Source organism: Prionailurus viverrinus, chromosome A3 (genome assembly GCF_022837055.1).
Source record: "Prionailurus viverrinus isolate Anna chromosome A3, UM_Priviv_1.0, whole genome shotgun sequence".
Lineage (NCBI taxonomy): Eukaryota > Metazoa > Chordata > Mammalia > Carnivora > Felidae > Prionailurus > Prionailurus viverrinus.
This window is the reverse complement of record NC_062563.1, coordinates 12,386,061-12,456,342: the sequence shown is the minus strand read 5'-3', so window position 1 is coordinate 12,456,342 and position 70,282 is coordinate 12,386,061. Positions and strand designations below refer to the sequence as shown.

Here is a 70,282-nt window from a genome sequence, read left to right as displayed (position 1 = left end):
TCTTAAGATATTTTAGATAATTCTTTGTCAGCATACATGAAGCTACATACATTTTAATGGCTACAGTTTTCCATTGTAGGAATGTGACACAATTGAGTGAACTATTTCTTCTGTTTTTTTTCTTTCTTTCTTTCTTTCTTTCTTTCTTTCTTTCTTTCTTTCTGTCTTTCTTTCTTCCTCCCTCCCTCCCTCCCTCTCTTCCTTCCTTCCTTCCTCTTCCTTCCTTTCTCTTTCTTTCTTTCTTTCTTTCTTCCTTCCTTCCTCCCTCCCTCCCTCCTTTCTTTCTTTTTCTTTCTTTCTCTTTCTTTTTCTTTCTCTCTCTCTTTTTCTTTCTTTCTTTCTTTCTTTCTTTCTTTCTTTCTTTCTTTCTCTCTCTCTCTCTCTCTCTTTCTCTCTTTCTCTCTTTCTTATATGCTCTGCATCCAGCATAGAGCCCAATGTGGGCTTGAACTCATGACCCTGAGATCAAGACCTGAGCTGAGATTAACAGTTAGGCACTTGGGGCGCCTGAGTGGCTCAGTCAGCTAAGCATCTGATTTCTGCTCAGGTCATGATCTCGAGGTTTGTGAGTTCGAGCCTCGTGTTAGGCTCTGTGCTGACAGCTCAGAGCCTGGAGCCTGCTTTGGATTCCATGTCTCCCTCTCTCTCTCTGCCCCTCCCCTGCTTGTACTCTGTCTCTCTCTCTCTCTCAGAAATAAATAAACATTAAAAAAAAAAAAGAGAGACACTTAACCAACTGAGCCACCCAGGTGCCCCTGAATGATTTCTTTGCTGATACACATTTGGATCATTTACAAAATTTTCACTAGAAACAGTGCTTTGATGTACATACGATTGTGTGTACTTGTCTGGATTACTTTTGGCTTGTATGTCAAAGTTCAGTTATGAGACAGAAACTATAGTTATTTTAACAGAAAAAATTTAATGTAAAGAATTATTTGGGGTGCCTGGGTGGCTCAGCCGGTTAAGCATCCGACTTCGGCTCAGGTCATGATCTCGCAGTCTGTGGGTTCAAGCCCCGCGTTGGGCTCCATGCTGACAGCTCAGAGCCTGGAGCCTGCTTGGGATTCTGTGTCTCCCTCCCTCTCTGTGCCCCGCTCCTGCTCATATTCTGTCTCTCTCTCTATCAAAAATAAACATTAAAAAAATATTATTCAAGCCTCCAAATAACCACAGCAATATTGAGAAAGAACAAAGTTGGAGGCATCATGCTTCCTGATTTTAAACTATGTTACAAAGTATGGTGTGGCATAAAAACAGACACATAGCTCAACGGAACAGAAAGCCCAGAGATAAATCCAGATGTATGTGATCAATTAATGTACAGCAAAGGAGCCAAGGATATACAATGGGGAATCAACAGTCTCTTCAATAAATAATGTTGGGAAAACAGGACAACCACATATAAAAAAATGAAACTGGACCACTATCTCATGCCATACACAAAAATTAACTCACAATGAATTAAAGACTTGAATGGTTAAGACCTGAAACCATAAAACTCCTAAAAGAAAACACAACCAGTAAGCTCCTTGACATTGGTCTTGGTGATGACTTTTTGGATTTGACGCTAAAAGCAAAGGCAACAAAAGCAAAAAAAAAAAAAAAAAAAAAAAAAAAAAAAGTGGGACTACAGGGACTACACCAATCTAAAAAGCTTCTGTCCAGGGGCACCTGGGTGCTTTAGTCAGTTAAGTGTCTCACTTCAGCTCAGGTCATGGTCTCACAGTTTATGAGTTCGAGCCCCACATTGGGCTCCCTGCTGTCAGCACAGAGCCTACTTTGAATCCTCTGTCCTCCTCACTCTCTGCCCCTACCCCACTTGTCTGTCTCAAAGTAAATAAACAAAAACTTAGAAAAAAAAAAAGCTTCTGCCCAGCAGGGGAAACCACTGACAAAATGAAAAGGCCACTTACTGAATGGGAGAAAATATTTTCAAATTATATATCTGATAAGGAGTTAATATCCAAAATACATAAAGAATTCATATAACTCAATAGCAAAAAACAAAAGCAAAAACAAAACCCCCCCAAACAGCCTGATTTAAAAACGGGCAGAGGATCTGGATAGATATTTTTCCGAAGAAACATACAGATAGCCAACAGATACATGAAATGGCAGTCAACATCACTAATCATCAGGGAAATGCAAATAAAAACCACAATGAGATATCACCTCACCCCTGTTAGAATGACTTTAATCAAAAAGACAAGAAATAACAAACATCGGGGAGGGTGTGGAGAAAAGGGAACTCTCATGCACTGTTGGTGGGAATGTAAATTGGTGCAGCTGCTGTGGAAAACAGTGTGGAAGTTCCTCAAAAAATGAAAAGAACTACCATATGATTCAGCAATTCCACTTCTGGGTATTTATCCAAAGGAAATGAAAATGCTAACTTGAAAAGATATCTGTTCCCCCATATTCATAGCAGCCTTGTTAACAATAGCCAACATATAGAATCAATCTAAGTGTCCACCAATGTATAAATGGATAAAAAAATGTGGTATAAAAGAAAACTTAAATAAAGAAAAGAAAATGTGGTGTATATACACAATGGAATATTATTCAGCCACATTAAAGGAAATTTTGCCATTTGCAACAACATGGATGGACCTTGAGGGCATTATGCTAAGTGAAATAAGTCAGAGAAAGAAAATATCATATGATCTCACTTGTATGTGAAATCTGAAAAAAAAAACACCTTCCCCTCCTCTGCTCATGTGCTTGCACGCTGCTCGTCTGCTTGTGCACACTCTCATGCACTCTTTCTAAAATAAAAAATAATAATAATAAAAAATAAGCATCTGGTACCTTGCAGTTTATACAGGTGAGGATTTCAGAAATTGGTGCAGCTACAGGGTGGTGGCTCAGGGTCTCCCAGGAAGTTGTGGTCACAATATCAGCAGGGGCTACAGTCATGTGAAGGCCTGACCGGGGCTGGATGATCTATTTTCAGGATATCTTCCTCACAAGACAGAGGCCTCAGTTTCTTACCGGCTGTTAGCAGGAGGTCTCAATTACTCATTATGTGGGCCTTTGTATAGGCTGCTGGTGTCCTCAACTCACGGCAGCTAATTTCTCCCAGAGCAGGTATTTAAGAAATCACTAAGTATAGCCACTAAATTTTTTATAAACTTCAACATCGTCACCACATTCTGTTCTTTAGAAGAAAATCACTGAGTACAGCCTACACTCAAGGGAGGGGATTCAGCTCTCCCTCTTGAAGGTAGGAAATCAAAGTTTGTGAACGTATTTGAAGAGTAACATACCAGGTGTTAGCAACGTAAAAGGCAAGAAGGAACACTAAGTATTATGGAAGTAGTAATTGCAAGGAACAGCCATGAGCTGGGGGGACAAAGGGAAGAGGCTGGAAACACCAACACTAACAAGTTTCGAGAAGCAGGACCTTTGCAGGAGAGAAGCACTAAGCGGCCGGTGTCTCTGAACCCAGAGAAAGTTCTCACGGGGCTGGGATCCAAAGTCCCCGTGGAGGAGGCATCACGGCTCAGCTTTGCTGGTGCTCTGAGCGGGTACACTGAAACTGGTTTCTGTGAGTGTTAAAAAGAACAGTAAAAAACTGCAAACTAGAATCTACTGGAAACTGGAATGATCGGCCATTCTAGGGCGAAGAGGAGCTGTTGGAGTGACACTCGCAGGAACAGGAGGCAAATAGAGCAGGTCCTTTCTACCTCCTCCAGCCCTCGTCTCCCCCATGCGCCCCCTACTGGCGGATCCTAACAGGGAGGCTGATGGCAACCTCCATGTACAGGTTTCCCCCGCTATTCGAAAGTAGAGCATTCCTACCGTAAGCTGAAATATCTTAAAGTGAAGGAGCAATTACTGTTAATTTATATGGATTTTTGTGAGTGGTCCAGACCCCCAAAAACAACCTCTTGGGCTTTTCTGATACTTTAGGACACATCTTGGTAACAGATGCACAAAATAAATTGAGATAAAAGTACGGATGCTCACAGACACATTTCAAAGCTATGGTGGTTTGGGACGCTTGGGTGGCTCAGTCAGCTGAGTGTCTGATTCTTGATTTAGGTTCAAGTTATGATCACAGGGACATGATCCCAGGGTCACAGGATAGAGCCCCATGTCCGGCTGTGTGCTAAGCATGGAGCCTACTTAAGATGCTCTCTCTCCCTCTTGCCCCTCTCCTGCTCACATGCACATGCACGTGTGCTGGCTCTCTCTCTCTCGCTCTCAAAATTAAAAAAAAAAATCACAAAGCTATAGTGGTTTGATGCTAAGATGCCGAGTGTAGTTCCCAGGGAAGGGGCTTGGTGGGGCCACTCAGGCTGTGGCACTGCTTCAGTAACAGCAAAGCTATTTTTGCTTTTTGCCTTTGCTTTGCTTTTTTTTTTTTTTTTAAGCGAACATCCTCTTCTGCTTTCTTTCAGTCAGCACAGCACAGCACAGCACTAACACAGGTCTTTCATAAAAGCCAAGTGGTATAACGCAAAACTTTTGGAAAGCATTCATTTAATAGTAATTGACATTAAGTGCTTCCAAAGGCCAAGTGCTGTTTTAAATCATGTAATCCAAAGCTCTTAAGAGGTGGGTGGGGTGCTTGGGTGGCTCAGTTGGGTAAGCGTCTGATTCCTGATTTCAGCTCCGCTCATGATCCCTAGGTTGTGGGATCAAGCCCAGAATCAGGGTCCATGCTGAGCATGGAGCCTGCCTGGGATGCTCTCTCTCTCTCCTTCTACCCATCTCTCCCACTGCTCTCTCTCTCTAAAATAAATTTAAAAAAAAAATTTAACTCTTAAGAGGTAGGTGTTATTTGGGACACCAAATAACAGTTGGTTGAGTGCCCAACTCTTGGTTTCTGCTCAGGTCATGATCACACAGTTCGTGAGTCTGAGCCCTGCAGTGGGTCCAGCACTGCTGGTGCAGAGCCTGCTTGCGATTCTCTCTTTCCTTTTCTTTCTGCCCCTTTCCCCAATTGCACTCTCTCTCTCTCTCTCTCTCAAAATAAATAAATAATAAAACTTAAAAAAAAAGTAGGTGTTATTCTCTTGCCATTTTACAGACGATAAAACTGATACACAGAGAAGATAACTTCCCAAAGTCACAGCTAATAAGAGGTGGAGCCAGGATTTGAACCTAGAGAGCTAGTGTCACAAGCTGTGAACTCAGTCACTCTGCTAACCTGCCTTGGTAACAAATGTTATCATCTTGCTAGGTGGTAGAATAAAATGTTGAGCAAAAACAGACCCACTCTTGGTCTTCGTGGAGCTGATAATCTAGTGGGAGAGATCAAAAATCAGCTCACTACAAATGAAAGTAAAGTTGAACTTGTGTCTGATGCTCCAAAGAATGGCACTGATCATGACAGTGCAATTAAAGGAGGAGGAGGAGGAGGAGGAGGAGGAGGAGGAGGAGGAGGAGGAGGAGATTTGACCTACTTAAGGGTTGGTTGGGAGTGGGAATGGGGCTAGACCAAAGAAGGGCTTATAGGCACCAGAGGAGGACGTTTGTTTTATCCTAAAAAACAATGGAAGTCACTCAAGGATTTTCAGCAGAGCAGTGGGGATGGGAATGGTGAACCAGACTGGATGCAGGGAAGTTGGTTATGAGGTTACTATCCAGGTGAGATAATGGTGATGGTAGAGATGGGGAGAAGTAAAGGGAGCCGTAAGATGAATTAATACTGAGAGGATATGAAGATACGGGAGGTTGGAGAGAATATTGAAGGAGAGGGAGAAATCAAGTATGTAAGACTTCTTGAATGGTGTTGTCATCCATTGAACTGGAGAATGGGGGAAGGTCTCACTGGACCAGTATTTAGGCAGTGGAATAAGATAGATCTTGGAAATTGATTGGATATCAGATTCTAAAGGAGACAGAGGACTGAGTTTTCAAAGATATAACCTGAGGGGCACCTGGGTGGCTTAGTTGGTTAAGCCTCCGACTCTTGATTTCAGCTCAGGTCATGATCTCATGGTTCATGAATTCAAGCCCCATGTCAGGCTCTGTGTGGACACTGAGGAGCCTGCTTGGGATTCTCTCTCTCCCTCTCTCTGTCCCTCCCCAGCTGTGCACTCTCTCTAAATAAATAAAATAAAGTCATTTGAGAAAGATATAACTTGACACAGATGCACTATCAAAAGTATTTGCCTCTAGCCACAAGTAGCTATTTAACTTAATTAAAATAAAAATGGAAAATTCCATTCCTTAACTAGCTACATTATAATGTGCTCAATAGCCACATTTGGCTAGTGGCTGCCATATTGGGAAGGACAGATATGACATTTTAATTGCTGCAGAATGTTCCAGTGGACCTGGGTGCCTGGTGGCTCAGGTGGTTAAGCATCTGACTCTTGATCTCAGTTCAGGTCTTGATCTCACGGTAGTGAGTCCAAGCCTCATATGGGCTTTGTGCTGGGCATGGAGCCTACAGAAAGAAAGAAAGAGAGAAAGAGAGAAAGAGAGAAAGAGAGAAAGAAAGAAAGAAAGAAAGAAAGAAAGAAAGAAAGAGAAAGAACGAACCTGGTGGCTCAGTAGGTTAAGTGTCTGACCTTGGGTCAGGTCATGATCTCACAGTTCGTGAGTTTGAGCCCTGCATTGGGCCCTCTGAGTCTACTTCAGATCATCTGTCTCCCTCTCTCTGCTCCTTCCCTGCTCTCTCTCACTCTCTAAATAAATTAATTAATTAACTAAGAAAGAAAGAAAGTTCTCCAATGGACAGCACTGCTCTACAATTGGCATTATTTGATGTTTTGTAGTAAACAAAGTCCATGTCCATCTTTGCTTTTAATCCAGTGTGATGTTGTCTTGGGTTTCTAAGAATTCGAGTCAATGCTCTAAACACTGACATCTACCATGTGTTGTGCTGAGCTCTAAGACAGTAAGACTCAAAATATGGACTGTACCTGATGCCCATTTATAATCTGTTTATTACCTACTCAGGACAATACAAGTACAGAAATTGAGAATAAGATTTTAGAAAGTCTTCTAGCAAACTGACATTGCTATAAAATATAAAATTTCATTATATGTCACATAAGTACCAGTCTGCAATGGATTGTTAATTAATTTTTAATTAATTTTTACTTATTTTTTAAATATTTTGTTTATTTTTTTAAGTTTACTTATAATTTTGAGAGAGAGAGAGAGAGCAAGAGAGCAATAGGGGCAGAGAGAGGAGAGAATCTCAAGCAGGCTCTGCACTGTCAGCACAGAGCCTGATGTGGGGCTTGAAGTCATGAACCATGAGATCATGACCTGAGCCAAAACCAAGAGTCGGACAGTTAACCAACTGAGCCCCCCAGGTACCCCTTTAAGATTTTATTTTTAAGTAATCTCCATACTCAACATGGAGTTCAAACTCACAACCCTGAGATCAAGAGTCTCATGCTCTACCACTGAACCAGCCAGGCACCCCTGGATTGGACATTTAAAATGTTGGTCCTTTGTTACAGATGGTGAACTTGCAGTAGTGCTCCAAGGTACAAGGATGAGTTGGACATGGTTCCCCCCTCAGGTAATGAGGAAGGAGCCAGAGCTGATATAAGGTCTAGTTGAGTTGAGCAACCATTGGCATACAGACTTGATATACATCTAAAAATGATTCAAAAACACATAAGGACACTCATCTACTTGTTTATTCACCTGGCATTTACTGAGTGCCTACTATGTGCTAAGCACTATACTAAGCACTACAGATACTGCAGTGAACAAGATAGACAAGGCCCTCACCCTGCTGGAGCTCACATCTAATAAGACAGACTGTAAACAAGTTCACCAAGTTAACAAATAAAATGATCTCCAAGAGTGCTAAGTGCTAGGAGGGAAATAAGAAGGCTGGGATAGGGCACGACTGTAAGATGGGTGTTGCTGGTATACAGGGTGGTCATTGGACTCTCTATCTGAGCTGAAATCTGAGGATGGGAATGAGGCAGTCACAAATTGAAGGGAAGAGCATTCTGGGCAGAGGGAATAGTCAGACAAAGGTCCTCGAGTGGGAATGAGACTGGCTTATATGAGTAATAGGAAGGGCAACGTGGCTGGAGTACAGGAAACAAGGGGGAAAGTAACAGTAGAAGCAGATGGGTTAGGCAAGAGCTAGATCATGTTGCTCAAAAGGAATCAGGATTTTATTCTAAGTGTAATGTAGTGTTCAAGCAGGGGAGCAAGGCAATATGATTTGGGTTTGTAAAAGATCTGTTGTGTGCAGAATGGACTGAAAAGAGACAAGAGTAGAATCAGGGAGACCAGTCTGCTGTTGCAGATATCCAGTTGAGAGAAGGTGGTGACTTGAATGAGATGATGGCAGCAGAAGTGAATAGAAGTGGACAGAAAGTGAATCAGATCAAGCCTCTGCTGTCCATTGCCTGGAACAGGGATTTCACTTGGGATGAGTGCATGAACTTCAGGAGGCCAAAAAGGCCCATGTAACTGTATAAAAAGCTTTATGTCTATGTGCTTATGAGAGGTAGATCTTCCATTAAGATCTATAGGTAATCAATGTGGTGCTAGTGGTTCCTCAAAAAGCTAAACATTAGAATTATAGTATTACCCAGCAATTTCACTCTTAGATATATACCCAAAAGAAATGAAAACAGAGACTCAAATATACCCTTGTATGTCACTGTTCATTGAAGCAGTATTCACAATAGCCAAAAGGTGGAAGCAACCCAAGTGCCCATCAGCTGATGAATAAACAAAATGTGGTATATACATGCAACAGAACATCAGCCACGGTGATGTTCTGACACCTGCTACAACACATGGATGAACCCTGAAAACACCGTTCAGTGAAATAAGCCAGACATAAAAGCATAAATATTGTGTAGTTCAACTTACATGAAATACCTAGAATAGGCAAATTCATAGAGACAGAAAGTAGGTGAGAGGTTATCAAGAACTGGGGAGAGAGGAGAATGGGTTCATTTGCATTCATGAAAAAATTCTGTAAACATATAGCACTGAACTGTACACTTAAAAATGGTAAAAATCAGGGAGACTGGGTGGCTCAGACGGTTAAGTGTGGGACTTGAGCTCAGGTCATGATCTCCCAGTTCAGTTTGTTGAGTTCAAGCCCCACATTGGGCCGTGTGCTGATAGCTCGGAGCCTGGAGCCTGCTTGGGATTTTGCGTCTCCCTCTCCCTCTCTCTGGGCCAACTTCCCTGCTCGCGCTCTCTCTCTCTCTCAAAAATTAACATTAAAAGTTTTTTTTTTTTAATGGTAAAAATCGCATACACACACGGAAAAGATAACTAAACAATTGGTGTTGATATGGAAGAAGCAAATAGCTACCAAGGATAGGTAGTCTGGGAGAAGTACCCGTTCCAGCAGATGTGTAGGGCAAGTTGCCTAGAGGAGGCAATCAGTGAGCAGGCAATCAATGAGCTGCATTTACCAGTAGGATTTCCGCACGCAAAAAAGGAGGAAAAGTTCCTGGTAAGCTCTGGGACCTACTTCCCAGACTCTGGAGCCACTGCCTCGGTTGTGACCTTGGGACCTCTCTGTGCCTCATTCTCCCCGTGTGTAAAATGTCGATAATAATGGTACCTTCTGCTAGGGTTGCTATGAGGACTAAATTAGTTAATGCACGTAAAAGTACCGTAATCAGTTCTAATCAGTTCTCGGCACACCGTAACTTCTATGTGTTAGCTATCTGGGGGGTGGCTAAGTCGGACTTCAGCTCAGGTTCCAGCCCTGAGTCGGACTCTGTGCTGACAGCTCAGATCCTGGAGCCTGCTTTAGATTCTGTGTCGCCCTCTCTCCTGCCCCTCCCCCGCTAGCACTGTGTGTTAGCTATTCTTTTTAACTTTTTTTTCTTTATGAAGATAAATGTTAATGTGGAAAAAAATCTAAGAGGAAAATAAAAACACATGAATTCTAGTAGGCAGTGGCATTCCCCGCTAAGAGTTCACTGTACATTCTTCCACAACTGTCCGTAAATACACACGCACAGAGTGGGCTAGGCCGGCGCACCACCTCGCACCGCGCACACTTCGACCGGCAAACCAAGCAAGACAAAGGACTTCACCGAAGCCCAGCCCCGCCTAGCCCGTCACCCAACACCCGTCACCCCAAGCTACCTCCTAGATTGCCGCGTGCGCACTCCGCGATGGGGGAAGGGAGCGCCACGGGGCCTGCCCCCAAGCGGAAGTGAGGTCGGCACATGCGCAGTGGCGACAAGGAGGTCTTGGGCAAGTTAAGGGCCGGCCTGCGCGCGAGCTGGTTTACGGAAGTGGTGCTGCGGCAGCATGCTGGCAGAGTTGGGTTTAATCGGGACCATAGGCGAAGATGACGAGGTGCCGGTGGAGCCTGAGTCTGACTCCGCGGACGAGGAGGAGGAGGTATGAGCCTATCTGGGTTCGGGGCGCTGCGGCGCGCATTCATATTTCTGTTACTGCTTCCTTTCTCCATGCTTCTTCAGGCCCCTGCCCTCAACTCCTCGGCGGCCTCCTGCCAGACCGGCAAGTGTCCCTGGAAGGGGGCCCCAAGATCTTCTTCAGTTTGCTCGCCACTAACTTTTCATCACCTCCGCTCCGGTGCCGGCAGCGTGCTGTGTCGTCTTGGTGAACTCAGTGTCCATCACTGACCTCATGTTGAATCCACGCCCTGCGTAGTAGAGACCCAGGGGCGAGGCCAGGCCTAATTCCTGATCAGGGATTCGTTCATTAAGCCAGTATTTATTGAACACTTACGTGTGCTACACCTAGTGTTGAGCGTTCGGGACACAGCAGTGAACAAGATGGGCAAGGACACCATTCTCCTGAAGCTCATGTTGGGTGGGACGGTTACAGACTTTAAGCACTATGGCAGTTAAAAGAGGAATCGTGTCATGAAAAAGATGCTCAGCCTTGAAAGATCCAGCCTGGGTGTTTGCCCCATGGTGGCCTCATCTGCCTACAGACACCTCCACTTGAGTGACCCGGGGCCTCAACAAATTCAGCACCAAAGTTGAACTCTGGTCTCCCTCACCTTGCCAATCTGCTCCATCTCAAGCCAGAAACCTGGGTGTCAACCTTGACAGCTTCCTCCTCACCCCCCTCCAGTCTTGTGCAGGCTAGCTCAAGAATCTCTCTTAAGCTTCTCCCCCTTTCTCCAACCACACTGCTCCCACCGTAGTCCATGCTACTGAGACCTTGTGCTTGGGGACCTAGCATCCTAACATATTTGATCTCCAGCTCTTTTCTTGCCACCTCTCTTGCACCCTCTTCCCCCAGGGTGTTCTCTGCTTAGCAGCTAGAATCTTTTTATTTCTTGAATGTAAAACTATCATAAAATGATGACGCCAAAGTTGATATATGAAGTGCTATACAGCTATCGATAGTTAAACTGAGTAGCCAAGAAATGATATGCAATCATTACTACTAACAAAGTTTAGCGTGAGAGTTCTCATGAAATTATTTAACTCAAGTAAGGAAAAAAGTCAGCATAGCACTTTGTAGTTCTTGGAAGCCATAGTTCAGCCAGTCTTCCTTCCTTTCCAGTTTTCACATGTATGGGTTTTTGTTATTGATTAAAAAAAATTTTTTTTAATTTTAGAGAAAGCATGAGTGGGGGAGGGGGCAGAGGGAGAGAGAGAATCTTAAGAAGGCTCCATGCTCGGCACAGAGCCAGATGTAGGGCTTGATACAATGACCATGGGGTCATGACCTGAGCCAAAAGCAAGAGTCAGACGCTCAACTGACTGAGCCACTCAGGCGCCCCTTGTTACTGATTTCTAACTTAATTGAATTGCAGCAAGAGAAAATAATCTGTGTAATATTGATTCTTTGAAACTTTGAAGATTTCGGGGCACCTGGGTGGCTCAGTCAGTTAAGCGGCCGACTTCGGCTCAGGTCATGATCTCGCGGTCCGTGCTCTGTGCTGACAGCTCAGAGCCTGGAGCCTGTTTCAGATTCTGTGTCTCCCTCTCGCTGGCCCTCCCCTGTTCATGCTCTGTCTCTCTCTGTCTCAAAAATAAATAAAAACGTTAAAAAAAAAATTAAAAAAAAAAGAAACTTTGAAGATTTGCTTAAAAGCCTCCTATGTGATCAGTTTTTGTACCTATTCCATGTTTGTTCCGAATACACATTCTATAATGGTGGGTGCAGTGTTCTCTACATGTTCACTGGAAAGAAGCTTATTGTACTCTTCAGGTTTTCTACAGACACTTAATTTTTGTCTGCTTAACCTATCAGTTACTGAGAGAGCTGTGTTAAAATCTGCCACAGGGGCGCCTGGGTGGCGCAGTTGGTTAAGCGTCCGGCTTCAGCCAGGTCACGATCTTGCGGTCCGTGAGTTCGAGCCCCGCGTCAGGCTCTGGGCTGATGGCTCAGAGCCTGGAGCCTGTTTCCAATTCTGTGTCTCCCTCTCTCTCTGCCCCTCCCACATTCATGCTCTGTCGTCTCTCTCTGTCCCAAAAATAAATAAACGTTAAAAAAAAAAAATTAAAAAAAAAAAAAAAAATCTGCCACAATTGTAGATTCCTGTTCTATACTCTTTCATCTCAGTACCGTAGTCACTCTGTTTCTCCCTCTTCCCAGGGGCCCATTGTACTGGGCAGAAAGCAGAAAGCCTTGCAGAAGAACCGTAGTGCTGATTTCAACCCTGACTTTGTTTTCACTGAGAAGGAGGGGGCATACGATGGCAGCTGGGCCATGGCTGATGTCATGAGCCAGCTCAAGAAGAAGGTGAGAACTGACAGAGATAGGCAGTTCCAGGCCTGGTAGAGTTGGACAGTAGGTTTCGGAGTCTAGCCTGGACCTCACTGCCTTTTGCCACTTGCTTACATTCAACAGACACTGGAACTCTTGGAAATAAACACGTGGGGTGGGGAGAAGCAGTCACAAATAACCCATAGTCTTGACTAAAACAAATGTGTAAAATATTGCAAAATAGGTGTATTACAGACTAGTTACAAACACATGAATTGATCTACAGATGATCAGAATCTGTATCAGAAATATCTTATTTTTAATGTATCAGAAATATCTTATTTCCTTCATTAGGAAAGGCATTCTCTAAAAACATACTGAAAAGGGGAAAAAAATCACAAATAAATTCTGTCTGATTGGCATGGGGAAGGGTTTTTCTAAGTAGCATTCAGATACAAATGTGACCTCTCTTGGTAATTATATTGTTGTAAATAGTAAACACCTTCTAAAATATAGATGTTCTTGGTTCCAGGTCAGGATTTTTCACAGTTGACTATTTGTTATGTTTGTTGTTGTTCTTGTTGTGAATAATCTGCAGATTGATTAATCTGTCCAAGGACAGACAAGCCTTTTCTGTAGTAACATTTGAGACCCAACCCTCAGAGAAATCTTGCTTTGTCTCTTTCCCATATGTGTGTTTCTTTTTCATCTATTTTTATCAGCAGAGGGCAGCTACTACATTAGATGAGAAGATTGAGAAAGTTCGCAAGAAAAGGAAAACAGAGGTGAGAAAGCAGAGCAGGTACTTCTGTGTGTAGTTAAGCCCTGAGCTTTACCCTCAACACAACCCCACCATTTTTCTTTAAGTATGAACTGGAGAATGTCTGGTGCAGACAGGCTTCTCTTTGTCTGTGGTTAATATTCCTTAAGAATCCACATAGAGTTCTGCCCAGGCTGGAGAGCATGAGATTGCTCTTCAGAGGTTCTGGATTTCCTGAAGTTTTGTAGTTGCCTTGCTTTATTAAAATATTTTTTCCAGGATAAAGAAGCCAAGTCTGGGAAGTCAGAGAAGGAGAAGGAAGCAAAGGAGGGCTCTGAACTGGAGGAGCAGGAAGACCTTGAAGGGAAGGATGAGGAAGGCCCAGAAGATGAAGACTCAGAGACTGATTACTCATCAGCTGATGAGAACATCCTCACCAAAGCAGGTGGATGCTACAGAGGCGATGTCAGAATGGGGGACAAGAAGTTGGAAAGGGTCTGCCTTTCCTCTGTAGGATTTCCTATGTTCTTCTACACAGTTCCATTTAAGATCTCCTTGTTAAACTCCTTCTAGCTTCTCTTTTTTCTTGGGATTTTGTTATGGTTGTCGTACTTTGCAGGCAGACTGTACCCTTTTCCCCATCCCCAGCCCCACACAGCTGCTGGCACCTCTAAGATTCAGACCTATTTGGGGTGATAGGTCCCCCACATCCCACCTCAGATGGGCCCCGCCATGAAAAGGGTGCTCTGTAATTATTTCTTGCAGAAACGAGTGCTAAAATATGATAATACAGCACGGTGGTCTCTGGGACTTGCCCGGTTTGCTGCTTGGTGTCCTCACCTGTGAACCGAGGCTAATGACAGTAGCTCCCTCAGGCTGTTGGGTAGATTCAGTGAGGTGTCCACATAAAGCACTTAGGACCGCATCTAGCAGATTGTACATGCTCAGTAAGCACAAGCCCTGATTGTCAGGTCTGTTTTTCTCCACAGATACACTCAAAGTAAAGGAGCGGAAGAAGAAGAAAGGACAGGTGCGTATGAGCGTGGACAACAGTGTGCAGCTTATTTTTGCATCCTGACTGGATTTTTGAGGCCAGTTAGTTTTCTTAGGCCCATTTTGCTGAATTCTTGGTCCATCTTTTGATTTCCCGGTGTAGGAAGCGGGAGGATTTTTTGAAGATGCATCCCAGTATGATGAAAACCTCTCCTTCCAGGACATGAACCTTTCTCGCCCTCTTCTGAAGGTATTGGCTTCTTTTAGCAACCATGGGATTATTGCAGTCACTGGGCAATAAACTGGCCGTAAACTGGGCTCTTTGCCTCCCTGAATTCTGTTGTCCACACAACTGCCAAAGAACCCTCTTACACAAAAAGTTCCCTTTTGGCTTGTAAGGCTCTGCCCCTTCTGGTCCCCTCTGATATGTCTCCTCACTCTTTGGCCTCCTCACTGGCCCTCAGAAAGGTTAGGTGTCTTCTTCTCAAGGTCTTGGCACTTCCTGCTCCCTCTGCCTGGAAGATTTTTTCAGTAATCTTGTTGGGGTGCTCCTCACCTCTTTCAGGGTTCTACTCAGTGTCCTTTGCTCAGTGAGACATTCCCTGATCCTACTGTAAATTGTCCTCCTCCCAAACCCCCTTGTCTGCTGTAGTTTTCTCCATAGCATTTATCTCCATGTGGCATGTGTTTCTTTCTGGTCTTTTTTTTTCCTACCAGATTGTAAGATTGCCAAGGTGGGGTTTTTATTTCTTTGGTGTAGTGCTGTGTCCTCCATGCTTAGAACAGGCCTCCCACACAGTAGGCACTTGATAAATGCGGAATGAATGGGAGGGATTGAAGCAGTCACCACCTGCTTGTTTCATGTTGGGACTCCTCCTCCCCCTCCTGTGTGACCCTGTCTTTTCTGTTCAGGCCATTACAGCCATGGGCTTCAAGCAGCCCACCCCGATTCAGAAGGCATGCATACCTGTGGGTCTGTTGGGGAAGGATATCTGTGCCTGTGCAGCCACTGGGACAGGTAAGAGGAAGAGGCAGAAGGAGGGTGTTCAACCTGCAGCAAGGGTCTATGTTGATTTACCCAAGGGCCACCTTTGCTAAATATGCAAATATAGGGGCACCTGGGTGGCTCAGTCGGTTGAATGTCCAACTTCAGCTCAGGTCATGATCTCACGGTTCATGAGTTCGAGCCCCGTGTTGGGCTCACTGCTGTCAGCAAGGAGCCTGCTTTGGATCCTCTGTTCCCCTCTCTCTGCCCCTTCTCTCTCTCTCTCTGCCCCTCCCCTGCTCACATTCTCTCTCTCAAAAATGACTAAATATTAAAAATATATATATAAATATAAACTGTAATGCAGTAACACTGTATATTCTGTTTATTAATTTCCTTAAAAAAAAAACCTCAACATTATATTTTCTTATTTTTAAAAAATATTTATTTATTTATTTTGAGAGTGAGAGCAGGGGAGGGATAGAGAGAGACAGGGAGAGAAAGAATCCCAAGCAGGCTCCACTCTGTGAGATCCCGATGTGTGTCTCGACCCCAGGAACTGCAAGATCATGACCTGAGCCAAGATCAAGAGTCTGGTGCTTAATTGACTGAGCCACTCAGGCGCTCCTACATTTTCTTATTTTTTAAAATACTCTTCATTTTTAAAAAATGGTTGCATGGTATTCTATTATGTAACTATTTTTACTCTGCAATTAACTGCACTAATATACAAGGTTGTGATGAACACTCCTTTCATAAAATCTTCACTCCTGTGACTGGGGCTTATGTATAAATAACATGACCTTCACCAGACTCCCCTGAAATCTGTGTCCTGTGAATATCCTATTAGGGTATCTCTGTGACCATGACTTCTTGTCGCTGCTCTAATGGGAGTAAGGATTTTATAAAACATGTTCATCACGGTGTTTCATATCAGTACAGTTAATTATAGAGTAGAAATAGTCATGTGATAGAATATTATGCAACCATTAAAATAAACGTATTTAAAGAAACAGGAAATACATTTTTTTTTTTTTTTTAAGTAATGTCTACCCCCAACATGAGTCTCTTAACTCACGATCCTGAGATCAAGGGCTGCATGTTCTGCCAACTGAGCCAGCCAGGCACCGTTAACACGGTGCTTTTTTTAAACGGGGATTACTGAACAGAATATATAGTGTTATTGCCTTAAATTTGTCTTTTTATATTTCTGTCCGTTCAGAAGAATATTGGTAATATAGATACCATTATATTGGTGCTTTATCTCTGGCTGAATTGTGGGTGATTTTTATTATTTTCATATTTGTTTTTGTACTTCTCAGATTGTTTACATGGATGCTGTGGTTTAAAACCAGAAAAAAAAGCTTTATGAAAAACAAATTTGCTTCATTTCCTCCTGAACAGATACGTAGGTTTTCTGGGCTCAGGTGAATACCTGAATCTGGAAGGGACTGAAGCTCCCCTCACTGCTTTGCTGCTACCTTTTCCCACAGGTAAAACTGCTGCTTTTGCCCTCCCTGTCTTGGAGCGTCTGATCTACAAACCCCGCCAGGCTCCTGTCACCCGCGTGCTCGTGCTGGTTCCCACCCGAGAACTGGGCATCCAGGTGCACTCTGTAACCAAGCAGCTGGCTCAGTTCTGCAACATTACCACCTGCCTGGCTGTGGGTGAGTGTCTGGCTGTCCCTGAGAGACTGTGACGTGGTGGCGGGTGGGAAAGCCTTCCTACGATTAAACCCACTGAAAAAGCAGACGAGGTGTAGTCGAAGTAGATAGTGGGGGGGGGCTTAACTGAGACTTAACCAGCCTTAAAAAATGAAACTTCCAAGATTTGGGGCAAAAAAATTTTCTTGGTACTAAACCAATTTAGGATGTAATTTTTGGTTTGTATGAATAAAGAATCAAATATTTGGGGCAGAATATTTCTGATGATGTTATGTGATAACTGTTCTTTAACAGTTCCCTTCCCTGTGCAGGGGGAAGTCGGAGGTAATGTAGAAAGCATTAGTTTTCACAGCAGCTGCTTCTGTCAGTCCTTGTGTGTTTGAATCCACCTATTCTGAAGTGTCTTCCTGTCATCATCTTTTTTCACACTTAGCACGATTGTAATGTAATGATCTGCCTCTCCCAGTGTTTTTAAATCCACACGAGCAGGGCCTTTGCCAGTCTTGTCCTCTGCTCTTTCCCCTGCATCTGGGATGAGACATGGCAGGTGGCAGGGCCCAGTCAATACCGATGAACCACTGACTGAATTGACCACCTGTCGGGGGGGGGGGGGCTCTTCTCTGCAGGGGGCCTGGATGTGAAGTCTCAGGAAGCAGCTCTTAGGGCAGCGCCTGACATCCTCATCGCCACCCCAGGCCGGCTCATCGATCACCTCCACAACTGCCCTTCCTTCCACCTGAGCAGTATCGAGGTGCTCATCCTGGATGAGGCTGACAGGTACACCTGGAATGGTGAGGCCCCAGGTGCTCTGAGGTCCTGTGGCCACCACATTATTCTGCATGGATCTTGCCATAGCCATGTGTGCGATGCCAGTTTAGCTGCTCACATTTGGACCTCTTCCTCATTAGCCTGGATTATTTTGCTTTTTTTCTCTCTCTATAATGTGACAGTGAAGAGGGAGGATAGATCAGATTCTGGCTTTGCCACTTCCTGAGATTTGGAAATATAAGTGAGGGATAAGAATAAATACCCACCAAGGGGCGCCTGGGTGCCTCAGTCAGTTGAGCGTCCGACTTCGGCTCAGGTCAAGGTCTCACGGTTCGTGGGTTTGAGAACCTCGTGGGGCTCTGTGCTGACAGCTCAGAGCCTGGAGTTCGCTTTGGATTCTGTCTCCTCTCTGCCCCTCCCCTGCTCATGCGGTTTCTCTCTCTCTCTCTCTCTCTCTCTCAAGAATAAATAAAAACATTAAAACAAAATTTAAGAATAATACCCTCCTCATGGTGTTGAGGATTCAAGGAGTAATACAGGTGAAGTGGCAGGTGCACGGTGAGGATTCAACAGTCTGTTACTGAGATAGGGGACCCCCTCCCTCCTTCCTTTCTCTCTCTCTCTCTCTCTCTCTCTCTCTCTCTCTTTCTCTCTCTTTCTCTCTCTCTCCCCCTCTCTCCCTCCCTCCCTTTCTCTCATATGGCTCCCATCTGCTTACCTCTTTCCTTCATGACCAAACAGAATGAACCTCAACGAACCGGACTAATGATTGAGGTGGAGGCAGGGGAATGAGGCGCCTGTTCAGGTTTCCTCTCCAGTTGAAGCATCTCCAAACTAAGCAGGTCCTGAACTGAACTTCTGACCCCATATGCCCCTTCCTCTCTCTTCCCATCTCAGTGCTTGGCAGGCCTGTCTTCCAGTTGTCCTGGGAAGAATTCTTCGCATCATCTGTGTCCTCATCGTCCACCCACAAAGCAGCCATTGGGAAGTCCTGTCAGCCCATGAAGGGGCTTCTGCACTTGCTGTCCTCTCAGCTTGGACTGAACCTTTAGTTCCTCAGGTTTCTGTTCCAGCTGTTACTTACTGGAAGAGCCTTTGCTGGCCCCTCTAACACTTCTGTCTTCCATTCTCTGAGGCGTTACACCTTTCCTACCTCCTACATTGTCACCCGAATGGTTCCGTGGTGGTTGTGTCCCTCCTCTCCCCTGGAACATATTTGTGAAGAGCTTGTTGCTCTATGTCCAGGATTGTGTCTGGTATCTAGCAGATGCTTGGTAAGTGTTTATTGAATAATGGATTAAATCCCCCTGAGCAAATGAACCATTCTTGAGTCCTGAGGGAGATAAAGGAGATCTTTCTAAGCAAAGGGAACATGATCTGATTTAGGTTTTGAAGGGGAAGGGAATTGTATTAAAAAGTGTTAATGTCTAGAGGCGCCTGGGTGGCTCAGTCAGTTAAAACGTCTGAGTCTTGATTTTGGCTCAGGTCATGATCTTGCAGTTTATGAGTTTGAGCCCTGCGGTAGGCTCTGTGCTGACAGTGCAGTGCCTGCTTGGGATTCTCTCTCTCTCTCTCTCTCTCTCTCTCTCTCTCTCTCTCTCTCTTCCCCCTCCCTCCCTCCCCCCCTTCCCCCGCCCTCCCCTGCTCTCGTGCGTGCACACACTCTGTGTCTCTCTCTCAAAATAAATAAATGTTAAAAAAGTTTTTTTAAATGTTAATGTCCCAGAAGACCAAGAAGACCAGAATGCCTTTATTAAGGCAACCAAGGACCATGACAGCTAAATGTGGTACCTGATCCTTGACTGGAGCCTGAGCTGGAGGGAGAAACACTGTAGAGGATTTGGTCAGTTGAACAAATTGGAGTTAATGTAATCCTATACTGATTAATATTATCTACAAGAAGAAAAAGGTTCCTTTACAGTGAAGAGAACTGGCAGGTCCCACCTTAATCATGTGATCAAACTCACGTCAGTGACTGTCTGTCTCCAGATGGAGAGGGAGGTGCACAGCCGCATCCCTGCACGTTCTCGCAGCAATGAGTTATTGAATCAGGTCACTGGGAAATAATCAGACAAAGACAGAATGTGAAAAAGCTTGAGGAGACTTTTCTGGATGAAGGGAGACCAAAGAAACATGACAGCCAATGCAGTGTAGGAACTTTGGTTCCTGAACTGAAAACATAAAAAGACAGCTATAAAATGACATTTTGGAGATAGTTAGGGATATTTCAATATGGACTGTAGTTTAGACACTACTCAAACACTTCAACGTTTTGGGTGTGATAACGACATTATGATTATGTAGGAGAAGGTCCTTAGGGATTGTGCACTGAGATAGTTAGGGTCAAGGTGTGGTGATGTCTGCAACTTATAAATAGCTCTGCAAAAAAAAAAAAAAGATAAAAACAAACATGGCCAGATGATAGTTCTTAGTGAATCTTGGTGAACGGCTAAACCAACAGTACTAATTCATAAGTCAATAAATGAGCCTGCAACGTAACCAGTTACAACATCACTGCAACAGATGCAAGCTCAGTCCATTTCTCTTGATTCCTTCTCCCTGCGTATCAGGATGCTGGACGAGTACTTTGAGGAACAGATGAAGGAGATCATCCGGATGTGTTCCCACCACCGCCAGACGATGCTTTTCTCAGCCACTATGACGGACGAGGTGGGCCTCAGGAATTCTGCTGGGGTGAACGGAGGGGTGCAGAGGACCCTGCCTGGGCTGCAGCGGGGGGCCTGGGGCAAACATGGCTTGCCTCCACTGCCTCCTCCTCTCCCCACCTCCCTGCCTCCTGGCAGGCCAGTGAGCATTCCTGTCTTTGTGCTGGGCAGGTAAAAGATCTGGCTTCTGTCTCCTTGAAGAATCCCGTCCGAATATTTGTGAACAGCAACACGGATGTGGCCCCCTTCCTGAGGCAGGAGTTTGTCCGGATCCGGCCGAATCGGGAAGGGGACCGGGAAGCCATCGTGGCAGGTGAAAGCCCAGGGTGCCAGATTCCCTTGGCCTTGTGGGTGGCACACTCTAGCGGTGGGGTGTTTCCTGACACCTCCTCTCTCAGGATCCCCAGACCTGTTGCATGGTACTTGTTTATTTATTTGCTCTGCCACGTGGGCCACAGGTCCTTCCTCCCCTTTTTCTGTCACCTCACCTCTTTCCTGCTGTCCAGTCCTCTTTCGGTCCTGCTGAATACATAGCTATTTCCCCCACCACCACCCCTCTGGCCCTCGGTTCAAGCTACTGCCTCTCTTGCCTGAATTGTTGGCAGTGGCCTTGTACTTGGCTCCTACTCCCACTCTTGTTCCTTGGTAACCCTTTCTCCACACTGCTGATCATTTAAAGTGATCATTTACTAGTGAACATTTGCTCACGTTACCTCCCTATTTACAACCCTCTGGTGTCTCCCCATTGCACTTAGACCACAATCTATACTCCCTAGCAAGTCCCGTATGGCCCTCTGGGACCTGGCCCCTGCCTGCCTGGAGTCCTCAGTCTTGGTGCCTTTGCTCATGATGCCCAGCCATGCTCTCCTGCTTTCGTTGAAACCAAGTTTGTCTTGCCTCGGGGCCTTTACATTTGCTCTTTCCTCTGCCTGAAATCTTCCCCCAAATCTTGTACTTTGTCATTCAGCTTAGTATCACCTCTTTAGAGAGGCCAGCCCTAAAGCTGCCTCCCTGTCTTGCTTTCACTCTCCCACAGCATTTATCACACTTGGGAATTGGCTTCTCTTCTCTGCCCTGGAACGTGAGCCTGTCTTCTCCAGTGCCAGGCACAGCAGCCACTTCATAGGTGAGGGAGTGGGGAGTATGTATTGGAGGTGGCTTCCAGCTCACTCTTCTCTCTTCTCCAGCTCTGTTGACAAGAACCTTCACTGACCACGTGATGCTGTTCACCCAGACCAAGAAGCAGGCCCACCGCATGCACATCCTCCTGGGGCTCATGGGGCTGCAGGTGGGCGAGCTCCATGGCAACCTGTCACAGACACAGCGGCTGGAGGCCCTCCGGTAAACTTCGGGGGCCTGAGGCTCCCCTCCATCCTTCAGAGAGGGCTCTCATTTGAAAGGGGGGAAATCCCACACAGAGGTTACGTTAGAGCAGTAGCATGGAATGCAGATAGCACGACTCCCTACTTCAAAGATTTTAGTTTCACTGCTGTAAGGTTGTCTCAGACACATTCAGAACTCCTTGTAGTCTCGCAGATGACACTCATGCCCTAGGATAGAGTGTGGGAACTGCTGAGGGGGCCACAGCAGGAAATTCTGATTTGGGAGGACATAGCATGTGTCTTGTTCTTTATAGGTTTTCCAGAGCAGTGGGCATACCTGGGTCTGATAGAATGAGATTTGGAATCAAAGCCAGCCACCATTTCCTCATCATTTACTTTGCTGTGCCCTTGCCCTTTGTTTTTCCATGTGTTTTCTTGTTTAATTCTCATAGAATGGAGTCATGCTGGTAGGCAGGGAGAAACCTTTAGAATTCTCCACCTATCCCCATAGATCATAGGCAGCTGAAAGTTATTTTTATAAAGAAAGGCTGTTTTGAACGCGGAAGACATTTGCATCTGCTACTTCCTATAATCTAGCTCTGTGGTTCCTGACTTTCGTATTTGTAGAGTTGGGGCTTATGGTGGTATAAACAAAACTACATTTGTTCTGTGTTACAGGATGTTTAAGGTGTTGTGTGAAGTATTAGATGGTCTGACGTTTAGGATCTTGTCCAGATGGTCACTCTGACCATCTATACTCTGCTGCTTGACTCCAAAGGGATTGGTGTTCTCTCTGCTGGCTCAGGCTCCTGCAAGCGTTTTTGGGCTTAAGTATCCAAGTGAACATCTGTTTGTGGCTATTTCCAGGCGCTTTAAGGACGAACAGATTGACATCCTTGTGGCCACAGATGTGGCAGCCCGTGGACTTGACATCGAGGGGGTCAAAACGGTGAGCAGCTCATATCTTCCTTGAACTTTTGGTGGGAGTCTTTGTGCCTCCTTGTGTCCCCTTTCCCTCCAACTCCCAGGTCTGACTTTGACCTTCCAGGTAATCAACTTCACGATGCCCAACACCATCAAGCATTATGTCCACCGAGTGGGGCGAACGGCGCGGGCTGGCAGGGCTGGGCGCTCAGTGTCTCTGGTGGGAGAAGAGGAGCGGAAAATGCTGAAGGAGATCGTAAAAGCCGCCAAAGCCCCTGTGAAGGCCCGGATACTTCCCCAAGGTGAGCAGGCACCACTGCAGCAGCTCAGGGTGGTTGGGGTGGGCAGGGCAGGGTCCTAGGTCAGACTCTGTGGGACAGAGCTGGGGGTAGAGGGTAATAGGTGAGAGCAGGTGCCTTGTGGTCAGGAGTCAGGTTTGAATCCCAGTCCTGCCCCTTCCTTGCTGAGTGATCCTGGGCCGGTCTCACCTTGCCTCTCTGGGCTTTGGTCTCTCTCTATGTGAAAGGGAACAATGACAGACTTGTGCCCTGAGTGCCCCACTGTTAGGTTATTTTCCATCTTTTGGGAAGAGAAGGCTTCATTTTGGGGTAAAATCCCTACTAATCACCCTCCTTCCTTTCACAGGGGGGCAGAGGGCAGCACTTCTATGTTTTAGATATCTTTCATGCTTTTCCTTCTCCTCTGTAGGGGTCATATAAAGCACATCCTTTCTAAAAATTGTTTTTTAAAGTTATAAAAATAATATATATTCAGTATTAGAAAACAGTAAGTGGAAGAGCTCACCGTTAGCATTTGGGCCACATCCTTTGAGACCTTTATTCCGTTCACGATGTCTTTTTCCTCTCGTTTTCATTTTCACGTCATTCATTCTGTCAGCTAACAGTTCCTGGGACTACCAAGTGCCTCGTGCTGTTTATTCTAGGTATCAGGGATATAGCAGAAAGCAAAACAGCTGAGACTCTGGTGGAAAAAAGACAATAAATCATAGATGTGATCTAGCATGACAGGAGGAGAGATGCTACTTTCGAAAGCTGTTTAGGAAAGGCCTCTGAACAGATGGCATTTGAGCTGAGTCCTGAATCAGGAGAACGAGGCAGCCGTGAGTGCTCTGGAGACTGTGTGCCCAGCAGAGGAAAACAGGGCAAAGCCTCTGAGGCAGCAGACTTGGTGTGCAAATTAAAGTGAAGGAAGAGCCAGAGGGCCCAGGGCACAGTGAGCAAGGTGGAGATAGGTGCTCAGAGAGGTAGGTAGGGGCCATGCTTAGGAGTTTGGATTATTCCAAGAGCAACAGGCTCTTGGGGGGGCGGGGGGGGCGGGGGCGGGGGAGGGGGTTGTTGTTAAGCAGAGAAATAACATGTAAAAAATCCCCATTTTCTATCGTCACTAAATACACATTTATATTGTTTTCATCAGTTATACAGTACTTATCCTCAGCTAAAAAATTGTTTTGTTCCCTTCCCTTGAGATGTCATCCTCAAGTTCCGGGACAAGATTGAGAAAATGGAGAAGGACGTGTATGCGGTTCTGCAGCTCGAGGCTGAGGAGAAAGAGTTGCAGCAGTCAGAAGTCCAGGTGTGGCCGCGTAGAGGGCTGTGGCCCGCAGTACAGTGCAGAAAGCCGACCACAGAGCAGAGCCCGCAGCCCCTGCCGGCTCTGCCCTTCCGAAATGCTGTGTCTGCCAAACGTTATCGGAGCCCCAGACATTTGCAGGCAGCGGCTTCTTGCAGCTGCCATGTTACGTATCCTCAGATGTAGGTTTCACAGCAGCCATCTTTTTGCTGTTTCCACAGATCAACACAGCAAAACGGCTCCTGGAGAAGGGGAAAGAGGTGCTGAACCACGAGCCTGAGAGGAGTTGGTTCCAGACCAAGGAAGAGAGAAAGAAGGAAAAAAGTATGTTGGAGAGGTCTCTCAAAAAGCTAACCACAGAATTATCTTGGAACCCAGCAATGCCATTGCTAGGTCTATTCCCAAAAGAACTGAGAACAGGGACTCAAATGGATACTTCTATGCCAGTATCCATTAAAGCATGATTCACAATAGCCAAGGGTTAGAAGCAACCTGTGTCTGTCAGCAGATGAACAGATACACAAAACGACAGTACGTGGTACAACCTGATACGTGCTGCAAGGGTGAACCTTGAATACATGCCAAGTGAAATGATCCATACGCAGAAGGACAGATATCTGTGATTCTGCTTATATGAGGTACCTAGAGAGGCAAATCCATAAATGCAGAAAGTAGAATAGAGATTACCAGGGGTTGTGGGGAGGGAGTTATTATTAATGGTTACAGAGCTTTCATTTGGGATGATGAAAGAGTTACAGAAACATCACGGTGATGGTTGTGCAACACTGTGAATGTAATTAGTGCTACTGAATTGTAGATGTAGAATGCATAAAAGGGCAAATTTTGTGTTCTGTCCTTTTTGCCACAATTTAAAAAAAGTAGGTCGGGAAGATATTTATATGTATTCCCTACACTCCCCCCTTTTTATCACACAAATGAATTCAGATTTTTCTACACCTAGTTTCTTTTCTTTCTCGTTTCTTTCTTTCTCTCTTTCATTTTATTTATTTTGACAAGAGGGGGGGGGGGCAGAGAGAAAGGGAGAAAAAGAGCCCAAGCAGGCTGTGTGCTGTCAGCACAGAGCATGACACGGGGCTCAAACCCACGAACTATGAAATCATGACCTGAGCCGAAACCAAGAGTCAGAACACTTAACCAACTGACACTTAACCACCCAGGTGCCCCATATGCCTTGCTTTTTCCACTTAATTTTGTAGCTTATATTTTATACAGGTACGTACCTAGTTAACTTTTTTTTTAATGGGTGCACGGTGTTCCATCACGTGGGTAGATTATAATTTATTTAATTAGTTTACTGTTGAGGGACACTGAGGTTGTTTATAATTTCTTGCTGTTGTAAACATGTAGTGAATAACTGTACAAATGCCCTTTCACAATTAAGCAAGTATATTTGATTTGCAGGATAAATCCCTGAAAGTGAAACTGTAGGTCAGAGGGTGTGTGTATTTATTATTTTGTTAGGGATTGCAAACTTACCCTGCTAAGAGGTTGTATCCGCAGTTTAAGAAATACCACCTGTATTTGATGGGACAAAAAATTAGAGTGTGTGTACGTTAAGTTTCTGTGTTAAAAATAGTTATATTGTGGAAAGGTCTGGGACTGTAAGTGAACCAAATCATCTTTCATAACAGGAGGTAGATAATGTCTCAAATGGGTTGAGGAATAGTGCAATAAGCATGTGATTTAGTGAGATTACCACTTGGTGGAGGTAACCACCAGGAAAGGACATGATTTGCTGCTTCTCATTTTTTTTTTTTGAACTCTTACATACCAATTTAAAATACGTGCACGTCTTTAAAAAAAGATACAAAAGGGGCGCCTGGGTGGCTCAGTCGGTTGAGCGTCCGACTTCAGCTCAGGTCATGAGCTCACGGTCCATGAGTTCGAGCCCCGCATCGGGCTCTGTGCTGACAGCTCAGAGCCTGGAGCCTGTTTCAGATTCTGTGCCTCCCTCTCTCTCTGACCCTCCCCAGTTCATGTTCTGTCTCTCTCTGTCTCAAAAATAAATAAACGTTAAGAGGGGAAAAAAAAAAAAAAAAAAAGTGCTTTTAAAAAAAAAAAAGTGCTTTAAAAAAAAAAAAAAGATACAAAAGAGTACTGGAAATCTCATGTTGTCTCCTCATCCTAGTTGCCAAGGCTCTGCAGGAGTTTGACTTGGCCTTAAGAGGAAAGAAGAAGAGGAAGAAGTTTATGAAGGATGCCAAGAAAAAGGGGGAGATGACAGTGAGTGGGTTTCCCTTCGGAGTTGAGTCCCGGCCCAGTGGCATGTGTCAGGGCTTCCTGGTCTGTTCCATACTCACATCATCCTTCTTTCCAGGCAGAAGAAAGGTCCCAGTTTGAAATCCTTAAGGCACAGATGTTTGCTGAGCGGCTGGCCAAGAGGAATCGCAGAGCCAAGAGGGCCCGAGCAATGCCGGAAGAGGAGCCAGCAAGAGTCCCCGGTAGGCAGATGGGACTGCCTGGTAGGAGGCTTCTCCCTGAAACTTGTACTTGTGGTCAGGGAGAAAATTGGAGGGATGATAAGACCCTGTAGTTTTTGAGTAATGAGTGTGCACCAGTGTGTACAGCTGTCCAGTTTTGGGTTCCCAAGTGGGGAAGTGACCCCATGATTAGTGGGGACAGCTAGGATTTGAACCCAGGCATTTCTGACTCTGGAGCCTATGTCCTTACAAACTGCTACTTGGAGGAGTGGGTCAGGGTAGAAAGAAGTGAAGTCAGTCTTTCAGCCCATTTCACATTTCAGTGGTTTTTACTTTGGGATTCTGCAGTCGTCTTTTGGAGTGGTTCTTCAGATGTGGCACTTCTGAATTCCTCATCTCTTTTTTGCTGGGACCTGATTGATGTCTTGTTTCCATGTCAGTAAATCACCAGACCAGAGCATTCACTGAATTTGGAACCATTACCCTGAGCTTAAGGATTGGATTTGGGAGCTTAGGCCAAAGAGGACATATGTAACCTGTTCTTTCTCTGCACAGCCAAGAAACAAAAGCAGCTGAAGAAATCTGTATTTGATGAAGAACTTACTAACACAAGCAAGAAGGCCTTGAAACAGTATCGAGCCGGGTAGAGTTTTAAGTCATCATGGGGTTCTTCATATTATGATTAAAGCTATACACCTTCTTCCTCCTTCTGTGCTCCCCAATTCCCATATACCTGTAGCTTTATAATACTTAATTTTAAGGGCTCTTGTCTGACACCTTCCCCCCTCCACAGCCCATCTCTGGATCCCAGAGTGAGAATAGGAGGAAAGAATTAAGGCCCTCCTACCTTGGAGGAGAAACAGCACATTTCTGGTTCAGAAATAGAATAGCAGAGGATCCCTTTTTACTCATAGGAATGTGTTATACACACCCCACCCCAGGATGGGGATAGATTAAGCTTCCCAAGTAGTTTATTTTTGTAAAACTAAAAAAAAAAAAATTTTTTTAAGTTTATTTTGAGGGAGGGAGAGCAAGCGAGCAAGGGAGGGGCAGAAAGAGAGAGGGAGAGAATCCCAAGCAGGCTCTGCGCTGTCAGCACAAAGCCTGATCTGGGGCTCAAACTCGTGAACCATGAGATCATGACCTGAGCCCAAACCAAGAGTTGGATGCTTGACTGAGCCAAGCCAGTGCTCCAGTTTTGTTTTGTTTTTTAAATGTTTATTTTAGTTTTTAAAAATGTTTAATTTTTGAGAGACAGAGTGCTGAGTGTGAGCAGGGGAGGGGCAGAGAGAGGGGGAGACACAGAATCCAAAACAGCTCCAGGCTCTGAGCTGTCAGCACAGAGCCCGATGCGAGGCTCGAACCCACAAACTGTGAGATCATGACCTGAGCTGAAGTCAGAAAGTCAGAGGCTTAACCAATTGAGCCACCCAGGTGCCCCAATTAGTTTTATATGCATGAGAAGGGAGTCTTTTTTTTGGAGCTGGGCCCTAAATTCCACAGTCCTATATTTAATCAGGGGAAAACACTACGTGTAGAACCTCAGGCCCTGAAAATGATGCATTAGTGATGCCTCATGTGGGAGCAGGCGGTAGGGGTTTTGGGACATCATCTGTCTTTCCAGCAGCCATTTCAGCATCTTACCTTCTTGAACCCACAGCCCCTCCTTTGAAGAAAGGAAACAGTTGGGCTTGCACCACCAAAGACGAGGAGGAAACTTTAAATCTAAATCCAGGTAATATTTGCAGTTTTGGAGGGCCAGAGGTTATGACTGGGATTGGAGAACAAACCTTTCATGGGAAAGCTCCACCTTGTTTCTGTCTTTGGGAGCTAGTCTTCACTCTGCTGATTTTCTTTGTAGGTACAAGAGGAGGAAGTAGCTGTGGTGGCCTGGAGTTCGTGGGGCAGCCCTTAGATCCCTTCCTTATGGGAAGTCATCCTGGCTTGGTCTCTTTTCTCCATTTGTAAAAAAAACTTTAAAAAATTTAGTGTGTCATTTGTACATTAAAAAAGAAAAAAAGGTTGGGAGTGGTGGTGATATGTAGAGCTATTTCCTAAGCATCCTTGTGAGTCAGCCAAGGCTCACTTCTTACTGATTAACTTTCACACAAAGAGTACCTGGTTGGCTCAGCTGAGGGAGCATGTGACTCTTGATCTCGGGGTTGGGAGTTTGAGCCCTATGTTGGGTATAGAGATTAAATAAAAATTAAAAAAAAAATTACAAGTTAAAAATGTGTGTACGTGTGTATATATAATATATACTACACACACACCCCCCCCCCCCCAAACAGAGGAAGTATATTTTGGGAGAGAATAAACCGATCTGAATTGTAGATTTTATTCCTGTCTCTTCCCTCAATATAGTCTACCCCATATACTTCCTATGCATCTTCTATGCTTATAGAGGAGTGGCTGTGGAGGATGTTCTTGCTAGAAGTTCTCTTGATGTGTCCTAAGACCTAAAAGCTATCATTTAGTGACCATCTGCCATGTACCAGACGTTCTGTGTACGGTGCACAGTCTCCTTAAATTGCCTACACCCTGTGAGCGAGGTAGTTAGCCCCATTTTGCAGATAAAGAAGCCAAGGGAGTAACTTTCCAGAGTTACACTGTTGGGAATTCAGGTTTTTGAAACCAGGGTCTACCTGAACCCATACTCTGACAGACTGTGCTGTGGAAGTGCTACTGGAGAGATGGAAGCTCAAAGGGACCGAAGGGATGAGTTAGCTCTTTGTTGCAAAAACCAGCTTTTACCCTGTAGAACAGAGGTTCTCATCCTTTCTCATAGTTTCCTTTGATAATGAGAGTGAAGGGATCCCCCTTAACAAAATTGTATGTTTGTACTCTGTCCTATATAATTTCAAGGAGTATACACTTCCCCACCACCAGCTCAAAAATTTTAATAGTTACCAGTAGCACAAACCCTTGACACTTTTAATAAGTGTGTTCGAAGCTATTCATTTAGGCTGCACCTAACAGTCACCAGCAGAGGGTTTCATTCCAGTAAATAATGGCACACATGCATGATGGAGTAGGGTTCAGGCTCCTCATATGTATATGCTTACAGAAAGGTCCCCAAGCTAAGTTGTTGGGTTAAAAAAAGCCAAGTGCAGAGCTGCGTACTTTTTTTTAAGAGTTACATACATTGCATATGTATAGCTTACCTCTGGGAGGACTCATGAAGCTGTTAACAGGGTTGCCTCTAGGGAAGCAAACTTCAAGTTATGCTTTTATACAACAAAAATTTCTTTTTACCATAAGTACAGAGGACTCACCAGCTAAATAAAAACTCCGTACCACAGAAACCAGACTGGCCTCCTCGTAGGCAGTGGCTCCATCCCCATCCTCATGGTCTCAGGCTGCCTGAGCTGTTTCTAGAAGTTGACAAACATGGACCACTGATTTTCTCAATCATCATTTTTATTAATTGGCTTTATAGGCTAAAGTGCATAGTAAAGACAAAAAAGGAAATGCATACATAGGAAAAGGGTATTTTTCTCACCAACATTAGAAAGACCTGAGATGCCTAAGTGTCTGTTCTAGGAACACTGGACTGAGGGAATATGTATGCAGGCAGCAGCAGGCCTGGGGGCTGGCTTCTGGCAGGGGTCTGGGGCCTGCAGAAGCTGCTGGCATGCTAACCCTGCCCAGGCAAAAGCTGTAGTAGTGTTGGGACAAAAGGTCATACTTTGGATAGGTGCTGCTGGTTTAGTTCCATTCAGGGCCTTGGGGAACCAGCACTGCTACTGAACTCCTGCAGGCAAAGAAACCACCATTCCAAAGTGCCAGTCACAGGAGAGGGTATGAGGGATCACTCCTTAGTCAGCCTGGGCCTGCTGCAGAGCCCCCAGCTGTGGGTAGTCGCACTTTCCCACTCTGTGAACATGTAACTGGGTCAGGGTTAGTCACGGAAGTCTTTGTCTTATCACATGCCTCCATCTCCGGGAGTGAGGATGCCCCAGGAGGAGAGTGGGAGGGATTTTTGTGCTCCTTGAAAGGATAAGCAGTTCATAAACAACTCCTCTGGGCCTCTGTTTATTGGAATTAAAGTTAGTCTACAAATTAGGGCCTGGCAATTAGAATGAGTCTGCTTCACTTGAGTTCATACTCTGTGCCCCCGGAGCACTTCATTAAAAATATCTGAGTCAGGACCCAGAGATACCAGTAGGTAGCCCTAGGTGGAAGCCCCAAACATGCTCCAGAGAGCCTGTCCACTAACTTGCAGGAGAAAAAAAGAAGGTATCTGTTAACTTTGCTCTCAGTTCTGGAGGTAAAGTGCTTATTCTAGCGCAGGGGAAATCTAGAAACAAACGTGGGCAATCCCTAAAAGTGGATCCTTAAATAGGTACTAAGACTAAAGGACAATAATAAAAAACAAACTTCGGTTCCTTCGTAAGGGAGCCGATCCCAGCCGGGTGGTGGCTAGGCACAAGGCAGCGGTGCACCATCTTCCTACATCATCCTCCGGATCTCCTCAAAGTTCATCAAGTTGTTGGCCGTGTCAGACCAGGCAGGGTGCTGGGCTCCATCCATCTCAGAAGCAAGCTGATTGCTCCTTTCCAGAGTATGATTTATGCCCCCGATCACCTCCTTGCAGTCAGGACATGTGCCCCTCTGCATGGCTCCCCCACAATCGCTAATCACGTAGATGTGACCATTGGGGCACTTGAACCAGTGGCCCCGAGGATAACCCATAGCATTGACTATCTGCACTCGTTCTTCCTCTGAGATGCCCAGGCCAGAGCAGGGAAGAATGGTTTTCAGAGCTTCCATCTTTTTCTGCACAAACTTTTCATCCTCCTGGGTGAACTTACATGTTCTCTCGAGGATCTTCCGGACACTGTAGACCTCTTCTGCTGTGCTACCTCTCAGCTTCCCCTCTGCTATCTTGCAGCGGGACAGGAGGTTCACCAGGTATGTGAGCCTCTGGATTTCACTTTGGAGGTCATCCAATTCCTGGCTGGTAAAGCTCAAACGCTTCTTGGCTAGCCAGTCATGGACTTGCTCTAGTCGACTCCTCACTCTCTCTTGTTCTAAGACATGCACCTTTTTCAGAGAGTCTGACAGGCCAGCCAAGCGGTCGTAGAAGCTGATGTAATTCTCAACAAGGCCCAGGTCCTTCACTGACAGATTCTTCTGGGCCAGCTTCTCCTTTAACATCAGAAAGTCTGAAGGAAGCAGCTGGTGGAGGAGGCTCTTGCTCTCCAGGAGGGCCCTAAGTCGTTCCTGGCTGGTTGCAATTTCCCCTGCTGAGCCCTGAATCTTTTCCTTGACGATTTCAATCTCTTCCAGCCGCCGTTTGATGCTGGTTCCATACCTCAGGTTTTTGCGGATGGGCACCTGGCAGATAGGGCACACTTTCAACTTGATGGCAACTTCATCATCTTTCTGCTCATTCATGTAGAAGTCCAGGGCTTGCACCTCAAAGATGTGGCTGCAGTCTTCTAGCTGCACAAAGCGGGCGTCAGGCTCATCTTCAAAGCCAAAGAAGATCTGGGTGACTTCTTCCTGGTGGCAGACACGGCACTTCTTGGGGCACGGTTCCCCACACAAACCGATGCAGGGGTGGCCACAGGCCAGCAGCTTAGTACAAGGCACGTAGCATGGGGGTCGGTCGCAGGGCTCAGAGCAGAGTTTGGTGCACTGGTAGTGCTGGCAGCGCCAGACACAGGGCTCTACGCAGGGGCTGCACAGTTCCCCACACTTCTTCTTGCACTGGCTGTGGACACAGCGGTTCTGACAGGTCCGTTGGCAGGGTGGGCACTCGCCGATGCACGGCTCCTGGCACTTGTGTGAGCAGATGAGCAGGCGCTTGCAGGGCTGCTGACAGCGCTCATGAAAGCGCCCTTCGAAGCAGCTGTGGCAGGTTCCGGGACAAGGATGCCCACAGTCCAAGATCGTGCCACACTTGGTGGTGCACTTGACTGGCAGGTCATACACGAGGTCTTCCACATTACCACATTTCACCTGCTGGCTGTGCCCACACTTGAGTTTCACGGTGACCATTTCTGAGCAAAACCGCACACAGTCTTCACCGCAGGGATGGCTACATCTGTGCCCACATTTCAGAACCTTGGGGCAAGGTTCTTGGCAGCAAAAATCTGACTCAGGCATGGAACAAGGAACCATTTGTTCGTGACCGCACCGAGGAATGATTTTGCGCACCTTCACCTGACAAGGCTGACACTCCTGGAAGCAAACAAGAGGGCACCGGTGCCCGTCTTGACAGATAACCTTCTGGCAGGGCTTCATGCATTGGAACTCCTTGTGTGAGGAATCATAGGGGTGGCAGGCACGGGTGCAGACATGTCCACAGCCCAGCCGGAACTCACAGGGTAGGCTGCAGCCTCCTTCGGGCACTTTTTGGAAATCAGAAGCTTTGGATACTAAGGTGTGGGTATCAGGATGGTTCTGGCAGCACAGCTGGAGTGTGCGGCCTATTTGATTGTTCTCTCGAAGGGTATGGATGATCTTGCTCCACAAGGGCACCTTGGCTAGCATCTGCATGTTTCCGATGCAGTACATACCCTTCTTGGCACGGGACAAGGCCACACAGATGCGGTTGGATATCTGGAGAAAACCCACCTTGCCCTCCTGGTTGCTCCGCACTAATGAGAGGAGGATGATGTCATTCTCTTCCCCTTGGTATTTGTCAACTACATGGACCTTGACGCCAGCAAATGTCTTGGCTGGCATGAGTTTGCGCAGGCAGAATAGCTGCCCCGTGTAGGTGGTGAGGATGGTGATCTGGGAGGGGAGGTACTCCTGGCACAGGAAGTACTTGCACAATTCTACCACAAAGCGAGCCTCATGCTGGTTCTGGTGGCTTTTGCCTTCTTGGATTTCCTGTTCAGGAAAGTTGTGTTCTACAAAGAAAAGGTTGGAAGCGACCCCCTAGAAAGGAAAAGAAATGGTATGTCAGAAGGTTCACTCATACAGTTCTTCCTATTTTCAGATGTACTGGCCACTGACCCTATTCCAGGGAGAGACTTAGCGAGGCTTTTTGTATACTTTGTACCATAATCTTTAATTCTGGTGTCAGTCACTACTGTATGTTTTCTTTTGGGACCATGGCAAGTAGGAAAATGGATACAGAATTTGTCTATTTTAACTTCTAATACATTTGATATTATAATTTCCAACAGCCATCCATAATCCAACTATTACGGTTCAGCAAACAGGCAGAAGTTATGATGATGTTGAGCGAGCAGCTAACTTACAAGCACTCCACTGTGCTGATTGCTTTACACACATTATCTCCCTCAAGACAATAATGTAACGAGGCAGTACCCATTATTCTCACTGTACAGAAGATCAGGACATTCAGAATTGGTGTTATCACTTGCTCAACAGTTACACAGCTGCAGAGCTGGGATTCAAAACCCATGTCTGTATCTCTCAACTTCTACACCATTTCTACTTAGTGACGAGCTTTTAAAAAAGTTGGCTCTAGATCCTTCTGAAAACCCTTTTTCATCCTAAGGTAATACAGCCTCCTTGGTTGTTGATACATCACAGAAAGATCAAATAGGACAGACTCACCTTTATCTTCTCATATTTGAGAACAGAGGGATGATTCTCCAGATCCTGGTAAATGTAGGGGGTCAAAAGCCGGGCAATTTCAGGGCGCATGCGGTGCTGAAATAAGACACACAGGTCATTAGAAACATGGGCAGAAAGAGGGTGCCTGGCTGGCTCAAGTTGGTATAGTGTGTGACTCTTGATCTCAGGGTTGTGAGTTCAAGCCTCACATAGGGTGTAGAGCCTACTTAAAAAAGAAAAGAAAGAAACATGGGCAGAGAATAAAGGGACAGTTTTCTAAAGACTAGGTTGCTGGTGGAAAATCTGGAGGTAATGTGAAAGAATAAGGAGAAAAGAGCAGACTGTAAACAGCTCTTTCATCCAACACAAACTCAGCTCATCTTGTGGTATTTTATTTTTTTTAATTTTTTTTTTCAACGTTTATTTATTTTTGGGACAGAGAGAGACAGAGCATGAACGGGCGAGGGGCAGAGAGAGAGGGAGACAAAGAATCGGAAACAGGCTCCAGGCTCTGAGCCATCAGCCCAGAGCCCGACGCGGGGCTCGAACTCACGGACCGCGAGATCGTGACCTGGCTGAAGTCGGGCGCTTAACCGACTGCGCCACCCAGGCGCCCCTCATCTTGTGGTATTTTAAAACAGAAAAGAAAAAAAGTCTAACAGTCATTGAATTACTAAGCCAGTTTTTTTTTATTTAAAAACAAAATTTTTTTTAAATGTTTTTATTTATTTTTGAAGGAGAGAGAGAGCATGAGTGGGGGAGGAGCAGAGAGGGAGATACAGAATCCGAAGCAGGCTCCAGGGTCTGAGCTGGTAGCACAGAGCCCAATGCGGGGTTCGAACTCACGAACTGAAATCATGACCTGAGCCGAAGTCGGACACTTAACCAACTGAGCCATCCAGGCGCCCCTAAGCCAGTTTTATTTTTATGAGACCTTTCTTGCTGGCAACTGGCAGGCTCCCAGGAGACTTCTCCTGAACATGTGGTAGGTAATAAGAGAGGTCCGGCTTCTTACCTGGTAATTTAGACGGACGAAGGGAATGTTTACTTTCACCAGTCGTTCAAAGAGGGACACCTCAAGGTTGAAATTCTTGGCTAGATCATACACATTGGCGCTGGGACGCAGCTGAGAAAACAAACATGTTTGAGGACTCTCTACTGACTTATTTTATCCATCCAATCATATACTCACTTAACCACCAACCTACCCATCAAATGTTTTTCAGTGCCTTCTATAAGCCAGGCACTGCTCTAGGTACTGACAGGCTAAGGATAAAGAGTGACAAGGACATGAAGGCAAGAAATAAGGGTGATGTGATGGAGTGCCCAGGAGTGGTGGTTCCTTAAATAGGCCTCCCTAAAGAGTGACACCTGAGGTGATGCCAGCATGGAGGAAGTTGCCTATCATTTGAAAAGCAAGGTATGAGGGAGCAGGAAGGAGGGCAGGTGGTGGGAACACAGTGAGCAAATGATGGTGATATGAGAAGTCAGAGAAGCAGGCTGAACCTGAGAATATCTGCCTCTTTAGGCTACTTTAAGAAGCTTGATTTCTGTATTAAGTCAATGGGAAACCACTGGAGGGTTTTAAGCTATAGAGTGTCATGATCTGACTTACTTTTTTAAAAAAATTCACTTTGGCCCCTTTACAAAGAATAGATTAGAGGACAGCAAAAATCAAAGTAGGGAAACAAGAAGGAGGCTGTTTTAATAGTCCACTTGAAAGGTCATTATGAAATGAATGATACTATCTCTCAAACATACCCGATATCTAAGAGCACCTGCTCTTAGAGTGAATGTGGGAGGTGAGGGAAAGAATCACAGAGAGCTACTAATAAGTTTGAGGACTGGTGAAGCAGAGAGGCCAGGGTCTTCTGTCTGAGTGCAACCCTCCAAGAGCCCTCTCTCTTCATCTTCCAGGGGCACCTGCCCTACCTGCTGGTGGTCCCCAATCAGAATGAGGTGCTGGCAAGCTTTGCTCAATGTAGCAATAGTGTGGGCCTCAAGGACTTCAGCAGCCTCTTCCACAATGACAATCCGAGGCTCTACCTTCTGCAGGATCTGACGGTATTTGGCAGCACCTGGAGTCAAGAGAGAAGAGGCTCCTCTAAGCTGATGCACTGGAGGCTGGAATCTGAGTCTGTGAAAACTGAGTCCTCACATCCATCCAGGGCTGTGGTGGCCACTGAATGAGAGAATAAGTGCTAATGAGTGGTCTCCAGACCACCAACACCCATGTTGGTCATTGTCAGGTTATCGAATGCAGCAGGGACAAGTGGGTGCATTTTATCACGAGTTCCCTAAACATAATTCACTTTCAATAGCTTTTCATGGCCTTTCCCTCTAACCTCCTAAAAAAGCTTCTCTTTACCTATCCTAGATAATCTGATAAGAGCTTGGCACCAGGAGTGAATGGCTGGATCTGGTAAACTTCCCCATGCTTTCTTACCTGTGGTTGTCATTCCTACAACCTGGGCATCTTTCAGGATGTGCAGGTCTTCCTGGAGCCTCAGCTCAGCCATTCTCTCTGCTGACGTGCGGTACTGGCGCTCATAGTTGAGGATCTTTCGGCGGGTGTCGGCCTGGTACATCTGTAGCCACAGCCTGGAGAATGTGAAGAACCAGAGAAAGAAGATGTGTGCTCTTTAAGATGGTGGAGGAACCCCCTGCAGTGTGTATGAGGTGGAACCGAGACCCTTGAGGAGCTTACGGGCCACAGAGGGAGAGGAAGGAGAGACCTAGGTTTGCAGGGAACCAAGATTCCAAAATGCCCAACAAAAAGAAGTACAGAGAGATGTACATAGGTGGCTAGGAGCTAAGGAGGAGAGTAGAATAAAGAATACGGGTTAATTATTGAGAAGAGAGTAAGGGACTTCAAAAGCTTCAAGAATTTCTCACAAATTCTCCTTGGCACATCTCTGAGTCCCCTTCCCTAATTCTCCAGTCTCATTTTACAAGTAAAACAGATCATGTCACTACTCTGCTACAGAATGTTCCAAGAGCTTTTCGGTACTTTTTGAAAAGTGGCTTTTGATAACCCGGCTCCTCACCTTTGCCCCATGAGTCCCTGCAGTTAGGCCCCTCCCACCTCTCTGACCTCACTTTCCATTTCTCTGAGCCACAGCTATGCTGGCTGCCTTCTTTCAATTTCTCAATTGTCAAGGCCTTTATGTATGTGGTCCCCATAATTTCATCTGCTCCCCATTCCCTGCTGGTCTTGTTAATGTCTACTAATCCTTCACATCTTGCCTTGTCACGTTCCTGGATACCTCAGACCAGCTCAAATCCCGTGTTCATATTCTTAGCACTCATTGTTCTTTTATTTCTTAGCGGTTATGCCCATTTGTTAACTTTTTATTTGTGGAATTAACTAATTTGTCTCCCTGGATAAACTCTAAGCTCCATTTAAAGGTAGAGCCAAGGGGCGCCTGGGTGGCTCAGTCGGTTAAGCGTCCGACTTCGGCTCAGGTCATGATCTCTTGGTCTGTGGGTTCGAGCCCCGTGTCAGGCTCTGGGCTGATGGCTCAGAGCCTGGAGCCTGCTTCCGATTCTGTGTCTCCCTCTCTCTCTGTCCCTCCCCCATTCATGCTCTGTCTCTCTCTGTCTCAAAAATAAATAAACGTTAAAAAAAAAAAAAAAAGAAAAAAAAGGTAGAGGCAAGTGTCTATTTTATCCCATGTCTGCACCCCTAGCACTCAGTCAGATTGGTTGCACTGGGGGTATGCAACCAATCATTAGTTAACAGTGTTGAAGGTTGGGGTGGAGGGATGGGGGGGTTATGTTGCAGGAACAGAAAAGGAACCCTTTGGGGTAATCACGTGCACTGGTTGGGAGTTGGGGGGAGGAGGCAATGGGCATAAATACCTATATAGCTGCCAGCGAGAATTCAGGTCCAGCTGCCAAACATCTTGGATTTCACTGGCCTCAGCCTCAGTCATGGTGTTGAGTTTGCGAAGTTCAACCTTTACTTTCTTTTTCATTTTCTTTTTCTGGCTGCGCTGAGTCTGTGGACATCATTAACAGCCAGGGTTACCATCTGAGCAGAAACTGGCTCAGTTCTAAGACCAAGGTTGAGACCAGAGCACATTAAAAAGGGGCTGTCACCTCGGAAGAACTTCCTTGAATGTCTCAAACTCTTCTAACACATATCCATTGCAAAGTGGCTAATTGGGGGCTCTGGATCCAGTCTGCCTGGGTTCAAAGCTGCATCTACCTCTAGAGTAAGTTACTCAACCTTTATGTATCTCAGCATCGCCTGCTACAAAATGAGGAATAATAACAATACATCTTTGCAGGGTTGCTGACTTGACTAAAGGAATAAATACATGAAAGCACTTACAATAGTACTGACACTTGTTATCACTGAATGTCCTTTGACCACATTCTATTTCTCATTCCTAAAACATGTCATGAAAAGTAGTACAGGTAGGTCTTTCTTGTTAAACGCTGTACAGGGCCTGCTAAGATGGTCTTAATGCCATCATATCGAGACAGTACCTTTCACAAGAGGGTGAAAGGCACCATTTAGGAGAAAGTGCTCTCCCCTGGCTCTGTCACTAAGGACTGGCATGAAAGATGGATGTCACAATGTTATGAACTTCCCCTTAGTTCCAAACCAAACCAATCAACTCCCCCTGAGGCCACGTGGCAGAGAGATGCCCAACCCATAATTCCAAGTATTAGGATCAGATTTGAACTAGAAGATCAAGTTAAAAGCTAGCAGACCAGGGAAAACTGCATCCAAAGTTGACTTTGAAAGTCTCTTAAATCGTAAGTTTAGAAAATGTTATTTTGAGTATCCAGTACTCTACCGTCATAGTAATGAATGGTAAATTTGGAGGACCACTTGGTTCTACCAAAGGAATGACCAGAGGAAAGTCTGGGCATTCACATTATTCTGGCTTTAAGAGAAATATCAAATTCCAGGGTGAATAAAGGATGAGTACTCCCTCCAGCCTGTAAGGCTTGCTTCATTCTGCTTTACTTGAATTCTCTAAAATCTTAATGTATTTTTCATAGATTCATTCGTACTTGAGAAGATAATATCCATGAAAGCATCAAGCACTGAGACTGTAAGTGTTTGATCTGACCCATATGTGGTGCATTTTTCTGAAAGTTCAAGAGAAGCCATTTGGCCACCTGCTTCCTGTTTTTCTAAGTTGGAATTTCTTGCCAGCGCCCTTCTGAAGGGTCATAATTTTTATACTCTTGGGAACTGGACCCATCTTATACTACAGTGAGGACAAGGTGAATACCTTGTGAGGACAAGGTGAATACGCTGCTATAACAGAAATGGGTGAAAATAAGGGGCTGCAGTTCTAGTCAGAACAGATGTTCTCAGGCCTGTTTCAGGAGAGTTTAACCCCCACCATCTGGCAGTAATAACTGAACTCCCATTTCCCATTCTGTCAGGGCTTCCAGAGGCCATGAGGAAGTGAGCTTACCTCCCACTCTCCTCCAGTTTGCTCCTGACCACCTGTTGTCCCGGGGCCATAGTTATCGAGCCTCATGGCCAGAAGCACTTTAGCCAACTCCTGGACTGCCCCATTCTCTTCCTTCTTCCGCCGACGAAGTCTAACCACCTCTTCCTCCTCAATCACCCGGTCTGCTTGAATTAGGTCAGCCTCCTCAGCGATCTCAATCAGCGAACCCTCCTCTTCTCCTTCTTCTTCCTCCTCCTCCCCTTCTGCCTGGGCTAAGAGGAAAGCAGGCAAGACAAGGGTGAAACTCTTGAAGCCAAAGAATGGAAGGGGACACTTATAAGAACTTAGATGTACGAAAACATTCTCAAGGGGTTTAAGTGGTTACTTCTAGCAGGGGAAACTGGGAGAAATGAGTGTTAGGGGAGGGAGACTTAGGTTTCCTTATATACTTTTTTGTTATATTTTTAAATATCATATAAACATATCCCTTTTTAAGAAAGGTTTCACTTATGTCAAATACACAAAGGAAGATATATGATGTAAACGGGCAACTTAAAGGATAATAACAATACATAAAATGAACATCCAGGGTTGCCTCGGTGGCTCAGCTGGTTAAGCACCCGACTTTGGTTCAGGTCATGATCTTGCAGTTTGTGGGTTTGAGCCCTGTGTTGGGCGCTGTGCTGACAGCTCAGAACCTGGAGCCTGCTTCAGATTCTGTGTCTCCTTCTCTCTGCCCCCATTCCCGCCCCCGCTCATGCCCTCTCTCTAAAATAAAAACATTAAGAAAAAAAAAAAATGAACAACTAGGTACATCCCACCCAATTTGAGGAGAAAATCCCCAATTTCTCGAAGACACTTGTGGGCCTGTCTAACCTGAATTTTGTATTGCTCATTCCCTTCCCTAGCTTTTTGAAATAACCTTACTATATACATAATGCATACACATCTCTAAACAACACATCATCTAATTTTGGCTTTTTTTTTTTCATTTCTTGAGCTCTACATAAATGGAATATTATAATGTATTTTCCTATACCTTGCTTTTTTATTCAGCCTGTTTTTGAGATTCATGTTGCCAAATATGCTGTAATTCATTCCTTTTCACTGCTGTACAGTATTTCATGATCTGAATGGACAGTAACTGATCCATGTGCTGTACAAATATTGATGAATATTTGAGTTTTCTCTTTTTCTATTATTTGAAAGTGGTGTACCAATTAATATCCCCACTAGCAGTGTATCATAGTTCCTACTGCTCCACCTTCTTGTCAATATAGCAAACTTGAAAATTTTTGGCAATCTGATGTGTAACAGCATCTCATTGTGGTTTTATTAGCTCTTTTCTAATGAGTACTTTCCATATGTTTATTGACCATTACAATTTCCTATTTTGTGATGTGCTTGTTAAGTGTCTTTTATTTACTTTACTATCAAGCTATTGTCTTTCTCTAATTGATTACAGCTCTTTATATATTCTAGGTATTACTTTCAAGTTTTAGTCTCCAGTCTTTACCATGTTCCACCTTAAGATGTGATTCTTGGTAAACATGCACTCTTACCTGTATTTTCAGGTCCTGCTGGAGCAACACTTTGGGTGAAAGAACCGACACCCAGGCCCAGCCACTCCAGCATCATGGAATGCTTCCAGCCCTGGAAGCAAATCCAGTCACTATCCTGAGGAAGGAATTAAATATCAGTCATGAGAATTCCATGACAACCAGTGTAAAGGAAAGGTTTCTGAGAAGGATCAAAAGTAGTTCTCTTAAAATTCAGAGGCTGCAAGCTGGCAACCCTTGGGCAACGGGACCATTAAATACAACTTGTAGAGAATTTTAAAAATAAAAATTTCTGCTCTTGACAAAATCAGGATCTATGGCAGCAATGAGCCTGCATCTGAGATGGCAACAAATGGCTAAGAGTGGGTTGCTACCATTTCTTTTCCAGTCTGCCAAGTCCTCTCTACTTTCCAATGTCTCACACCCAGCTTGCTTTAGTCATTTATAGATTGACTGACTGACCCCTTCAGGCTTCTGGGTAACCCTAGAAATCACCAACTCAATGATAACAGAGCTACCATTTCAATGGGTTCCTGGCCAACCACTTTACAGGAATTGTGTCAGTTACTACTTAGAACATCCTTTGAACGCAGGCATTATTACCCGTTTGACTGTTGAGAGACTGCTGACTATCATACTGGCCATGGCACACAGTCTATGTTACCTTAGGTCACTAAGGTCACTAAGCCTGACTTCCAGGCTCTCTATATAGGCTGGGTTGCCTTATGATTTTGCTTTATAGAATAATCTCTTATAGCATACTAATTAAGTGGTTTATAAATACTAACTTGTTTATCCAAATAATAGTCCTATACCAATTACATTGATCTGTTACAAACCGCCATTTCTGCAAGTCAAATTTACAAATATTAGCAATTTCATATGGTTCAACTTAATGTTATTATTATCCCCACTCTATAAAACAGGAAGCAGGCACAGAACAATTAAGTAACTTGCCAAGTGCAAAATCAGAATTCACATCCAGCATGCTGACTCCAGAGTCTTGCTCTTGACTAGTATACTCAGCCACCTCTCCTCATGAAAAGGGACTTCTCACATTATGGCAGCATCAGATTATCCTAACAGCTAATGCTTCGCATTGTTGCTTCTGCTAGAGACTGCCTCCAAGTACTGAGGCAAGAGAAATGCTTACAGCCCCCAGGATGACCCCTACCTGTACTGGTCCATTCATCAGGCTTTTCCAATGCTGGGGGGAGATGTACTTCTCCAGGTGCTGTTCCCGTAGTACACCACGCATGGTACACTCCAGGGTCTGGGCCCCTTCATGCAGCTCTTGCTCTGACTCCTTCATTTGTGTCACAATCTGCCAAAAACAGAGGGAAAGAAATGATAAGCAAGTGAGATCATCCCCTAAACTCAGTTTCTGCCATGAGGGAAAACAAAGCTAAAACAGGAACAGCAAGAGAGAAGAAATAAATAGACCAGTCAAAAAAGTCTTAATTTAAATAATCTTAAAACTGAAGGGTTACTATCTAAAACGTCTAACAGACTCCTACCAACCAGTAAAAAAAAGGAACAAATAACACAACAGAAAAACAGGCGAAGGATACTGTTGTGGAGACTACTTCTCTTTTTCTTGGTAATAGGGACTCAGAGTTTTGCTTGGGTACACTGCTGCCCAGCTAGAAGATGACATTACGCTGGCCAATGGGCTGTAAAAAGGGCTGTTGGTGGTTTGCAGGGGGAGTAGCCTTAAAAGGTCCCGGCAGGGGCTGGGAGGGGTGGTATGCTCCTTTCTGCCCTTTTTCCATCTTGATTTTGAGGGCAAAGGTCACACCATGGGATTAACAGATGGAATGCCGGAAGGAACCTGAGTCCTTCACCACTTTGTGGAGCACCTATTTCCTCTGGACTGCCTACCCAGAAAGCCACTGCTACCTAGTCTATTTCTACCATGAACTATCTCAGATATCCAAAGCTGGGACTCACACTCATGTAGGCCCTTCGGAGGTGCATGGGGAGGTTGCGACGGAATTCCCGCTTGTTCCTCAGCTCCCTCAGGGTGAACTGCTTCAGGATTTCACTGTTACTCCTTCCACCCACCCGCACGATGCTGGTCTTTTGACACTTGTAGATGCCTATGGAGCAAAGTGGAGCATAGCAGAGGTGAGAGGAGCCATGCTGGATTCCCTCAGGTGAGAGCTGTATGTGTTTCGGATTGTTATCTCAGCTGGTTCCTTAGGGAACAAACTGGTACCTACGGGAATCCACCCTATTAATGACCAAAAAGGCCTCAGAGATGATATGACCTGTAGAGCAGTAAAATGTGTACTTAAGAACACAGGCTTTATTTTTTTGAGAGAGTGAGCGAGAGCAAGCTGGGGAGAGGGACAGAAGGAGAGAGAAAGAATCTCAAGCAGGCCTCACATTCAGCACGGAGCCCAATGCAGGGCTCGATCTCACAACCGTGAGACCATGACCTGAGCTGAAATCAAGAGCTCAACCAATGGAACCACCCAGGCACCCCAGAACATAGGTTTAGAATCAGATATCTGGGAACCCAAACCTTGACTTCACCACTATTGCTATGTAAACTGGGGCAAGTTTCTAAACTTAAGGCTTCAGTTCTTCATCTGTGATTTGAAAGTAAGCACTTAGTAAATGTTCTCTGTTATTCACTCTACAGGTATTTACCAACTGGTCACTATGTGCCAGGCATGTGCTAGGTTCTTAAGATATAGCAGGTAAAGCACAGACTCTATTCCTAATTTGTTCTCAGGTCTCACACTCTGGCACAGAAGATACACGTTTAACAATTTCTCATAATAGCAATAAGCACAGTAAGTACTGTAAGTACATGATGCTGTAAATATATAAGAGGGCAACTTACCTAGTTTGGGTGGGGTAATCTAATATTTAAACTGAGACTCCAAGAATAAAAAATATTTAATCTGGGTGAAAGGAAGATAGGGAAAATAATATTCAAGGAAAAGGAAAAACATATTTATTCATTCATTAATACAATTAGTATTTTTTTGAGTGCTAGAATCCATAAATATAGCAAGAAAGAGGACCAACCCACACAGTGTTTATGGTCTAGGGTAGAAACTCATACAATAAATTGTTACATATGTATTAAGTCTCTGAAGAAAAAATACAAAAGGAGGCTTAACTTTGTCTGGGGGCAACTGGAAAAATACACCTGAAGAGATATTTAAGGGGAGATCTAAAGAATGAGTTGGAGTCAACCAGGCTAGATGATAGATGAAGTCAAGATGCAGAGAGAAAAAGTGTCTTCTAGAGATGGGGGAACAGCATGGCCCAAGGGAGAAGCTGGAGGAATTCAAGGAACTGCAGACAATCAGTGTTGTTGGAGTTAGGAAGAACAAGGGAAGAGGAAGGAGATAAGGTTCAGAGTTGGCTGGAGCAGACCAGACAGAGCCTGCAGGTCATGGATAGGACTACGGGCTTAGTTCAAATAGCAATAAAATTTAAGCTACCGAAGTTGGTGACGGTTCAACTATTAATGTCTTGATAGAGAACAATTTTGCCTAGAATTACCTTCCAGAAACTGGTCCAAAGCATGATTAGTATAACATACAACCAAGATGGGGAATTTCTGGACGCTAATTTGCCAGACAGGCTCATTGGTTAGAAGTGCCTGAACGATTTTTAGACCAACGTAGGTTTTGCCTAAAAAAGAAAGAAAAAGGAGAGTTAAAAAAAAAAAAATAAAGACTTTCTAGAAGGCGTAATTAATTACTTACAGCAAATTATTATTAAAAAAAATTTGAAGTCATACACTGAGATGGTTTAAAAATCCAAGAAGCACAAATGAGTATTTTACAAAAAGTGTCCCTGCTCTTCTCCCAGTCATCCAGTTCCTCTCTGGGAAGCAAACCAGTATTACCAGTTTCTCCTGTAACTTTCCAGAGTTAGTCATTCTATGCAAATGCAAACAAAAAATGAATATAGTCTTTCTCTAGCCTTCCCTTTTTTTTTCAATGCAAATAGCTGCAGACTATTTTCACTACTCTACATCTTGCTTTTTCACCCAATGTACCTTGGAGATAGCTATCAGCACATAAAAAGAATCCCTTCTGTTTTTTGCAGCTTTAAGATATTTTTTCACAACTGTAAGGTATTTTTTAGCCAGTTGTTTACTGGCTACTTGCTAACTCTCATCTAGCAAATTATTTAGAAATGCTTTCAATATACCACAGACTTACCTTTGTGAAAGGAGGGAAAAACTCAGAAAAATCAACATTCAAGTTAGAGTTATGGGCTCACTAGTAAATGGCCAATAATTAATTAATTATGTCTACAAATAGCTAAATCCTTACACTGTCAGGTTGAGAAGTTAGCCACTGTTCTCAAAAAATCAAAGGTGAGTGAGGTAGCAATACAAGAAAATCAAAGATTTCAGTATAGCAAGATAAATAACAACAATTTCTTCCTTCCTTTTTTCCCTTCGTTTGGGTTTTTTTTTTTTAAATGAAGTAGGCTCCACACCCAACATGGGATTTGAACTCACGACCCTGAGAGCAAGAATCTTGTGTTCCACAGGGGTGCCTGGATGGGTTAGTCACCTTTTTCCCCTTCAAGTAAGTATTGAGTGCCTAACAGGTGTCAGGCACTGGGTTAGATGCAAGAAATACCATAGTGAGCGTAACAACTATGGTTCTTATTTTCCTGGAAAATACAGACTTGTAGAAGAGAAAGATAATCACAGAAACAAATGTAAAATCATAAATGTGGGAAATGAGAAATACCCAGTACCAAAAAACCCATATAATTGGGATTCTGGCCTAGTCAGAGGTTAGAAGAGACTTCTCTGGGGAAGTGAAAACTGAGTTAAGAGTGGGCAAGAAGGAATAGGGATAGGGTTGGGAGGTTTCTGCCATATTCCAGGCTAAGGCTTGACTTCAGCGGGAGACGGGAGATAAATAGGCAGACAGGGGAGAAGTTTCAGAGGTAACATTGACTGGAACTTGATAATGGTTTGGCTAGGGTGGGGAACAGAAAAGGAAAATTAGGTTTCTAGTTGCAGGACTGGATGGATAAGGATACCTCAGAAGGAAAGAAAATCTTTATAATTTAACATTTACTTTGGCTCCTTCCTTTCCCTTAGAATAGATACTTTTTGGGATTCCCACCTCAAAAAGGACCCCCTTTACTGCTTCCCCCTCATATTCACCAGTTCTTCCCTAGTAACCATTTATGTGTGTGGCTTAAGCTAGCCTGAAATTATTACTACACTTGGAACTAATGAGTCCTAATTCAAATGATAACATTAAGGGAAATTAACTGCAACATGTAGATTTTGAATATACAAAAAGCTCCTCCAAAGCAGTAAGAAGTCATTCAAAAAGAACCCAATCCACAGAAGTAGTAATATAAATAGCCAATAAACTGACAAAAGGATATTTAATTTCATTCTTTCAAAAAAAATTTTTTTTTTTTTTTTTTAAGAGAGAAAGAGCAAGAGACTGCGAGCGGGTGAGAGGGGCAGAAGGAGAGAGAAAGAATCTTAAGCAGGGCTTAAGGAGCTTGGCGCAGGGCTCGATCACACGACCCTGGGATCATGACCTGAGCTGAAATGAAGAATTGGATGCTTAGAGCGCCTGGGTGGCTCAGTTGGTTATGCAACTGACTTCGGCTCAGATCATGGTCTCACAGTTCATGAGTTTGAGCCCCACGCTGGGCTCTGCACTGACAGCTCAGAGCCTGGAGCCTGCAGCCCTCTTTGGATTCTGTGTCTCCCTCACTCTGTCTCTCTCAAAAGTAAATAAACGTTAAAAAGAAAAAAAAAAATGTTGGATGCTCAACTGACTGAGCCACCCAGGTGCCCTTCTAATCTCATTCTTAATGAAAAAAATACAAATTAACCACCGTGACATACATTTCCAGGGAGTGATTTGGCAATATCTATTAAAATTACACAATTATATATTCTTTGATCAGGTTAGGAAATTTCTCTTCTGCATATGTTTTGTTTGTATATGAAATGATTCACAAACAAGGCTATTCACTGAAATATTGTTTGTACTAATAAATCTTTCCACACGGGACTGGTTAAAGACATTATTCCACTGTATGGAATATTATGCAATCATAAACAAGAGTTACTACTTATGTACCAATATGAAAGGAACACCAAGATATTTTCTAAATGGACCAAGCAACATGTACAAGATGATTTCTAGCGTAATGGGTTAAAAAAAAAGTAAGGGGTGGGGTGCCTGGCTAGCTCAGTCAGTGGAGCACACAACTCCTGGTCTTGGGGTTGTGGGTTCAAACAAGCCCATGTTGGGTAGAGAGATTACTTAAAAATAAAATCTTAAAAAAAACAAACAAAAAGAGGGGTGCCTGGGTGGCTCAGTTGGTTAAGTGTCTGACTTCAACTCAGGTCATGATCTCACAGTTCCTGAGTTCAAGCCCCACATTGGGTTCTCTGCTGTCAGCACAGAGCTCACTTCAGATCCTCTGTCCCTCGCTCTTCCCTGCCCTCCCCCGTTCTGTCAAAATAAACTTTAAAAAATTTACAATAAATATATAGAAAGAAAGAAAATCATAAAGTACAATAAATATATTCAATTCAACCATTTGCTTGAATATTTATAGAATACCTCTGGAAGGATCAACAGGAAGATAACATTGTTTTAGGGAAAGGAACTGAGTGGAATGGTGGGAAGAGAGATTTAAAAAAATTTTTTGAAACATTTTTACTAAAACATAAAAAATAATGGTTCAAAATTTTTAACCTCACAGATCAGCAAAACCTGCTGATCAGCAAAAAACATTGAGATAACACACAATACTGGAGAAGATATAAGGAAATTGGAACACTAGTTCATTCTTGGTGAGAGTGTAAACTGGTACATCCTTTTTTTCTTTTTTAAGCCTTGAAAGCATCTCTTTAATTATGCATATTTTTCCATTATATAGGTGTTTCTTATCAGAAAAAAGTTTCCATTCAGTTACATAACTTTTTTTTTTTAACGTTTATTTATTTTTGAGAGAGAGTGAGCCAGCAAATGGAGAAGAGGCAGACAGAGAGGGAGACAGAATCTGAAGGAGGCTGTAGGCTCTGAGCAGTCAGCACAGAGCCCGACGCTGGGCTCGAACTCACAAACGTTAGATCCTGACCTGAGCCAAAGTCGGAAGCTTAATAACTGAGCCACTCAGGTGCCCCAGGTTATATAACTTTTTATTGTGAGTTGCTATTACTTTATCAGTGTTTTTTATTTTTCTCAAGATTTTAAGTAAACTCTACACCCAAGATGGGGCTCGAACTCAGAACCCTGAAATCAAGGGTCACGTGCTCTACTGACTGAGCCAGCCAGTCAATAGCCCTATTAGTGTTTTTTAAAGACCTCTTTCCAGGGTTTTTTTTTTTTTTTGTTTTTTTGCATGTGTGTGTATCCTTTATGGAGGATAATTTAGCAGTACACACTATAACTATTAATGTGAATTCCCACTTTAGGAAATAATAAGAATACCTAAATATAAACACATACCAGATACATAGATATATAGATGATGGACACTTACCAAAGCACTCTATGTAATGACAAAACAAACAAACAGACAAACAAAAAACATCATGGTACACTCACTCCTTACAGTGAATGCAGGCATAGTAAAAAGAGTGAGACACATTTCTAAATGTGACTGGAGTGTAACGAATGTAAAAAATGTCTGTAACATGTTATAAAAATAACTGACCATTTATGTTATTGAAAGAAAACAAAAAGTATGAGTGCATGTATGTAAACATAAGAATACAGACACAGAGATAGATCAATGGTCGCCTTTGAGAACATCTGGAAAGATACACATCAAACAATAGCAATTATCACCACAAAGTAGGATTAGAGTGGCATATGGGGATGAGGGTGCAGAGAGGCATATTTCCATGAGAAGTATGGTGTAGTAGTTACAAGAGGCAGGACTCTATAGAGTCAGTGCCTGAGTTCAAGTCCTAGGTCTATCACTTACCACCTTTATGAACTTCAACATATTATTCAACCTCTTTGTCTTAGTTTTTCATCTGTAAAATAGAATGGTTTCTACTTCACAGAGCTGTTGTGAGGATGCAATCAGTAGATACAACACTACTAGCAAGTAGTAAAATGCTACTTGGCACACAGTGGTAATGTTATGTATTTGATATTATTTAATTTAAAGTAATATAAAATTAAATAAAAATTAACATAGCCTTTGATGAAGCAAAGGTCATGCATCTTCCTAAATTTGACCCCTCAGCAGTCTTCTCTAACCTAGTGACTTTTATTACCATGCATACCAATGGCTGCCTACTGGAAAATCACCATGAACAGCTTTGTAAGTAGGTTTGATGCCCATTTCAGGAGAATGTTTCTAATCAAGACACTCAAGAAACCTAGAGACAAGCCTCCCTTACCTATCTCATAGGGAAGAGGTCACGTGATCTGAAAAATTCTCTTACCTGTTCCAGGAGGTCCTTGAATAATAGCCAGTTCCCTTGTGAGAGCAAACTGCAAGGCTTCCATTTGGGAGTCATCCAGCTTCAGGGCTTCTTTTGAGGGCCACTGGCTAGGATCTAAGACATTCACTCTGGGATATCTTAAGCCTTCGGCATTCCTCAGAGAATCCTCAGTGGGTGAGGGATTCTTCATTAAGGGAGTGAAATCATATCTGCCCCCCATTAGCAAGTACCTTGGCTCCCTCACGTAAGAGTCACATTCCACAATGTTCCTCTGGAAGGGGACATCCTCCTCCTGGACCTCCTGAAGTCCTTCCAGGACATGCCTATAGGCCTCAAAGTATGCAGTTGTCTCCACCATAAGGAAAGAGTCAGAGGGCTGGACCTCCGCTAGCAGCTGTTGGCTCTGCTCATTGAAAGAGAGCTGGACAATTCCTCGGCAGAGATCTTCCTGCTCCCGATTAGACACGGTGGCAAAAAGAAATGTTTCAAAGTTGTCCTTGGACATGCACACCAAAGATCCATAGAGCAACCGCTTGGAATTCTGCCAGCGAACAAACTTTAGTGGTTTTGTGTCAAACTGCACCTTGTAGACAATGCCTGATGAGGAACACACGGGGGTGATAATCCTGGTATCAAAGTAGATTCGAATGTCATCAAATTTTCTCTTCCTGAGGCCTTGGTCTTCAAAGCTTTGGAGAAGTTCCAAAATGCCTTCACGTAGGGGTCTAACAAAATCTTCTCTCAGGAGTCGGAAGTGGGTATCCAGATAGATAGCAGTGCTGTCGTATTTTCCGGTAATGATGTTGGGACGAAGGAATGGCCTCTCATCCAAGTGCACTTCATTGTAAGTAGGATAAATGGGCATGGTCCTGTAGCTCTCAACATGGTCCTCTGCCTCAGGCTGCACTAGAGTGTAGGTATCCACTCTTAAAGTGCCCTCTCGCCTCTTCTCCTGCAGATGTTCGATGATGGTCTGCACCTTTTCCAGGTTCTTCTCTGTCTCCTCTTCTATGTCAACCCCAGAGGCTCTCAAAGCGTTAAGAGAAGCTGGCAGGAGGGAAATGAGCATGGAAGTTTCCTGCACAGAGCTGGCGGGGAAGACACTTACAAGGTCCTGGAGGAGAGAGATGATGTTGCTAATGTGTTCTGGATATTGGTTTCGAATGTCAGGGATGGGTTCAGTGACCATTCCTACCACATAAGTTGGTAGGCAGACTTTGAGGAATTTGGAGTTCTTCAGTATGCCCAGGACATGGAGAACACTCTGGCGGTCCATTTTGGAACTGCAAGCCTTCCTAAGAACCTGGCAGATGAGCTCAAGGAAGTTGGATTTCATAAAAGAATGAGACAGGAGCTCTTTCAGCCCTAAACTTGTGGCAAGAGTGATGACCACCTCAGAAGGGTCTTTCTGCAGAAGACTTTCTAGGAATTTGTAGCCCAGTTTCTTCACTTGCTGTGGTTGTTCTGCAGGCTTCTGGTGTGGGGTTCGCCACTGCTGGAAGTTTTCATCGGACCACGGTGGTCTGTGGTTCCTTCCTTCCTGGTTGCCATTTCTCCGCCTAGCATCATTTTCCTGACCACGTCTTTGGCCTCTAGGTTCATCACTAGTGCGCCCCTCATGGTTTCTCCTTCCCTGATGTGGATTCCTGCCCATAGCCCCAAACCTTTCTTCTCTTTGCCGTACAGGAACAGCATGGTTGGTGGCCCTAGGCTGCCTTCCGGGCTGGTTAGCTCCTCCTCTGAGAGCATTCACTGGTGAGTTATTGGCCTGATTTCTAGCTCTTGGTGGTAATTCTCCATCCACAGGCCCTAAACACAATGGGAATACTGGGTAAGCACAAAAGTCAAGGTACAAGGAAATCTAACAGAACAACAAGGGACATACTCTCATTTTCCAAAACAACAAAGGAACTTAGTAGGTTTTCTTTGCAGAGAAAAAAGACTTCCTATGAAATCATGTAATAAATATAAAATAGATTACTGTGGTTGCAGCACATACTATGAAAACATTGTTTTTTCAAAGGGTGCAAAAGGGAAAAAGAATAAACATTTGTTGGGGCACCTGGCTGGCTCAGTCAGAAGAGCATGCAACTCTTGACCTTGGGGTTGTGAGTTCAAGCCTCATGGTGGGTATAGAGATTACTTAAATACATAAACTTTAAAAAAAAAAAAAAAAAAAAGAAACATTTGTTGAGTGCCTAATCCGTGTTAGAGGATAAATACTTGCAGTATCTCATTTAATCCTCATGAGCTGAGATTATTTCAGAGGGTCAAAAAGATCAGTTCATTGCTTCTGAGTCTTCTGCCAGTACCAAATAATAGCCAAAGCATGAATTTCAGAGCAAAACAGTCCTGATTCAAATCTTGCCCTTGCCACTTCCTCACTGTATAACCTTGAACAAGTCAAATACTTTCTTTAAGCCTAAGTATCTATGTAGGTGTAAAGACTAAACGTTTGTAAGATGCTTAGTAGTATACCCAACATGTAAAAAGTTCTCATTAATGTTATTACTAGTGGCACTAGTAATACTTTTCCATTGGGAATACTCTATTGATTTCCAGGCCACTGGATCTGCCACTAAACAATTATGTTACAGTACAGGCAACACAGGCATCAAGTGGGATAAAATTACAGGAGAAATGCTTCTTGAAATTTGTCCGGCATCAGATGGCAAGGGGGAAGGTGGGGTTTCCTTTACCAAGATGTTTTCGAGCTAGTTAATACATTGAGAATGAAACCGAAAAAGGAAATTCAAATTTGTTTTAGGAAACTGAAAAATGAAACTCAAGTTTTTCTCCTTTCTGAAGCACAAGTTCATCCACATAGTATTATTTACTACCAGCCCTCAGATAAGAAGTTGTTGGGGGAAGGAGGAGATATACCAAGTCCACACATGAAAGCTAACATCACCCTGTGGATGAAGCTGAACTTGTCTTCCTTAATTTGCCACACCTTTCAGAAGTAAATTTGGCCAAATTAACCAAGAGCCCACTGTCTTTCACTTTCGTTTCCTATAAAATTGATGGAGCTGACCCAACTTGGCAGAATTACTTGGAGCTTTTAAATACAAACAAAATAAGATTGTGTACAATGATGTGAGAATAAAAATGTTATGAATGCACATCATATTCAAGATGACTGTACCATTTCATGACATTAGATGCTAAATCTATTTATGTGCACTTTTCCTTGTTTTGTACTTTGCAGAGAAAATTTTGAGGTGACAACATAAAGGAACATTTGGCAAAATATAAACCCTGTATTACTGAAGTCTAAATTTTATAAGTGTTACCTTATTTACTTTTCAAACTCTCAAAATATCAAAAGAAAGTCCTTCTAATATTTCAATCTGACCCAAAGACTTGATGTTTTGAAGAATTAAAATTGGTATTGTTTCTCATTCTTTGAATAGTCACACAGCTCATAAAATAAAATTCTACAGTTCTTCCTCATTTATTCTACAGCTAAAACTCAGATGACATGTTGCAAACTTAGGGAAAAACAGGAATCCATTTGGTTTTGTTTGAAAGTTCTAAGCAAATAGAAAAATCATAGCAGTAGAGTAATGTTTTTGGAATGAGCTTTACTTTGGTGACTAGGATTCTAGACATATGCCATTAAATTAAATACATATCCATTAGCCATGTATGGTTATTAAGAATCTTAGACATGGTTAGCCTGAATTAAGATGTGTAACTTTGAACACTGAATACCAAAAATAGGGTAAACATCTCATTAAAGTTTCTTTATACTGATAACACCTTAAAATGATAATATTTGAGGAGCGCCTGGCTGGCTCAGTCAGAAGAACAGGCGACTCCTGATGTCAGGGAGGGGGGTGGGGGGGTGTCATCAGTTAGAGTCCCACCTTGGGTGTAGAGATTACTTAAAAATAAAATCTTTAAAAAAATGATAATGTTTGAGTATTTAGGGAAGTAAAAATACTGAAATTATTAAAGTACTTGACAATAAAATATTTTTATTCAGTTACTACAATAAATGACATTATTTGGATATACTCATTTAAACACATGTTAAATTAGGTCACGATCTCGCGGTCCGGGAGTTCGAGCCCCGCGTCGGGCTCTGGGCTGACGGCTCGGAGCCTGGAGCCTGTTTCCGATTCTGTGTCTCCCTCTCTCTCTGCCCTTCCCCCGCTCATGCTCTGTCTCTCTCTGTCCCAAAAATAAATAAACGTTGAAAAAAAAATTAAAAAAAAAAAAAAAAAATAAACACATGTTAAATTACTATTAAATTTTTAAAACGGATTTCATGTGTTTCTTTTTGCTTTTTAAAAAATGTTTATTTATTTATGTTTGAGAGAGCAAATAGCATGAGTAGGGAAGGGGCAGAGAGAGAGGGAGACAGAGACTCCCAAGCAGGCTCCGTGATGTCAGCACAAGGCCAGATGCGGGGCTTGAACTCACAAACCACAGGATCATGATCCAAGCCAAAACCAAGAGTTGGGACACTTAACCAACTGAGCCACCCAGGCACCCCCATCTTCTTACTTTTTTAAATGATGCTACTAGAAAATGAAAAATTACATTTCTGGCTTGCATTATGTTTCTTTTGGGTAGTACTGCTCTAAAAATTATTTCCAATTCAGACACCTTATCGCTGTCTTTGTTAATGTGAACTATACCCATTCATCAGCTCTTAGGAAAAAGAGAGGGTTGTCTATTTTTCAGTCATTCATGCTGTGGCTAAGGAATAAGCCATTCTTTACTTAAGAGAGGCTGTTAGTCTTAGGCGGGTCTGCTCATCCATAGGAATTCAATTTCCTTCCCATTAAGTAGAAAATCTTGCTCACCTCTGTGGTTAGTATAGGGATTTCTTGGCCTGGCCTCCAAACAAGGTCTTCTGTCCTCCATGTCTGAGTTACCTGAATTCCTCCACGCTCACGTTATTTTCGGTTATCTGGAAATCTGCACAGATTGAGAGAGATCAAGGCCCCTGAAACACAGCAGCTAGCAGAAAAATACCCAAAACAGCATCAAGCCAATCCTCCTGCTTCCACATCTTAATGATTTGTAAACTAAGAGTTAAACACAGATTTAATCACAGGCACAAGTGTTCAACTCTGTGAATGCCCAGTATGATATAAAATGTTAAATTCACCATTTAGGTGATTTCAAATTCCTCCCTCCCTCTTATCCTTGCACTTCGTTGAGGCAGAGGGAGTGTCATCAATTCCCATTCAGAACTACTGTTTGGTTTATGTCTTTAGCCAAGTTACTTAATCGGTTGCTAGGTTTCATTTTCCTCTCCCACGAAGCAGACAAATATTGTTGCCAGGGAAGAAAGAAGCACATTTTTGTTAATCCAAAAACCATGTATTCACCATGCCATCCAACAGTTATGCTATACAGAACTCTATAGCTTACAGTATTCTACAGTTTGTAAATAATTAGTGAGCAGTTATCCCTTATCCTATCGTTTGGAACGCAGCCAAACCGATTAAGCCCTCTGTTCTACTGAATCAAAGAGAAAAAATTACATATTTCAATAACCAGAGGCTTAGCATCTACAGAATGCTGTTTCCCCAGGACCAGCTAGAAATCTGCAGTTTTTTCCTTCTCCTTTCTTCTTAAAGATTTTTGACAGTGATCCTGTAAGAGGAAGAGGAAGCCCCTTTAAGGGAACTTCTCAATGCAACCCATACATATCATATGAGCCGAGGCTAGGGAATGAGTGGGTGACTCAGAGTCCCCAGCAAAGGGATTTTTGAGACTGTCCCTGTAACTGACTTTTAAAATATTCATAGTTGGAAACTGTGAATAGATTTGGCATTATATGAGGAGTAGCTTTTATCCTCTTCAGAAAAAGGAGTCCTTTTCCTTCCTGCCGGGAATATTTTGGGTGAATCTCTTCTCTCATCTTATCAAACCCAGCTCTCAAGTGCATTCAGTATTTTGGGTGTGTGTGTGTGTATGTGTGTGTGTGTGTTTTAATTAAAAAAAAAATTCTGAGGAGAAAATGCCTTCTCCTCTGGTTGAAAAATACTAAAACAGAAACTCAAATTTTCTGAAAAGGGGTAAAAGAAATGGGAAAAAAGAAAAAGGGAGGAGCAGAGAGAACAGGAAATGCTATGAAAAAAAGCAGACTAAAGTGAGTTTCTTTGGGAATCAAGGCCTAAAAGGGCAGGAAGAAGAAAATCAGTGATGGTCAAGGTGGTAGAGGGGTCATATCAGAGAAGGGTAATGGGGGGGGGGGGGTAGGAGGGGGGATGGAGGAGGCTGAAACCAGAGGCCGGAGGTGGGTTATCAGGGGGATTCTCCAGGGTCCCGAGAGGATAGAAGGAGGGACGGAGGGGTCACCGGCAACCAGGAGCCCAGGAGTTTCTGATGGAGATATTATGGGGTCGGTGGGGGGGGGGGGGGGGTTAGGGTTAGGACCGGGAAGTGGCTAGGCTGGGGCGGAAATGGCAGGGAGGTAGAGGGGCTTCAAGAAGGTCTGGCTGAGCCCCGCTGCGGGGGGGGGGGGGGGGGGGGGGGAGGCCGGTGTTGGAAATGGGGATGAGGAACCCAGGTGCTGAGGGTGAAGGAGGCGGTGGCCGGGGAGGACACAGGAAGACGAAGGGGGCGGCCGGGGCAGAAAATGAGGGCAGACATGGGGGTGGGAGGCGGAACTAGCTGATGGGGCCGGAGGCAGAGGTGGCGACGGGGGCGCCGAGGGGGTGGAGGGGCTCTGAGGGACGAACGTGGGGCTCTGAGGTGGGTGATGGGGCGGCGTCCTGAGGGGGCGGCGGGGATGCTGAGGCAGGTAGGGGGCACTGGGGGCTGAGGAGGCGGCGGGGACGCTGAGGCGGGCGCCGGGGCTCGTGGCGGCAGAGGTAGTGGCGGGGCGGCGCGGGCGCCGGGGCTCGCGGCGGGCAGAAGCAGGTTCGGGGCCGGGGCGCGGGACGGGGGGGGGGGGGGGGGGGTCACTCACCCGGCTCCGGCGCTTCTTCTCGCAGCCACAGCCGCCGCCGCGACTGGTGCTCGGACTCCGGCCCAGGCTGGTCCGCGGCCCCGCCCGGCGCCGCGCACTTTCGGTTTCCTTTCCCCCCGCAGACACTGGGCGGGGCGAGGGGCCGAGAGGAGGGGAGGAGGAAGAGGGGAAACAGTGGAGTTGAGCGGGGGCGGGGAGGAGGAGGAGGAAGAGAAGGAGGAGGAGGAAGAGGAGGAGGAGGAAGAGGAGGAAGAGGAGGAGGAGGAGGAGGAGGAGGAGGAGGAGGGGACCTCTGGGCTGCGAACGATGCTCTGCCGGCTCCTCCGCCCTCAGGCCCGGCAGGGGCGGGTGGACGGACTGGTGTCGCCTCAGCTCCCCACGGCGGCGGGGCCGGCGGGCTCGGGCGGGCGCGGCTGAGGGGAGGGGACTGAGGAGGGCGGGTTAACAGCGCCCAGGGCCGTCGCAGGCCTGAGCCCGCCCCGGAGGAGGGGGAACCCGCCGGGTGGCTTGGTGCGTGTGAAGCGCGACATGGCGGCGAGGCCGACGAGCCCTTGTGGCCCGGAGTGTACCGGGAAGAGGGCGGGGCTAGGGCGGCCTTGACAACCATAAGATAGCCTTCGCCCCGGCGACTCCGAGACTACATTTCCCAGAGAGCCCCGCGTGGCGCGGGAGGGAACGGGAAGTGCCACCGGCACAGTGCGCAGGCGCGAGAGCCTCCTCTGGTTATATAAGAGAGGTCTAGGGCGTTTCTCGTTCTTTTGCGTCTTTGGCCCTGGTTCTTCTACCTCGTGTTGGGTCGCACCTCAGCCGACCCATCCGATGAAGTCTGGGCCCGGAAACTCGGGTTTGCTACTGTGTGTGGTGAGTGGAGATCCTGTTGTTTTCTCTTCGAGATCTCTGTTCCTCCTTTTTCCTCTTTGCTGTCGCCCCTGCCCGGTCTCTCTCTACTGACCTTAAATGGGCCTTAAGGCTTTGAGGAGACGAGTTTAAACTGGGAAAAATCCGCGCCTGCCTGCGGACCTGAGGAGTCCTTGGCTGGTGGGCTGGTGTAAATGATGACTTCGCTTTTTTCCCCATCAGATCGACAATGGTGATGTCTTTGAACACTTGCCAGTTAGTTCTGATACACCAGCCTCACGAGGCCCGGCCATGTTCTTTTCCAACCGTGGGAAGGATGGCGATTGATGCCCCTTTTTTGGTTCGCAGGTTAACGCGATCAGAGGGTACCGAATGGATCTTGGAGGAGGGAGGCACTCGCTGCTGGGCCTCCAAGAGACCCCCACGTAGACGTCTCCAGCCTTCGGTCTCCTGACTTGGGGTAAGCATAGGTCTCCTGGCCTATTGTAGGAAATGCGTGCTGTGGGGAGCCTTTTCACCTGCTAAGCATACTTGGGGGGAAAGAAATGAAGATTTTAGTTTTTGACAGAGCGTGAGTGGGGGAGGAGCAACAGAGAAGACAGGATCTGAAGCGGGCTCCGTGCCCATTGCAGTGAGCCCCATGCAGGACTGGAACTCGCAAACTGTGAGTCGTGACCTGAGCCAAAGTAGGACGCTCAATGGACTGAGCCACCCAGGTGCCTCTCTCTGTCTTAATGTTTATTTTGAGAGAGCATTCCCCTGAGTGCAGAGCCAGATGAGCGACTTGATCTCATGAATTGTAAGATCAAGGCCTGAGCAGAAATCAGGAGTTGAGAGGCTCAACTGACTGAGCCACCCAGACGATCCAAGGAATGATCTCTTGAAGGTGAATAGATGCTAATTTTTTAAGGCTTATTTTGAGAGTACGTGGGAGCGGAGGTGAGACCAAGAGAGAGGGGGTAGGAGAATCCTGACTGAGCCACCCTGGGGCCCCTAGCTCATTGTTAAATGCCTTAGTTCTCCTGAAAGCACATTTTTGGGTCCCATTTCTTCACATGTGATGTGGGTTTTTTGGTTTTCGTTTTTGTGATACACCGTTGTGTGCACTTAGATTTCCAAGTGGATGGATAACACGAGCATGGGGCAGCCTGGTGCGGTGGAGGCCGAGGCTGTGTGTGCTGGTGGTGAAAGGGTTCACCTAAGGCAGAACAAGGGAGATGGAATACACTGCAAGGGAGAGACCGGCAGGAGGCAGTGCGGGGGTGGGGGTGTAGTTACGAGAGACTTTAAAATTCTAAGTAGTCTCTACACCCTTTGTGTAGCTTGGATTCCCGACTGCAAGATCGAGTCACATGCTCTACCAACCCAGCCAGCCAGATCGATGCCCCACGTAAGGATTTTTTTTTATTTTTAAAGAAAAGCGAAGTGTGTTGACCTAGACGCTCAAGCTAATCTTGCACTGTATACCCTTTAAATTCACTTGAGTCCAGGAATGACCTCTTAAGGGTAGGACTTAACTGGGGGGACAGATTTTTCTTAAAACCTGCAGTCCCAGAGTGTTTCTGTAAGTACACCCTCAGAAAGCAGGGGTGTCTTAGTTGTTACTGCCAACAGAATACAGGTGTGCTCAAACATTGACTATGCAGGTGTTAGAAGTAGATCAAGCAAATATTCCTTGTTCAGTCCTTTTTCTGTGAGAACAAGAGCTCCCTACTGGCATATATGATGACTGAACTTTTTTCCCCAACAGATCGACCATGTTGATCTAACTTTTCTAAGCCAGTTTTTGTCTGATATGCCAGTTGGAGCAGCTCCTCTATTCCCCACACCCTTGGGCATCTAGCTGATTGGGACCTCCTGTTTTTTTTCATTTCAGATTTACTGTTGGCAGAAAGCAGGCTTCCAAGTGGACCAGGAGTGGGAAGGGCTTGGTAAGTGATGTCCACGTGGCTGAGTAGACACAGGATCTGGAGAAGGGAGAGGTAGTAACTGCTTTTCTTTTAAATTGTAAGTGATCTCTACACCCAGCATGCAGCTCAAACTCAGGACACTGAAATCAAGAGTTGCATACTCTTTGGACTAAGCCATCCAGGCACCCCTACTTTCACTTTAATTTTAAATGTGGGGATTGTCCTCGTGTTCTGTTCTAACTCAAATTTGGCCATTGCAGCTGATGACATAACTTTTTTCCCCATCAGATCGACCCTGTTGATCTAACTGAACCATTAGCCAGTGTTTTGTCTGATGCTTTGGCCCCAGAGATAACTTCTATCTCTATCCTTCTATGTGGGTTTTGTTTTTAGTGGGGTTTGAGCTTGCTCTGCTTTTTTCCTCCCAGGAATTGGGTCCTTTATCTTGGTTTTATCTGCTAACTTCTTACAGGTCCGCAGCCCTGTGAGGCACAGGGCAGTAAGTCAATTGATGTAGACTGATCTGCTTGTTTCAAGTCTGTCCCGTAACAGGTGAGGTTTCTGCAAATGGCATTATTTGTCAGTCCCCTTGTAAGAAGGTTAAATGTGCTTCTTCCCCCCCCCCCCCCCCCCCAGTAGTGGTGTTGCATTTGCCCGCTAGGGAATAACCTAGGAACCCATTTCCCAAGTGGGTGTATAAAACAGGAGGGGAGAATTGAAGAAGACTGTTAACCTATTGGTACTGCTAGGTCTTGGAAGAAGGGAAAAAATGAAGTTAATTCTGTCTGTCTTGGCAGAAAATACAAAAAAGCAGGAAGCTCCAGGTCATGTTTCAATTGGGATTCTTTTTTGTAAGAAAATCCTTGCTACATGGACCTCCTCTTGAACATGGCAGCTTGCTTCTAGAATGTTTGGTACTTATTTGTACATCCACCTAGTTCCTGAAGTCTTAACCAGATGTCTCATATCCTAAACAAGGAGCATTTTATATCAGAATTACATGTCAGTATTACTGATTGTAATCTTTTTTTTTTTTTTAAGGACTTTCTCAACTGGAGTTTGAATACAAGCCTCGAAAAAGATTGGCCTTGACCTTGTGCTTTTCTGAGAAAGGATAATTAATAGTTCTGGATGAATCAGTCTCACAAGGCTTTTGTGTAACCTGAAGACTGTCTAGGGGCCTGTGTGCATTTTGAAGAATAAAGAATTATTGTTGAACTGTGGTAAAATTTCTAACTTGTATCTCCCAATCTGGAGTAAGAAAATAAAATTCTTCAAATAAAAATGCTCTTATAGTTGGTTAACAGATAAACCTTGAACCCAGGGATAATTAAAATGTCTACAGGGGTCAAACTCCAGGGACAGAGCAAATGGAGGGCAGATCCCAAACTTGGACAAACAGGATTGTATACACTAAAGTACAGATTCTTTGCTTTATAGGTGACTTAATGAGATTAGTAAATGGGATTGGGGCTATACTTGATTTGGAAAATACCAGACTGGCCAATTTTCCTTCTCCTTTGTCTCCTCCTAGTGTTTCTTCCCCTTGCCCAATAATTGTAACAAATGTCCTAAGAGTCTAACCTGAGAAAGATGGCATTCCACACTAGGCCATTTATATTGTGCCTTATAAGCTAGCTCTTGGTATTGACTCCGGTGATCACCTCTCCTTGAGTGTGTTGGACCTAGTGATTCCAGTGACTAGAAAAACACAGAAGAGGGTAGGTCATGAGATTAGATTCCTGATTTGCTAATTCTCTGGCTAGTTCCCTTCATATCTGTCTTTGTTGAAGCAAGCTCTCCTGTGAAACATCTATGCAACAGGGTGGACTCCAGCCATGGACTGAATTGGGGAGCAGATCCTTCCCCAGACAAATTCTAAGATTAAGTCCCTGAATTCAGCCAGCTGACCTTCCTGAATTTCTTGTCAGCACATTAGAAACTGGTCCCCAAGCTACATTTCCAGACTTGTGTTCCCCTTCCTGTATTCAATTTAAACTTAAAAAGCTGAACTGATCCCTCCCCACTGCCCTTCCCACAGTCCTATCCCAGGTATTGGCAACACCTTCAGTCTAGTTGCTCAGGCTGAAAACCTTGGGAATTAACCCTTGACATTTTGCTTGTGTGAATCCTATTGGTTTCTGCCCTCAAATTAATCTGAAGTTTGCCCCTCTTACAATCTGTTTCTGTCACTGCTGATTCAAACCATCCTCCAAGCTTTCATTACTGTCCTTTCTACTACCACTCCCCCTAAAGATCTGTTATGCAGCTGGAGTGATCTTGAAAACCAAAGAATCAATCACTCCATGTCCAGCGTCCCCACCTCACGCAGAGTAGAAGCCAGTCAGCAGCCTGCACCATCTTCCTTGATTTCTGACCTCCCATCCCTTTGTCTCGGCCATCAAACTTCCTTCCACTTGAGGATCACTCCTACTTCAGAATATTTGGACTTGATGTTCCCTCTGCCTGGAGTGACCAATCCTAGCCTCTTCATATCTGCCTGGTTCACTCCCTTGTCTCAATCAGCTGTTTATTCAATGTCACCCTCTCTGGGGACCTATCTAAAATAATCTGTTCCCTTTCTATTCCTTTACCCTGTATTTTATTTTCATATTACTACTGCCTAATAAATAGTACCTATGCATGTGACATTTTTAATACATATATATATATATAGTGTGTGTGTGTGTATATATGATATATAGTATGTGTGTGTGTGTATATATATATATATGTATATATACATAGTATGTGTATATAGTGTATTGTCAATGTTCCCTCACCCCCGCCCCTATTAAACCAGAACTCCATGTAAGTAGCAACTTTCCCTTTGTAGCCCCTCCACAGCAAGTGGCACAGTCCCTGGCATGTGGTAGGCCACTCACTAGGTATTTGTTAAATGAAAGAATGAATCACACACTTCGCCTTTTGGCTGGACTGTGCTAAAGCACTTGACATGCACACTTTGTTACTCATCACAACAGCCCAGTGAGGAGAAAACTGGCATGATTCTTACCCCAATTGTACAGGTGGGGGAGTGACCAGTCAGTTCCCCAGCTCTATACAAGAGACAGAATTGGGTCACCAACTGATGTGTTTGATTCCAAAGCGCCCCTCCTTTTTCCTCTCCAACTTATTGCCTTCTACTAGAACAGGAAGGTTTTCTGTTCTTATCCTCTGCAGTTTCCAGACCTATTCCTTGCATATAGTAGGTGCTCAATAAGGCAAAAATGGCCAAATGATTCCTTTGGTCATTGAATTATCACTCACAAACTGGCAGCATGAAGACATAATCCATTCCATAAGTATTGAGTGCCTACCATGTGCCAGGCTCTGTTCTAGGTGTGAAAATATAAATAGTGTATGTGTGTGTGGGGGGGGGGGTTATTGCCAACGTGGAAAATGAACTTGCCAATGGAGGAAAGAAGAATAAAAAATAATAGTATGTTGGGGTGCCTGTGTGGCTTAGTTGGTTGAACTCTTGGTTTCAGTTCAGGTCACGATCTTGTGGTTCGTGGGATGGAGCCCTGTGTCGGGGTCTGCTGACAGTGTGGAGCCTGTCTTTCTCCCCACCTCTCTGCCCCACCCTCGCTCATTCTCGCCCTCTCAAAGTAAAAAATTAAAAAAAAAAATAGTAGCCTGTTATTTAATGATGAATACAATAGAGAAAACCCATTACAGTGGGGAAAAGGGATAAAAATGGAAATGTCAAGGTGGACATTTGGGTACAGAGCTGAACTAGATCAGAGGGTAAGTTGTGTGAATATCAGTGGGATAGTACATTGCAGGCCAGTGCAAAGGCCTTGAGGCAAAAACATGGCCTGTTGGTTGCTGTGTTGAGAGTAGAAAGGAGGCCAGCGTGGCTTTGAGTGGAAAATTGGAAGGTCTGGTCATTGTGGACTCGTTTTCCTACCTGGTAATAATGACTGTGGCTGAATAACATCCATCCCTTTGGGCGGGGATGCCCTTGTGCTTTCCAGGTCACCACAGGTCTCACCATGGTCTGCTTCCCTCTTAGGTACCGGCCCCTGCAGTAATAATCATAGTAACCACGGCTAACATTTACTGAGCCCTCACTATGTGTTAATTACAGTTCTTTACATGTAATAAAATATTCTTCCAACAACCCTGTGAGGCAGGCTGTGTTATTAACCTCATTTGACAATTGAAGGAATTGTCTCAGGTGAAACAACTTGCCCAAGGTCAACACAGCTGGTAAGAGTGGCAGAGCCAGGATTCGAGCCCTGTCCGTCTGGCTCTTAAGTGCAGCCAATAGCTCGTATGCCGCCTAATGGATGTAGGAAAGAGTCAATTTTTGGCTCTTAAAAGTTCAAATGCTTTTGCTGGGTTTCCTTGTTGGAAGAAGTGGCCCCAAATGCCTGCCAGCTAGGGACCAAAGAAGCTCCTGAGAAATCTCCCACCCACCTTGTTTCTTGGGTTTGCTGTCACTGCTTCCCTGAGCTCCAAGGCCAATGGTAGGTCTCGGATACCCGAATTCTGCATCCTGTCTCCCTAGCTTCAGTCCCACCAAACAGTTGATGCTTCAGTCTTATTTTACTTCTTTGTCCTAGCAGAGGGATCTGGCAAATAACTTCACCTCTACAAGCCTCAGTTTCCTCATGTGTGAAATAGGGGTTCATAACAATATCTACTTCCGATAATTTGTAAGGTTCACTAAACTCATGTCTGCAAAGCATTTAGCCCAAGGCCTGGAAAATAGTAGGGACGCAATACATAACTAGTGAATAAACAAATCTTCCTGCCACACTGAGATGGAAGGAGGTCTGTGTTAGGGTACTACAGGGATAAATGTGTTCATTGAGTGCTTATCATGTGTGATATTTTGTTAATTATTATTTAATCTATATCCCAACCCTGCTTGTTATTACCCCATTTTATTTTTATTTTTACTATCCCATTTTAAAGACAGGAAAACTGAGGCTCAGGGAGGTTTACCAGCTTACTTGAGGTTACACACCTTGGGAGTGACAGCTAGGATTTGAACTCCATCCTGGGCCCCTAATTTCTATGCTCTACTGTCTTGCAAGGGCTTTTGCTTGAGACCCTCACTAGCTGCATGAATGGAATCACAAGCATTTCTGGGAGGCTGTGGGGAAAGATAAAGACCCACAGATCATCTTGCAGAATTCCAGCCAGGAGATGGTATTGTCTCCCCCACACCTCACTTTTTGTTGTCCGGGAACAGAGCAATTTTATAAATGGTTCTGAGTCTCGGACTAGTCCTAACCCCTGGCATACAGCCTGTGACTTCTACCAATCTCCCATCTATAAAATGGGTATAACATTACCTTCCTCTTCAGAATCTGTGAGGATCAAATGAGATAATGTCAAAATGCTTAGTATAGCCTTGGCACAGGTTAAGTGTTCAATTAGTTATAACCATCTTCACCTAAGTAAAAAGGAATAAACTTGTGATACAGGTAACAATTTGGATGAATCCCAAGATATGCGGAGTGAGGGAAACTAGCCTCAAATGGTTACATACTGCATGATTCTATTTATTTGATATTCTTGGAAAGAAAAAACTATTGTGATGGGGAACAGTGGTTGCCAGAGTTAGGATGAGTAGGGGATGTGAATATAAAGGAATAGCACAAGGAAGTTTTGGGGTATCCTTATTGTGGTGGTGGTAACATGACTTTATACATTTTTTAAAGTTTATTTATTCTGAGTGGGGGGGGGGGAGCAGGGAGTGGCAGAGAGAGGGAGAGAGAGAATACTAAGCAGGTTCTGCACTGTCATTGTGGAGCTGATGCAGGGCTTGAACTCAGTGAAACCATGACCTGAGCCAAAATTGAGTCAAAACCAGTTGCCCCTATACATATGTCAAAGTTTGTAGAACTGTGCACCAGAAGAAAAACTAAAGTCAACCTTATTGTATGATAATATTAAAAAATATTAACAACAGGGGCACCTGGGTGGCTCAGTCAGTTAAGCATCTGACTCTTGATTTTGATCAGGTAATGATCTCATGGTTCGTGAGTTCGAGCCCCGAATCAGGCTCTTTGCTGTCGGCATGGAGCCTGCTTCAGATCCTCTGTCCCTCTCTCTCTCTCTGTCCCATTCCTGCTTCCACATGCATGAGTGCTCTCCCTCCCTCTCAAAATAAATAAACATGAAAAAAATATATATTAACAAAAAACATGGGCTGTAGACTTGCATTTCTTGGGTTTGAATCATAGCTCTGCCCTTTATTAACCATGCAGCTTTGAGCAAATGATTCACATCTCTGAGCCTCAGTTTCTTCATTTGCAAAGTAGGAACATGGATAGTATCCAGCCTTTGGGGATCTTTTGAGGCATAAAAGAACACATAACTCTGCTTGGAACATGGAAGGAACTTCTCACACGCTTGTTATTTTTTAGTTTCTTTTAATCTTCCTTTTTTCTCCTTCTAGATTTTGTCTACCTCATTTCTAATTATGGCTACACAATTGCCAGGGAAGATGGAGAGGGGTGCCTTCCAGGACTTGCAACTCCAGCCTGTGTCTCTAGGCGGCACTGTGGGCACATATTTCTCCAACTGGTGGGAGCAAAGCCTCCACCCTTGTGCTGGGAAGAAGGAAGATGGCCTGGTAGTGGCCTTGCAGATGGGCGAGCTTTTCAGATCGTACAGCTAGCACTTCTGGGGTCGAGTGCAGCAGCGAAGCCTGAGAAAGGGCACATTCCCCAGGCCCGAAACGTGGGCTACTAATGGTGCCACCACTAGGCTCATGCAACAAACTAGCCAGAAACAAGTGTACCCACAATCCCTTCAATCTAACACATCAGTGATCAGTTTTCACTTTCCCACGTTCCCTTCTGTCCCCATTATGTTATCATGGGGGTGGTTAGTAGCAGCACGGCTGGAGCTTCCCATTCTTAAAGGAAGCCAGAAATCCTTAAACTGTTCTCAACCGATTCCAATTTTACTAACTGCGAAGACTTAGAAAATGCACATGTATGGGCCTCAGATGTCCAGGAGGCTGCCAGTTTGAGCCTGTGTCCACAGGCTCGGTTTGGGCTGTGTCCCTTCAGGACCGCCCTCATCATTCCTGAGCCCAATAAAGCACCTGATGCCCTGTTAAATGTGAATTTCAGATAAATAACAAATAATCTTTTAGTGTAAGTGCATCCCATGCAATATTTGGGACACAGTTAAAATTGTTCATTGTTTATCTGAAATTCACACCTGACTGGGCATTCTGTATTTTTTTTTTTGAACTTTATGTATTTATTTTGAGAGAGCAAGAGAGAGCTAGAGCACATGCACAGGGGAGGGGCAGAGAGAGAGGGAAACAGAGAGAGAATCCCAAGCAGTTTCCGCACTGTCAGTGCAGATCCTGATGTGGGGCATCATCCCATGAACCTGTGAGATCATGACCTGAGCCGAAATCAAGAGTCAGTGGCTTAACCGACTGAGCTACCCAAGAGCCCCAGGCATTCCATATTTCTATTTGCTGAATCTGTCAACCTAATTCCTTGGGGGCACCTGGCTTGGGAACATGGCATCTACTCTTTAAGATGAAGATTTGATGGACTTTGTATGTTCCGAGTAACTCATTTCTCCGTCAACTTGGGTATTTTCCTTCAAGATTGTCTGGTGTGGGTGGGAGGGGGTGGGAATTGGGTTTTTCGGGTTTTCCCAACAGTTTCTAAACTGGCTTCAAAGCCTGGGTGGATGGAATTGGCAGGCCCTGTGGCCCACCCATTGGATGGGTCCCCCAATCAATTCCTCCCAAGTTCCCAATGTTAATTAATTGCTGGTCTATTTAGAAGGTGACTGTCTTTTCTTTTATCTGTTAGTCATGGCAGAAACAGACCATCTTGGGCTTATTTATATCTGTGGCTTTTTTTAAAAGAGAGAAAAGGAGGAATCTGGATCCTCTCACTTGGCAGGCTCATTTAAACAAATGGTCCTTTTGCTAAAACAGACCTGTACCACGGGGCCACAGTTTGCAGATGGGAAGGCTTGGGTTGGGGGTGGTCCTAGCAGGTGAGAGCTTTTCTTTTTTCTCTCCAATGTTAAAGTGGCAGTTGGTGCCGTCTGGAGTTCTGACATCGATTTTGGCTCTGCCTAGGTTGACCCGATGATTTTACAGCAAGAGGAGCTATGTACGAAGTGTGGTGGTATTTGTCATAGTACCTGATGCATAGAGAGCATACCTCTCTCTAAGCCCCATTACTCCCTACTCAAGTCATTCTTGTCATGACCATCATCTGTAATTGTCATTTATTGAAATGTCCTGCCGGGCTCCACACTAGGTACTTCACATAATTTATTCCCTACCTCAATTCTACAAAGGAGGCAATATTATCATCCCGACTTTATGGATGAGAAAATGGAGCTTTCTCCATTTTCTCCAGAGAGGGGAGTGATTTACCTAAGCCAAACAGGTAGTTAATGGCTCTGCCAAGGTCTTCCCTTGCCTCCTCACCCTAGTCTACCTTGCTCAGTGCTCCTGGAGCATGGACAGCCAGAGCCCGTGCTGGGAGCTTCAATAGGAGATTGGAAGGGGGAGTGGTAATTGAAGTTGAGCTGGCCATTCCCCTGGCCTCACCCTGCAGGGTGCTTCTCCACCTAACTCTTCTTCCGGGTTATGGTAGCTTCTCCTTCCCTGGCTCCTTCACCCCCTTAGGGGGTGCCCCCTTCTATTTCCAGCTCCAGCGTTCCTCACTAGCCCTGGTGGTTTCCTTATATTCTGCACACACACTTGCGGTATTCTCTAAATACAGTCTGCCGGAATTGTTCTCTTTCCAAGGGGCTATGACTGGTACAGAGGCAGAGCTGGGATTCGAACCCAAGGACTCCAAAATAACTCTTTGCCAGTGGTCTCCCAGAGATCCTTGCAGATTGCTCCTTCCAGGCACCATGTCTGCCTTTGGCACAGACCGTAATCTGCTCTCATTTCCAGCATTTTCCCACAACAATTGCAGGCAATGTTGTTAAATGTACTTTCTATGCCTGCCAGTGTATATTAAAAACATACACACACACTGATGCTAGTTTTATATGATGTGTTTTGAGGAGCGAGCTCCTAGTGAATACTTGCACTCCCTCCCCCATGTGCTTGATTAGAATCATTTCAGGACCAAATCATTGAGGTGAGCCAAAGAGGCAACAAGAAGGATAATTATCCGTCAGTTTCTGCCCTAAAATAGCTCACAGCCAAGTCACCAACTCCCTGGTTAATTTTTCAGGCTAGACTATCATGGGGGATAAAACCAAACATGTGGTTTCCAAATCCTATCCTCACATTTGGAAACAGGGACACACACACACACACACACACACACACACACACACGAATTAAAACCATATATGTTAATCAACACCCAGAAAACAAATAATTCAATTAAAAAATGGGCAGAAGACATTAACAGACCTCTCTCTAAAGAACACATCCAGATGGCCAATGGATACAAGATGCTCAACATCACTCATCATCAGGGAAATACAAATCAAAACTACAACGAGGTATCACCTCACACTTGTCAGAATGGCTGAAATCAACAATACAAGAAATAACAGGTGTTGGGAGAGGATGTGGAGAAAGGAGAACCCTCTTGCATTGTTGGTGGGAAGGCAAACTAGTGCAGCCACTGTGGAAAACAGCATGGAGGTTCCTCAAAAAGTTAAAAATGATCCAGTAATCATACTACAGTGTACCCCAAAATACAAAAACATGAATTCAAAGGAATATATGCACTCCTATGTTTATTGCAGTATTATTTACAGTAGCCAAATTAGGAAACAGCCCAAGTGTCCATTGATTGATGAATGGATAAAGAAGGTATATATATATATGTATATATACATATGTATATGTATATATACATATACATGTATACATATACATACATGTATACATATACACATACATACATGTATACATATACATGTATACATATACATGTACATATATATATATATATATACAATGGAATATTATCCAGCCATAAATAAGAATGAAATCTTGCCATTTGCAACAACACGGATGGAGCTAGAGAATATAATGCTAAGTAAAATAAGTCAGTCAGAGAAAGACAAATACCATACGATTTCACTCATACGTGGAATTTAAGAAACAAAAGAGCAAAGGAAAAAAAAGAGAGAGAGACAAACCAAGAAACAGACTCTTAACTATAGAGAACAAACTGATGGTTACCAGAGGGGAGGGGGGGATGGGTGAAATAGGTGATGGGGATTAAAGAGTAGATTTATGATGAGCACTGAGTAGTGCATAGAATTGTTGAATTGGCGCCTGGCTGGCTCACTCAGTAGAGTGCAACTCTTGATATCAGGGTTGTGAGTTCAAGTCCCATGTTGGGTGTGGAGCTTACTTAAAAAAAAAAAAAAAAAGGACGCCTGGGTAGCTCAGTTGGTTAAGCGTCTGACTTGGGCTCAGGTCATGATCTTGCAGTTTGTGGGTTCAAGCCCCACGTTGGGCTCCGTGCTGACAGCTCGGAGCTTGGAGCCTGCTTCAGGTGATGTGTCTCCCTCTCTCTCTGCCTCTCCCCCTTTTGTGCTCTGTTTCTCTCTCTCTCTCTCTCTCTCTCTCTCTCTCAAAAATAAACATTAAAAAAAAAGAATTGTTGAATTGCTATATTGTACACCTGAAGCTAATATACACTATGTTAACTATGCTGGAATTAAAAAACGTAATAAAAAACATATATATTAGAGTTCAGGTGGGATATATACTCAAATATATTCTTATTAAAGGGGCATCTGTGTGGCTCAGTTGGTTAAATGTTTGACTCTTGATTTTGGCTCAGGTCATGATCTCACAATTCGTGTGTTCGAGCCCTGCATCAGGCTTTTTTTTTTTTTTTTAATGTTTTTATATTTTTGAGACAGAGAGAGAGAGTGGGGGAGGGGCAGAGAGAAAGGGAGGCACAGAATTCCA

The 70,282-nt window shown here is 44.5% G+C and overlaps 2 protein-coding genes, 1 long non-coding RNA gene and 3 other non-coding genes across 7 annotated transcripts; 5 read left to right on the top strand and 1 right to left on the bottom strand.

The window, feature by feature from the left end:
- The first annotated feature begins 10,153 nt into the window (after positions 1-10,153).
- Positions 10,154-28,742, top strand: DDX27 (DEAD-box helicase 27). Of its 2 annotated transcripts, none has more exons than XM_047853706.1 (21): positions 10,154-10,317; positions 12,496-12,642; positions 13,332-13,391; positions 13,646-13,811; positions 14,356-14,396; positions 14,523-14,609; positions 15,272-15,377; positions 16,838-17,011; positions 17,635-17,785; positions 20,347-20,446; positions 20,614-20,755; positions 21,630-21,783; positions 22,632-22,713; positions 22,813-22,990; positions 24,175-24,281; positions 24,500-24,602; positions 26,428-26,522; positions 26,617-26,740; positions 27,275-27,362; positions 28,380-28,454; positions 28,581-28,742. In XM_047853706.1, the coding sequence occupies exons 1-21, from the start codon at positions 10,225-10,227 to the stop codon at positions 28,597-28,599; spliced, it is 2,292 nt and encodes a 763-aa protein (XP_047709662.1). In that variant the 5' UTR covers positions 10,154-10,224; the 3' UTR covers positions 28,600-28,742. The 2 variants fall into 2 exon arrangements, with proteins under 2 accessions (XP_047709662.1, XP_047709661.1); XM_047853705.1 differs by having other exon boundaries at positions 13,329-13,391.
- A 1,379-nt stretch (positions 28,743-30,121) lies between these two features.
- On the bottom strand, positions 30,122-57,149 carry ZNFX1 (zinc finger NFX1-type containing 1). The gene is made up of 14 exons (XM_047852675.1): positions 56,606-57,149; positions 54,486-54,600; positions 49,672-51,480; positions 44,763-44,894; positions 43,191-43,339; positions 42,415-42,564; positions 41,244-41,358; positions 39,703-39,953; positions 38,123-38,262; positions 36,708-36,862; positions 36,194-36,339; positions 35,277-35,387; positions 34,262-34,357; positions 30,122-33,613 (listed from the first exon to the last, which is right to left on the bottom strand). The coding sequence occupies exons 2-14, from the start codon at positions 54,544-54,546 to the stop codon at positions 31,172-31,174; spliced, it is 5,757 nt and encodes a 1,918-aa protein (XP_047708631.1). The 5' UTR covers positions 54,547-54,600; positions 56,606-57,149; the 3' UTR covers positions 30,122-31,171.
- Positions 57,150-57,306: 157 nt separating this feature from the next.
- Positions 57,307-60,658, top strand: LOC125162102 (uncharacterized). Its single transcript, XR_007150891.1, has 6 exons — positions 57,307-57,466; positions 57,812-57,923; positions 58,786-58,853; positions 59,340-59,394; positions 59,846-59,925; positions 60,415-60,658. It is a non-coding gene; the product is annotated as an uncharacterized LOC125162102 (long non-coding RNA).
- LOC125163169 (small nucleolar SNORD12/SNORD106) lies at positions 57,648-57,738 on the top strand. The gene has a single exon (XR_007151326.1). It is a non-coding gene; the product is annotated as a small nucleolar SNORD12/SNORD106 (small nucleolar RNA).
- Positions 59,176-59,266, top strand: LOC125163170 (small nucleolar SNORD12/SNORD106). Its single transcript, XR_007151327.1, has one exon. It is a non-coding gene; the product is annotated as a small nucleolar SNORD12/SNORD106 (small nucleolar RNA).
- Positions 59,624-59,717, top strand: LOC125163171 (small nucleolar SNORD12/SNORD106). The gene has a single exon (XR_007151328.1). It is a non-coding gene; the product is annotated as a small nucleolar SNORD12/SNORD106 (small nucleolar RNA).
- Positions 60,659-70,282: the final 9,624 nt, after the last annotated feature.

Coding starts and splice junctions, on each gene's coding strand:
- DDX27 (XM_047853705.1), top strand. CDS start 10,225: ATGCTGGCAGAGTTGGGTTTAATCGGGACCATAGGCGAAGATGACGAG. Junction 17,786..20,346: donor ATCCTGGATGAGGCTGACAG/GTACACCTGGAA, acceptor CCTGCGTATCAG/GATGCTGGACGAGTACTTTG. Junction 24,603..26,427: donor AGAGAGAAAGAAGGAAAAAA/GTATGTTGGAGA, acceptor TCCTCATCCTAG/TTGCCAAGGCTCTGCAGGAG.
- ZNFX1 (XM_047852675.1), bottom strand. CDS start 54,546: ATGGAGGACAGAAGACCTTGTTTGGAGGCCAGGCCAAGAAATCCCTAT. Junction 51,481..54,485: donor TCCCTATACTAACCACAGAG/GTGAGCAAGATT, acceptor CATTGTGTTTAG/GGCCTGTGGATGGAGAATTA. Junction 36,340..36,707: donor TGTAGGAATGACAACCACAG/GTAAGAAAGCAT, acceptor TCTTGACTCCAG/GTGCTGCCAAATACCGTCAG.